At 36.2% G+C, this 72,089-nt stretch overlaps 4 protein-coding genes across 4 annotated transcripts; 2 read left to right on the forward strand and 2 right to left on the reverse strand.

The window, feature by feature from the left end:
- Positions 1 to 27,867: 27,867 nt before the first annotated feature.
- Positions 27,868 to 30,601, reverse strand: LOC105212318 (protein TAPT1 homolog). Its single transcript, XM_011184214.3, has 3 exons — positions 30,297 to 30,601; positions 29,616 to 30,214; positions 27,868 to 29,555 (listed from the first exon to the last, which is right to left on the reverse strand). The coding sequence occupies exons 1-3, from the start codon at positions 30,487 to 30,489 to the stop codon at positions 28,290 to 28,292; spliced, it is 2,058 nt and encodes a 685-aa protein (XP_011182516.2). The 5' UTR covers positions 30,490 to 30,601; the 3' UTR covers positions 27,868 to 28,289.
- Positions 30,602 to 31,099: 498 nt separating this feature from the next.
- LOC105212317 (peroxisomal N(1)-acetyl-spermine/spermidine oxidase) lies at positions 31,100 to 36,544 on the forward strand. Its single transcript, XM_011184213.3, has 5 exons — positions 31,100 to 31,541; positions 33,338 to 33,743; positions 33,804 to 34,623; positions 34,690 to 34,810; positions 34,935 to 36,544. Exons 1-5 carry the CDS (start codon positions 31,287 to 31,289, stop codon positions 35,115 to 35,117), a joined length of 1,785 nt encoding a protein of 594 aa, XP_011182515.2. The 5' UTR covers positions 31,100 to 31,286; the 3' UTR covers positions 35,118 to 36,544.
- A 5,631-nt stretch (positions 36,545 to 42,175) lies between these two features.
- Positions 42,176 to 49,974, forward strand: Tktl2_1 (transketolase-like protein 2). The gene is made up of 3 exons (XM_011184209.3): positions 42,176 to 42,436; positions 47,837 to 48,172; positions 48,238 to 49,974. Exons 1-3 carry the CDS (start codon positions 42,333 to 42,335, stop codon positions 49,682 to 49,684), a joined length of 1,887 nt encoding a protein of 628 aa, XP_011182511.1. The 5' UTR covers positions 42,176 to 42,332; the 3' UTR covers positions 49,685 to 49,974.
- A 1,142-nt stretch (positions 49,975 to 51,116) lies between these two features.
- LOC105212316 (importin-9) lies at positions 51,117 to 54,996 on the reverse strand. Its single transcript, XM_011184210.3, has 7 exons — positions 54,695 to 54,996; positions 54,009 to 54,629; positions 53,529 to 53,947; positions 53,083 to 53,468; positions 52,853 to 53,018; positions 52,002 to 52,787; positions 51,117 to 51,945 (listed from the first exon to the last, which is right to left on the reverse strand). The coding sequence occupies exons 1-7, from the start codon at positions 54,825 to 54,827 to the stop codon at positions 51,400 to 51,402; spliced, it is 3,057 nt and encodes a 1,018-aa protein (XP_011182512.1). The 5' UTR covers positions 54,828 to 54,996; the 3' UTR covers positions 51,117 to 51,399.
- Positions 54,997 to 72,089: the final 17,093 nt, after the last annotated feature.

Here is a 72,089-nt window from a genome sequence, read left to right on the forward strand (position 1 = left end):
AATGAGTTCGACCAAAGTAGCTAAACTGATCCCAGTAAGACGATATGTTTTACAGCAAAAAAAAAAAACATGAGACCTTTTTGTATTTGCTGGAAGTGTTAAATGAAGAGGGAATGAGTGAACTAGATCTGAGATACGACTCGACGTAGTCCTCAAAAAAAGATGGAACCTTTACCTCGAATAAATCATTGCGTGTTGAGGTGTTTTTAGTTTTTCCTTGTTCTCTGAGTGATTGACCGCACACACTCTAATGATTCTTAGCTGTATTTATTAGAACTCGAGGCATATTATGTATGTGATTGGCGTTGCAACCGTTTAGCCGGTTATAGCCGAATCGACGATAGTGCGCCACCTCTCTCTCTTTCCTTCGCAGTTCGGCGCCAGTTGGAGATCCCAAGTGTAACCAGGTCGCTCTCCACCTGGTCCCTCCAACGGAGTGGAGGCCTTCCCCTTCCTCGGCTTCCTCCGGCGGGTACTGCATCGAACACTTTCAGGGCTGGAGTGTTTTCGTCCATTCGGACAACATGACCTAGCCAGCGTAGCCGCTGTCTTTTTATTCGCTGAACTATGTCAATGTCGTCGTATAACTCGTACAGCTCATCGTTCCATCGTCTGCGGTATTCGCCGTTGCCAATGTTCTGAGGACCATAAATCTTGCGCAAAATTTTCCTCTCGAAAACTCCTAGTGTCGTCTCATCTGATGTTGACATCGTCCAAGCTTCTGTACCGTAGAGCAGGACGGGAATGATAAGCGACTTGTAGAGCTTGATTTTGGTTCGTCGAGAGAGGACTTTACTGTTCAATTGCCTACTCAGTCCAAAGTAGCACCTGTTGGCAAGAGTTATTCTGCGCTGGATTTCGAGGCTGACATTGTTCGTGTTGTTGATGCTGGTTCCCAGGTATACGAAATTATCTACGACCTCGAAGTTATGACTGTCAACAGTCGGACGCGAATGCGCCGACTGTTTGCTTGATGACAGGAGATATTTCGTCTTGTCCTCATTCACCTCCAGACCCATTCGCTTCGCCTCCTTATCCATGCGGGAAAGAGCAGAACAAACGGCACGGTTGTTGCTTCCGATGATATCAATATCATCGGCGTACGCCAGGAGCTGTACACTCTTGTAGAAGATTGTACCTTCTCGGTTTAACTCTGCAGCTCTTATAATTTTTTCCAGCATCAGGTTAAAGAAGTCGCACGATAGTGAGTCACCTTGTCTGAAACCTCGTTTGGTATCGAACGGCTCGGAGAGGTCCTTCCCAATCATGACGGAGCTTTTGGTGTTGCTCAACGTCAATTTACACAGCCGTATTAGTTTTGCGGGGATATCAAATTCGGACATCGCGGCGTAAAGGCAACTCCTTTTCGTGCTGTCGAAAGCAGCTTTAAAATCGACAAAAGGTGGTGTGTGTCGATCCTCTTTTCACGGGTCTTCTCCAAAATTTGGCGCATGGTGAATATCTGGTCAGTTGTCGATTTTCCAGGTCTAAAGCCACACTGATAAGGTCCAATCAGTTTGTTGACGGTGGGCTTTAGTCTTTCACACAGTACGCTCGATAGAACCTTGTATGCGATATTTAGGAGGCTGATCCCACGGTAATTGGCACAGATTGTGGGATCTCCCTTTTTATGGATTGGGCAGAGCACACTGAGATTCCAATCGTCAGGCATGCTTTCTTCCGACCATATTCTGCAAAGAAGCTGATGCATGCACCTTATCAGATCTTCGCCGCCATATTTGAATAGTTCTGCCGGTAATCTATCGGCCCCCGCTGCTTTGTTGTTCTTCAAGCGGGTAATTGCTATTCGAATTTCTTCATGGTCGGGTAATGGAACATCTGTTCCATCGTCATCGATTGGGGGATCGGGTTCGCCATCTCCTGGTGTTGTACTCTCACTGCCATTCAGCAGGCCGGAGAAGTGTTCCCTCCATAATCCCAGTATGCCCTGGACAACGGTTACCAGATTACCACCTTGGTCTCTACATGAGGATGCTCCGGTCTTGAAACCTTCGTTAAGTCGCTTCATTTTTTCATAAAATTTTCGAGCATTCCCTCTGTCTGCCAGCTTCTCAAGCTCTTCGTACTCACGCATTTCGGCCTCTTTCTTTTTTTGTCTGCAGATGCGTCTCGCTTCCCTCTTCAGCTCTCGGTATCTATCCCATCCCGCACGTGTTGTGGTCGTTTGCAACGTTGCGAGGTAGGCAGTCTGTTTTCTCTCCGCTGCGAGACGGCCAGCTTGTTTTTTGTCGTTGCCGAAAACCAATTGTTTCGGCTGCAGCGGTACGCAGTGAGTTTGAGATGCCGTTCCACAGTCCCCTTATACCGAGATGCTGATGAGTGCTCTCAGAGAGCAGGAGTGCAAGTCGAGTAGAGTATTTCATGGCTGTCTGTTGCGATTGCAGCTTTTCGACGTCGAACCTTCCTTGTGTTTGTTGACGGGCATTCTTTGCTGCACAGAGGCGGGTGCGTATCTTCGCTGCGACCAGATAATGGTCCGAGTCTATATTTGGTCCTCGGAGCGTACGCACGTCTAAAACACATGAGACATGTCTTCCGTCTATCACAACGTGATCGATTTGGTTCCGCGTGTTTCGATCAGGAGACAGCCAAGTAGCTTGATGTATTTTCTTATGCTGGAATCTGGTACTACAGACGACCATATTACGGGCCCCAGCGAAGTCGATCAGCCTCAGGCCGTTTGGCGATGTTTCGTCATGGAGGCTGAATTTTCCGACTGTTGTGCCAAAGACACCTTTTTTACCCATCGTGGCGGGGGCAGCGCTCATAGGTGCGTTCTAGGCGCTCATAGAAAGCATCTTTGGTCACATCGTCCTTCTCTTCCGTTGGGGCGTGGGCGCAAATCAGCGATATGTTGAAGAACCTCGCTTTGATGCGGATTGTGGCAAGACGTTCATCCACCGGGGTGAATGCCAGGACTCTGCGACGGAGTCTCTCTCCCACCACAAATCCAACACCAAATTTGCGCTCCTTTATATGGCCGCTGTAGTAGATGTCACAAGGACCCACCTTCTTCCGTCCTTGTCCCGTCCATCGCACTTCTTGGATGGCGGTGATGTCAGGTTTGAGTCGTATGAGGACATCAACCAGCTGGGCAGAGGCACCTTCCCAATTAAGGGTCCGGACATTCCAGGTGCATGCCGCATAAGCGGGCTTCGCCTTCTCACTTTAGCTCGCCTTCAAACGGATGTCTGTTGGCTACCCAGAGGATACTTGGTCTAAAACCGGAAGTCGTGAGCTGCTTGAACCATGTGGAGAAGAATCGTTTCTGGCCACTCCCAAGTGAATGACAATCAAAAACTTTCCTCACTTGCGTGAACTTCTACACATGATCCCATCGAGGCATATTATACTCGAAACTTATTTCCTCAAACAAAAATTTCAGATTCTAACTAAATTTTACATGGCCTCTGCATTAAGGTTCACTTATATAAGAGTAGCAAAAGCGTTTTGCTTCTCAGATGTGAGTTATATGTATGTATGGTATAGACAAATACTTGCTAAGCATGTTTTTGTAATCTTCGAAATACGAAATTAGAAAATTAGTTTCCTAACAAAATGTACAAATTACACGTTTCTGACATTTGTCAACCGTTTAATTTTTGGAGAAATTTAAACTTCTTACAGTTTGCCGCTTTTTATGGTCCATTATGTTGTAGGGACAGACGCGAGTCGATGAAAACGAGACGCAATTAACAACAATTAGAAAGCGGTATTTGTGGCAGAAATTAATTGTGTCGACGATAGTTACTCGGCTGGGGGTACATAGTGCTCCATATTAGGCACGACAAACACCACACTTACTTACATACAAACATCAGGCTCGAATGAACCAATAAAACAAATAAATAATGACTACACAAGCTATTGAGCCTCTGGTTTTCGATAAAATATTCTTTATTTTAAAAAAGCTAATTCGTTGCCGAACCTTATTAGCAGTTAATTTGTAGCTAAAAGATAACGCCAGCCATCGCGTCTTACATAAGTCAACCAGTCGTGAGGCGCGACACGAAGCGGCCGAGCCATATGTTACTTTCATTTGCACTTTTATTATTATTGTTTTATTCGATGTGTAACTAATTGAGCTGGTACTGTGGTCAATAAAGTAAATTGGCAATTCAATAATACTGGTTTTATGTAATATTATGACTTTTCCAAAATGCACGTTGGCAATTAAACGGGAGCGACAGATCGACATATGGCCAAGATATTGTCTATGGAATTTTAGAATTCCAGATGTTGTTACTTGTGTGGGTTTGTATAAGACGAGAGTGTAGAATACCAAACTGAGAGGGTTGAGTTCAAGTCAATAATGAGGCAAAATATAAAATTGTATGCGGAAGAAATCAGTTCTATTGGCTGCCATTCCTTGGCATGCAAACTGAAATCAACGAAAATTATTCTGCAAAAAAAACCTTGCCATAAAATCAATCTGTATTATTTTAACAAAACTTTGGGCCAGCACCATAAGCAGAGGCGCCACCAAAGAATGATTGTGAATGATCAACCAAGCAATTAGACGACTGGTCACCTTAGCGTCTGTGCATGAAGTTAACAAATTGATAAATGATTTGGTCGAAATTAGTGCAGACGCACAGACACGCATTACATCGAACGAAAATTAAAAAGGCTGTTGCATCGCTGGTTAGTTGTAACTGTCGCATACCGCGTTCGGACATTTACAAATGATTTTATGTAAATGCCTGCATTGGCTTGAGCAAGTGCGTGCGCATGCCCATCGGACTCATTTACAATGCTGTTTAGCGGGGCGGTGTGGTTGCAATGCCTTGGCGCACATAATAAACGTATATATGTTAGTTAATAAATGATGGCATTTAGAAACGTGAATCTGTGGTAAATAGTTTGCCATGTATTCAAGGCGCAACTGTTGACAATTTCGACCACCCCATAATGAAAATAAAATGCTCTTTCATATGTCTGCGAAAAGTTGAAAGACGAGAATTGAAACCATAAGGTTTGAAGTTAGACTTAGCCCTCAAACACCATAAATATAATTTTCACAACTGTTGCACTATACGTCTGTAAGATATAAGAATATCTTAAATTAACATTGTTGCTCTAAAAAGCATTGTCTCTCTAACAATAAGTCAGACCCTGCAGTAAAAAGGAATATTCTCGATTAATAAGTCCCTAAACGACATATCGACTGATCTTATGAAGAGAAATATTACACAATCTTACATAAAGTCATTAACGGAGAGCCTACCTTCATAATACAGCACAAAAATATGTATTGATCTTTGATTAAACAAACTATTATGGTTGTACAGATCTCGTGATCTCGAGTATTTATAGTTTAAACAAATTAGAAGCTGAAGTCCCGAACTAAAGAACTATGTACATTGATTTATGAATTTACATATATTTAACATAGTTTATGAGTTTGATTTATTAAAAAACTCTCTGAGTTGAAGGATCCAGGAAAGACCAACTATAATATTAGGGAATATTGAGATATGTGAGAAAAATTATGTTGTGACTTATGACCGATTAAACTTAAATATTATGTGTAGTATATGTTTTAGCCGCCCGTCCGTTGATAGAATCTAATAGGTTATGTTAGGTTATACTGGTAGGCCAATAAGCCACACATAGACCAGTTTTGGTCCTTTGCGTTACCAGATGGAGTGTCGCCACGTTGCCCACAAGGAGTAGTCATCCTTTAGGATACCTGTGCTTGACGCAAATTTGAAAAAGTTTCGTGGTTTCACTTTCGATACCTCTTCCAGATTTGCATATTCTGAGGCCCCCAAGTTGCCTTGACAATGCAGGGCAATTGCACAAGAGATGCTTCATTCCCACCAGACAGTGACCAGTGAGTACTCCCACCAAACTCCTACAGTCCCTTCTATCGAGTGACAGTAGAAGTTATGTGTACTTCTGGTTTACCGCTTTACACATGGTTTTGCGGTTTTACACCCCGGTATATTTGTCCAAGATTTTTCTTGTCCTTTATTTTGAAGGAATTGTGTTTATTCTTGATATATGGTCGAAAAGATTGATGCAGAGAGATATAATGCCAAGCTACCCAAGATTAAATGATTGAAGAGAGGTTTTAAGCCTTATCATGATTATCAATGCAAGTTACCTGAGTAAGAAAAAGAACTATGGGTTTACCAGAGTAGTTAACCGTCTAATGATCACTTATTAGGGCAGAAATCGTACTACTATTTCATGGAAGCATATATTTTTAATATTTCGCAGATGATTTCTATACTTATTTGTTTTTGTAAACTCAATAATTTGCATAACATACACTATATATATAAAATATGACGGATGTCTTTGCGGTAGCGCTAGTTGTGACAGCTATAGCGAATGGTAGGCGCAACGCCTGTGCCAATATACAACAAACACACATATACAATACAGCAACTTTAAACTATTTACACTTTATGCATATACAAAGCAAAAAAAACTATCAAAACGGCTGACGGACATATTAAAAGAGCTGCATGTTGCATGTTTTCTTAGGATCTTGACATTCTTATAGTCATGCTAGCCAAGTTTACTGCACTGGCCTTTGACTTGTCATTCATTACCAGCAAATGTGAGTGAGTCGTCGCAGCAACGGTGGCGGTGATGTTATCAACGCGTTTATTTGTTGTTGTGCTGCCACTTCACTTGCATTTAGCAACGCTTTTGTCAGCATTGCAAGCCTCTTTGTTGCGGTTCAGCATACGCTTCTATTAAACGCGCAACAGAATTGCCATCATCAGTAAAACATAACACATATTTTGGTTCCTCAGTTATTTTATTTCTAAGTCTGTACAAGCCCTTGGAAATTTACAACACAAGATCTCTAGGTAGAATAAATAGGAGTCCATGTCGAGCACTTGAAAAATTTTTACATCCGCAAGAAAAGATTCAACAAGAAACCTTGATTTTTTTTATGGCCAATTCACCTTACATCTGAGAAAGATTGTCTAACCTAAAATTGTTCATTCAAAGTAGGAACCTCGACCGCTTTTCGGTACGGTTATATTAGTGTAGCATAAGCGATCGGTATTTGTACTTCATGTATACTTTAGGGTCAGGTTTCTAAGAAAAAGACGCCTCACTAACGATAAAACTCGATTACTAAGTTATCAGGTTTTTCAGGAAGTCAACTGTAAAAACACAAAGATTTTGTGTACAACTTCTTTGATTATCAAAAAACACAGAAACTTGGCAACTCTAACCACAACATAATAACAGCAGAATGAAATCCCATTTCCACTCTCAATTGTGGCTACTGCAGTGATTACTTTTACGTTGTCCTCTTGGTTGCTGTTGTTGCATTTGTTGGTGTTGATGTTGCTGGTTGATATTGCTCCCGGAATTTCAATGCTTACCATTTTGCGGCGGCGCGCAACCACTTAACTCATCTTGTCTAGAGTGTAACAATGAATGCATTCAAGCACCGCAAGCACATTCGAATTGCGGCAGCAAGGCGGTCTGTGGTTTTGCTGCACAACTAAACAACCGACACACAGGGACGAAAAGCGGCACGTGCACAGTTCGTGGCAGTGAACAAGCTGGCAAAATGGTTGGTGCTGTTATAGCGTTTATTACTCGCATTTTGCGTAGCGTGCCTCCTGGAAGCAGACAGTGGCAACAACAGAACGGCCAAGTGTTGTTTTGAAAACCGTTCACCGGTAAGAGTTGTTTAACTGTTGCAACAATGTGAAAGCCAAACGAGCAAGCAAGCAAGCGAGGACAAACCATTTTTTTTGACACGTTCCAACTTTTATGAATCTCTGTAATATGCAAGTCATCAGAAAGTGGACTACAAGCATTTAATTTTTATATACAAATATATGTAGAGATATTAAGGCGATTTTTAACAAACCCAGTAGGCAATTTGGCAAGTTCTGAATGTGTATCACGTACAACAAACGGCTTAGAATCGTATCAGTACTTCATAGACGCACATTGAGAATGCGATACAACACTAACGTTAACGGACAACGTTGGTACTGTTAAGAAGTGAGAGCCTCGAGCTGCTCCATAAAACACGACCTTTAGTGCTAATGAACCATAGGCTACATAAAACACGACCTTTAGTGCTAATGAACCATAGGCTACTTCAACTATTGGAGATTTATGGGTCCAATTGAGTTAAAAGGTGAAAATATCTAAACTTTTTAGATTTGCCTTGGTCGGCTGACCGATAAGTAATAATATATAATTAATATTTAAAAATTTCATTAACAAAACTTGTTTTCTCTCAGGTAATAGCACTGTGAGTGCTTTGTTCTAACGCCAAAAAAAAACAAACAGAAAGTCTTTCGAGTTCGAATTAGAGAAGTGCAAGTTGCAGTGATCTCAAGTAATATGAAAAGATATTGCAAGGCAAACCAGAAAGTTTTTCCAAAACAAACAAAAGAACTGTTAAATAGAGCAGGACTCCGGCTCACTGCCACAACGAAACTTTGGAAGCATCATGTATCATCCAATTAGCATCACCAAATCGAGACCGCAAAAGAATTTCAAAGCCACATGAGATTTAGGATCCTAGAATTAAAAAGATATGAATTTTAGAAATACTGTCCAAACACGCGCTTTTTCAGGTTGCTGTAATAAACCCTATGCAGTACTCAAACCAAATTATGCAGCGAATTCTCCGTTCTGAATAAGTTATTTAACTTTAGGATGAAATTAGAATTCAATAAGAGTGGCCGAGGAATCTGTGTTCTTATCAGACAAAGTGGAAGTCGAGCAACCCAAAATTTAATCCCTTTATGCTAATACTTTTGAGTTAAGAAATCTAACGACACTCCAGAGATGTTAGACTAGTTATCCGAGAATAAGTTATTTCAACTATTTTTCTCGTGTTACAAATTATTAAGAAATCCCTAGCAAACCTTAATCCTTTTACAAATTCGTTGTGGCTTATTAACAACACTGAATCCTGGAACCGTCAGTTGTCGTCATTTTGTTGCTACTGTTGCCAAAGCCGTCAACAGTTCGGTGGCCAAATTCGCCAAGCTTGTCTTGTCATTCGTTTTGCTGACTGCCGTCATTCGATTAGTGAGCATGTGCGCGAGACAGTGAGACAGTCGGCACAATGGCTACTAATACAAGGTTCAATGTGTTCGCGCGAAATCACAAAAAAATATGTAACGATATTTTTCTTCATGAAAAACATATATACAGCTGAAGCTTCTGTGCAGACAAATGTGATTGAGTGCAGTAGAAAACTGTAATGACAAGAAAGAGGTACTTTAAGAGCAAACTTGTGAGCTCTATGAGAGTTTGGTGGATCAAATTGCAAATTATTTTCGCTATCCTTACAAACGCTTTGCTTTTCACAATTTGCCAAGTGGATCACTTTTTATAACGTTATTAGATTTGATTGGTATTGTGTAGAATCTGTGACTATTGTTAGTAGCACCAGAGTTTTGTTACTCGATCTCATTAGCCTGATTTTTGATAACACTATTCAATTGCTTGATGATTATTATTAATATCACAGAAATCTAATTAAAAGTATAGTCCAGCAACCTGTGAATCCTTGAAATCGTGATATCCTTGGTCGGATATATGTCCCGTTCCGGTTACCCAGATTGGTCGCCTTAATATTTAGTATGGGATGTGGATAATATAATTATTCCAGGAATGTGAAGGATGTCAAAGTTTGGTGGGCTTTTATATAACGGTGAATATGGTATAAGATGGAGTTGAACTTTACAAAATTCATGAAGTTATTGGAGTTGAAGCCTGAGATTCAACTATTATTTTCTTTATAAAATCAGCATAATAATTTAGAAGTCTAAACGCAAATATATTTATAGCTCTTAAAGGATAACTTCCCCCAGACATAAAATCTGCAAACAAATCCATAATAACACAATACACTTCGCCATATGTGTACGTATTTTTAAGTGCATAAGCTTCCGTTATACTCGTTTGTGGCTTTAAAAATAGATTTTCTACATATCAAATATCAATTTCACAGTAGTTGACCCTAATCAATTGCGATTGCTCGTTAAGAGCATAACTTCTATTCTCCCAAGTGTACAATGGATTACTTGGTACTTATCATATGCTTTCAAAGGCAAACCTGCATTGTGACGTCAACAGTTGAACATTGAAATCGGCCGCCAAGAGCAAAGGCAGCTGTAAGAGCAGGAAATACACAGGATAAAATTAAAAACAAGTACCATTAATGTTGAAAAAACGGGCGTAAAGTGAAGATAGCTTTATTCCACATCTAATACAAAGATTAATCTACACAGAACACAAAAGATTAATCTACACACATTCATACATATGTATGTGTATCTAAATTTATGAAGATGTACTCTCGCATATTTTTACACGGCTGCTATATTTAAAAGCTCGCTAACATTGTATGCATGACGTCAGTGTGCGATGGAGCGTCAGTCGGAAAACCCCGAAAGCAATTGAAAATACACAGTAGAAAATATACATACACACGTACGAACGTGAATGTGAGCGCTCATCTATCTTACAACACGACAAGCAACAGTTTTCACTTACACTTTTCATTCAAAAGCATGATGTACCTTAACCTCTAAATTCTCTTCCGCTTTTCATACTTCGGCATCAATGCATATACATTTGTATATAGAAGAATCTACACACATACATATAAGAACGGATATGTGCTATACTAACATTAGTCTTACTCTCTGACAGTCCCACTACGAAAATTTTCATAAACTTTCATAAAGCTCTTTGGCTTGAATGAAAGCTCAACTATTATGTAGCATGACAAATGTGGTTAAAATTAAATTCGAATTATAATATCTTATTCAGTAAAAAACTTTTCTGAAAGTGCTGTGTCAAAATTTATTGAAATGAAAGCTTGGCAAAACTTGACTAGCGGAATATGATTCTATCTACCACAAGCAACTGTTGTCGTGTGGCTACTATGCCACGAATGCTACCTAAAACCGTAAACAAATCCTGAAACCTGAAAGCTTAATCTGGGAAGCTTTTGTGATCACTTCTAATTCGTTGAAAAGCTCTGAAAGTTTTTGCGTTGAACCAGAGGCTTTGATGTGTCACATATTAAAATTTTGACTAAAATAAATAAATAAATGTTTCAAAGAAACTATGAAAGCTAACCAAGCTTTAAGTATGGCTTGTTGAGTACAAAGAACCAGAAATTGTAACTAACAACTTAACACTGATTTTTCCAACAAAACAATGGGTTTAAACAAATACAACCAAATATCTAAAACGGCATAACGTGCGCAAAAGAGCTTTCATATATATGTATGCCCATATACAAATACGTGCAGAGATAACTAGAGTCATTTGCAAGCGTAGCAGTATAACAATGACGATAAGCAACATCATGGTCAAGGCGCATGTGCCGGCTATAGGACAAATCGATAAATTATGGGGTAATGCAAAGTCAAGAGCAAGGCAAGGAAGCAATGCTCGTTGTCATATAACCGGGCGTACATACACATACACATATAAGTACTGTATATATAGACAAAGCCAAGTAAATGCATCTCGGTAAGTGAGAATTTGTATGTCAAAGTGTAAACAAATAATGCAAAAATAGAAATGAGGCCGTGTGTTAGGCGCTTATAGGGTGCTGCATCGTACCTTAGGCTGTAATGGCATACAAGCAACTCTGATTTATAGTTTAAAATAGTTTCGAAAGATGTAGGACTTTACTAAGAAGAAAGTTTATGTAACATTCTTTTATTTTTGAAATTTATGAATTAATAATTAATTTTAATTCTCAACAAAAGTTTGCTAACAACCACCCGTTTTTATTGTAGTTTCAGTTGAAAGCTTCCACAATATGAGCTTTTTCTAAGTAAAACATTTTTTTTTCGTAATAACAGCTAGTAAAATTAGCAAAGCTTGTGCATATATGTTAGTACATGAGTATACGTATGCGTTTATTTAATCACATATATATATATATTTTTAAATGCATAAGAGCCTTTCATATATACTAAGAAAATTTCTATTTCAATATAATATTAAATTTAAGTTATTTTTAAATGATAGAAAACTCATCTTTATGGGGAATTAATCTTTATAATATTAAAAAATCCTAATTATTAGAGAATCTTTACTAGTCTAAATATACTTTACATAAAATGATAAATGAGTAGAAAATTATTAATGATCGTTGATGGTCACTGGAAAATACAGTAACACGGAAAAAGAACTCAACAAACATATCTATTATGCTTTAATTGTAGCACAGTCACTGGAGAATATGTGAAGTATGCCTGGGATTTTAATTCATACCAGTGACTTGCGTGTATGGACTTAGAGGTCATTGGCATTTACTTTCAATTCTCTTATTAATAGGTGAGTAATAAGCGCGAGTCTCTGCTTTCGTGTTAATTGGTTTAAATAATTTTTTCATCATAAATTAATGTAAAGCAGTCACATTGAATATTTATAGAATTTATCAAAATCTATGTCACTCCGTGTCTATTTCGTGAGTCGTCTTTTCAAATCCTCCTACGAGCAGTCTAAAGTTTAATCTCTATAAAATCCATTCTTCCCTAAAATCCATAATTTGTTTCAATATTCTTCTATTTTTGCACAAATAAATACAAAAGTAGTTGTTTTATGCGGAAAATAGGAAGCTAGAGTGCTTAATGTAATACGTCAAAATATTGAAGAAGGAAACGCCATGGCGTATGAGCAACATTTTTCGTGTTTAAATCGTCCCCTCAATATAACAATAGCGTATGTGCTCAAACGCCATTATTATTTTATTGCATATTTAGAATCTCCATCATTGATTCTATGTCTGGTCAAAATTTCGTCAAATTCTACTTCCACAAAGTGGGTCAAAATGTCATTGGAAAAAATGGTGTATAATATCATTTTCATGTTTTTTGTTCATGTTTTCTGATTTGACAAAAACTGTAAACTCGATTTTCTCAAAACCCAAAAAAAAATTATACGCTATTGTTATATTGAGGGGACGAAATGTAAATTATTTGGTCCCCACTTACATTGAACCAGTTTGAAGTTTAAATGATAATAGTATGAATTTTATTACTTTGTAGTATTTTCGAATTTTGTTTCTATTATGACAGGGATGCATTTTGTTAAGGGGCTATACCAGTGTGACATTTTCAAAAAATCGTTTTTTTTTTATTTTTTACTACCGCTCGCAGGTATAAGCTGCTATAGTCGAAACTTTAAACACGTTTTTCTCGAAACGACATTTCTCAAAATTGCTGACATCATAACTCAACGATAAATTGACCGATTGACTTCAAATTTAAACTGAGTATTCTTAAATTTATTAACTATACAATGACATACGATATTTTTGAATTGTTGAAAATTGTTAATTTGGCTTAAAAAACGACCATAACCTAAATGACGAGATTTTTTTTCCAAAACTACGCCATTTTGCTAATTTTTGGTATTTTTCAATAATCTTAGGTCATTTCAGTTGGGGTACATTTTTTTAGCACCTCCCAAGACAGCCCATAACTCCGTTATTTTTCAATATTTTTATAATAAAAAATCCTAAAATATAGCTAAATATATACTTTATAATATTCAAAAAACTTCGAAACATTCAATCGGATACTCTCTTAAAAAAAATTCGAAATTCGCCTAATTTTTAATGGGTTACATTGGTATAGTCTCTTAAGTTGATGGAATTTGATATCGAAAAAGTAATATGTAAGCATAATATTACGTATAAAATGATATTAGTCTTGAATTTTAAGTATTCACCTACGTTGTTAATGTTGAATGGGCAACATGTGGCAATTTTTAATTTTCGTGGGCACTACAACTACAAGAATTTCTAATTTACGTTCAGAAACTTGCAAAAAATTTCAATATCGACAAATAAATGTTGGAAGAGTAATTTAACTGAATGTAAAGTCGAAATTCTGTAAAATTGTTAAATAATGCTAAACCGAAATAAATTTAGATTATAGATATATGTAAGTTTAGACAAAATGTCTTCAGTTGATAGGAACGCCATGGCGTATAAGTGTTACTTTAATAGAAACGCTTTTGAAATTACATAACAGCTTTCAAGTAAATAAGTTGCAAAGTGAAAAGTAAAATGTGAATGTGTACGTGGTCATCAGGAAGCAGCAATAAATTTCAAATTTGAAAACAAAAACATCGACAACAGTATTGTAGGCAGCGCGCACACACACACACACACAAATTTAATAAAGCGACGAGCCGACGCCCAGAAGTACAAGGCACAGACATACATATTGGGCAAATAGGAAACGAAACCAGAGCATCCTACATAATGGTATAAAATCGATTTTTGCGCATTCACAAATTTTACAAAATGAACACAGGCATAAAATGTGTTGTGTTGTTGTTGCAATGTAACAATCCGAACGAGATTGTGGCAATCGCAGCAACTGGGAGCTGTAAAAGCACAGCAAATAAAGTTTTCACTTTACACATGTAACCAAATACCGTTAATATATATGGTTGTGTGTATGTCAGTTTTTCGGAAATTCGCTGTGAAGCAGCCAAGTTCAGCAGACGGTAAGCATCATAGGCGGCACAGCTACGTTTGTACTGCGGCACTGTATATGCAAGCATGGATGGCCTTGAACGGCTGGGGAAAGGCACGCAAATACTAAAACACAGTTATGTGCGAATTTCATTGACGACCGTTAAGTAAACGAACCAAAGTCATTCATAAAATTCCAAGGAGGGGTGGCGCGACATGCGCAATACAACAATTTCGAAAATTCGAATATCGAAAATTCTGCAAAGCAAATTTCACGCATGCGCTTTGGTACAAACGCCACAACCCCACCATTACGGCCGTCACTCAAGGGCAGCGTAAAATGTTCATTCATAAAACCGAGTAGTACACTAAAGCGGAGGCGACGGCGTATGCGTAAAATGCTTCTGGGTAAAACCGCACGGCGGGCGTGCGACCGGTTGTTTTTACTGTGCTCGCTATTAGTTGAAATGAGTTGCGTTGTGCCTCCCTTTCACTCATAAGAATTGGCTTTGGCACCTTATGCTGGGGACAATGAAAGGTCTCGACACAGGGGTTATGTGCATATACTACTATGCACTCATACGCGCTTATACGAGTACATATGTAGTAGTAAGTGCTGTAGGTCTGTACGCTTGTGTGACTTCATTCATAACTTGGCCCGCAGCAAAAACATATATACATACTTACAGACATGTGTAGTTAAATACAAAAACAAGTGCACACGCATAGTTGGAAATTTTCCGTATAGTCCTTTTCTACTATAAACATGTACATATGTACTTAAGTATGTATTTACTCGTAAAAATGTATATAATACATGAGCTAGTCTGTCGCCTGACTGCGTGCTCAATTTGCATTACGTCAACAGGGAGGTAGCTAAATTAGCGTGAAATGTGCTACAACAAATGTTGCATAAACCACAAACATAACGAAGAGGCGTATTACAATAACAAACAAAATTTTAAATAACTAATTATGTAGCTCGCTATCGACTATAAAAATAAAACTTCCATTACAGCAGAATATTAAATTTGCTCATAAAGCTTATTAGATAGTTGGATTATAAAAATATTATAAAACAATTTTTTCTGATAATGACTGAGAAATAGCTAACGTTAAATATAAGCAATAATAGGTATTATGCGATGGTCTCACAATGGACCACAATGGACAATGATTGGGCATGCCAATTCGAATTAAATTTGTCACAAATCGTATATTACAGTTTGAAAGCCAATGGACTCGAAATCACACCACACCTTATATAACACAATGTTAATTTCGATCAGATTCCTTCATTTTATAATAGATAAATCAAATGTGAATGAACGTGAATGCAGTTTTCGAAATAGAAGTTATCATAAATAATGCTTTTAAGGCAACACTCATCTTCCAAAAAAATTCGAAATCAAACAATATCTTTTCAAGCTCTCTGATACCAAATTGGTTTTATACAGAAAATATCGGTTAATTTAAAAGATATCTTAATGGAATTTAGTACTTTAAATGTATAAAATCGGTTCAGTACTTCCCCCAGCTCCCATATACTTGTATGTCGGTCATAACATAAGATATCTTGATATATTAATGGGCAACACCAGTGTAACCCATGAAAAATTAGGCGATTTCGATAGATTTTTTCGAAGTTTATTACACATAATACACATAATAAGGTACATTTTCAACTATATTTCAATTTTTTTTTTCAAAAATATTTAAAAATAACTAAGGTTTTCGGAGGTGCCAAAAAGAAAATTTCCACAACTGCTGACATGATTCCGGCCGAAGGTTGAATTTACTATACAATGACCTACGATTTTTGAAAAATGTCAAAATTTAACAAAATGGCGTAGTTTTGAAAAAAATGTCGTTGTTTTAGATAAAAAAATGGTCGTTTTTTTAATGCCAAATTGACAATTTTCATCAAATCAAAAAGATCATAGGTCATTGTATAGTTATTATATTCAAGAATACTCAGTTTAAATTTCAGTTTTGAAAAATTGCGTTTCGAGAAAAACGTGTTTAAAATTTCGACTATATCAGCTTATGCCTGTGAGCGGTCGGTCTTTAGAACGCTGTCATTTAAAATCCATTCAAGATACGACCTTACCGTTTCCACGGGATATTTTTGAAAGTATAAACTATCGAATGAGCAAAAATAAAAAAAAAATCTATTTTTTTTAAATGTCACAATGGTATAGCCCCTTAAGAGACATTTTATGTGGGATATACTGTAAATTTGTGCCTATATCGAACCCGAAATTATTTTTTATTGATTTTCGTTATATTAGAAGACCTTGTTCAGAACATATCGAGCAATGTTTGAGTTATGTTAATAGAATGAATAAAATTATATGAAAATAATTCACGAGCATACTTCAATGATATCAGTCCTGGCCTTTAGGCCTTTTAGGACTATCTTTACCCACCAACTCTTCGTTGGACTTTATTCGGTGTATATTGGTTTTATCGGTCAGACCTTCACTGGCATATATACCATATTTACTAACTGAATTATAGTATGTCCATGGTCGGATTATAATTTAAGGCCCATAGACCCGTATGGCGTGCGAATGGTAAATAGTGTTGGTTCTTAGTTACATACACGGAATGAATAATAATAGTAGTAATCAAAAGCTTATGCTATACGTACAGACACATGTCTCTTTATGTACTATGTGCCGTGCTAGACTTTCACAATCTGTAGTAGTTCTCCCTATATATGTATATATCTAATTATATACATATATACGGGTGGAGTTAGTATATACTGCGCTTATTTGGCGCGTTTTTCACAAGGACGTTAGACTCGTCCACACAGTGGCGCATTGTTTCCAAACTTTACACACACTCAAGTCAAATGCGACATTAAGTGATTTAGTCACGCTTACCACAGCTTAACCGCAGCCGCTGCGTTGGGCTGTTGCTTTTAATCGATTTCATCAATGAAATTAACTTAGTCCCTCCCTGTTGACTTTTATTTATTCTGTTTACCCCAATTTCGCATTTGTTGCTTCGAAGTGTTTTATACCCGAACTCGAGTTTGTTGTACAGGTTACTTTGGCATTGTTGCATCAGGTGTTGTTTGTAACAGCCTAAGATATAAAGGAAATATTTTAAGTATTTAGTAATTTTGTTTTAAGAATGATCTTTATACATATCTTGATCGTTGAATGACATTTTCGACATAAGACTGAAAGCTTTTAAGTACTATATATATATATATAAATCCGTCCAGCAATCCCTCGTGTAAGTCGTGATATCTCTGTTAATTTTGATAAAATTTCATATACGAGCACAGGATTCCTTACTTGCCGTTATGTAATGTATATATTATAGTATATTCCAACAATAATCTGGAGGATGGGATCATGTGTAGAAGTTCACGCAAGTGAGGAAAGTTTTTGATTGTCATTCACTTGGGAGTGGCCAGAAACGATTCTTCTCCACATGGTTCAAGCAGCTCACGACTTCCGGTTTTAGACCAAGTATCCTCTGGGTAGCCAACAGACATCCGTTCGAAGGCGAGCTAAAGTGAGAAGGCGAAGCCCGCTTATGCGGTTGTGCGTAGGGCTTGGGACCCACCACATAAAAACGAAGTACCAATGAAAAATCTACGAAAGCCTCGGATGAGACACCTCCCTTTTGATGACGACCCCTGCAAACGTTTTAAGGATAATGATATAAGGGCATGCACCTGGAATGTCCGGACCTTTAATTGGGAAGGTGCCTCTGCCCAGCTGGTTATGTCCTCATACGACTCAAGGCTGACATCACCGCCATCCAAGAAGTGCGATGGACGGGACAAGGACGGAAGAAGGTGGGTCCTTGTGACATCTACTACAGCGGCCATATAAAGGAGCGCAAATTTGGTGTTGGATTTGTGGTGGGAGAGAGACTCCGTCGCAGAGTCCTGGCATTCACCCCGGTGGATGAACGTCTTGCCATAATCCGCATCAAAGCGAGGTTCTTCAACATATCGCTGATTTGCGCCCACGCCCCAACGGAAGAGAAGGACGATGTGACCAAAGATGCTTTCTATGAGCGCCTAGAACGCACCTATGAGCGCTGCCCCTGCCACGACGTAAAAGTCTTGTTTGGCGATTTTAACGCCAGGGTGGGTAAAGAAGGTGTCTTTGGCACAACAGTCGGAAAATTCAGCCTCCATGACGAAACATCGCCAAACGGCCTGAGGCTGATCGACTTCGCTGGGGCCCGAAATATGGTCGTCTGTAGTACCAGATTCCAGCATAAGAAAATACATCAAGCTACTTGGCTGTCTCCTGATCGAAACACGCGGAACCAAAAAGATCACGTTGTGATAGACGGAAGACATGTCTCCTGTGTTTTAGACGTGCGTACGCTCCGAGGACCAAATATAGACTCGGACCATTATCTGGTCGCAGCGAAGATACGCACCCGCCTCTGTGCAGCAAAGAATGCCCGTCAACAAACACAAGGAAGGTTCGACGTCGAAAAGCTGCAATCGCAACAGATAGCCACGAAATACTCTACTCGACTTGCACTCCTGCTCTCTGAGAGCACTCATCAGCATCTCGGTATAAGGGAACTGTGGAACGGCATCTCAAACTCATGCTGTCCTCTATTTCCTTCTTTACCATAGGAATATCAAGATCGTTATGGATATTTTCATTACGCATGTACCATGGTGAACCCGTTATTGTTCTAAGCATTTTAGATTGGAATCTCTGAATTATATCAATGTTGGTTGCACAGGTCGTACCCCACAGTTGAATACCATACATCCAAATCGGTTTTATGATTGCATTGTATAACAGGACTTTGTTGTCTAGGCTAAGTTTAGAATTTTTGTTTAGAAGCCAATTTAAATTTGCTGCTCTTAACTTCATGCAAGTTACTTTACTCGCTATATGTTTCCGCCACGTAAGCCTTCGATCCAGGTGAATCCCAAGATAGGTTACTTCATTCGCTTGGGGTACTAATACATTGTTTATTTTAACTGTCCGACATGTTTCTGGCCTTAGAGAAAATGTAACATGCTTGCATTTTTGCTCATTAATTTTTATACGCCAGTTGGCTAGCCATTCTTCGACACAAGTTAAGTGCTCCTCTAATACTCTTGATGCTCTAATGGGGCATTTGTTTCGGCTTACTATGGCTGTGTCATCCGCAAAAGTGGATGTCAATACGTTATTAGCTATTGGAATGCCTGCTGTATATATTATGTACAGAGTGGGGTTTAATACACTGCCCTGAGGTACACCGACCCTTATTGCTCGTTCTTCTGATATAAAATCTGCTACTTTAACCGTAAATTTCCTATTTCTTAAATATGACTCCAATGTTTTATGCAATTCGTAAGGTAAAACGTTTTTGATTTTCCATAAAAGGCCTTCATGCCAGACCTTATCGAACGCCTGAACTACATCGAGAAAAATAGCTGAACAGTACTCTCTGTGCTCGAATGCTTTCCTGATTTCGTTTGTAATTCTATTCACTTGCTCTACTGTGCCATGTTTAGCACGAAAACCGAATTGATGGGTTGGTATTATATTATTTTCGTGGAGGAAAGGAGACATTTTTGATAGTAAAACTTTTTCGAATATTTTGGATAGACATGGTAAGAGACTTATTGGTCTGTAGGAAGATGGTTGTGTTAAGTTTTTTCCAGGTTTATCTACCATGATGATCTGCGACTTTTTCCACGAAATTGGATAGTACCCGAAACCAAGAATTGCATTAAAGAGCAAAGAGAGCACTGATATAGCAATATTTGGCAACTCAATTAACATTTTTGGAGTAATATTATCGTGTCCTGAAGACTTTTTCGGATTTAGCTCTTTTAGGATCTTGATAATTTCATAAGTAGACGTCCTAATAGACACGCTTGACTCGTTTGCAATATTGGGCAAAGTTGGCAACTTAAAGTTGTTTTTTGGTCCATTGGGTTGAAATACCTTTTCTAGGTGATTTACAAAGCAATTTGCCTTTTCCTCATTACTGCGCGCCCAATTACCATTCGACTGTCTTATAGGCATCTTGGAATCTACTGGAGGCTTAAAATACTTTTGGGCTTTCCAAAGGCAGTTTTTCTTGCTAGAATTTGGACACAGGTGCTTGATATAATTTTCAGTATTGTATTCTTCATCGCGTTTAAGTGCTTTTTTTAACTTACGTGCAGCCGATTTCAGTTGACGCAGAGTTGAAGGGGGACGACTTAACTGCCATTCACGTCTCGCTTGCCTTTTCTCAATTACAAGCTTTTCTATTTCATTATTAGTCATGTTTCTAAAAACCTTAACTTTTCTTTTAGGTGTTGCCAAGACAGCTGCATTTGTTATTACATCATTGAATTCTCTTACGCTTTCATCAATATCTCTTCCTGTACTTATTTTTAAATCGATATTAATGTGGCTGCTGATATATTTTCTATATTTCAACCAGTTAGTTTTAAAAGATGTTAGAGATACTTTTGGCTCAACTATCATGGGCTGTTCGCATAACTTTATTAGTACAGGAGAATGATCTGAAGATAAGTCTGTACATGTATCTGCTGTTATTAGCGATCTATCTATATTTTTGACTACAGCAAAATCTATTAAGTCTGGTATTTTGTTTCTATCACTGGGCCAGTATGTCGGCTTACCAGGAGATATTATATCAAGGTTATTGTGCTTATTTATAATAGTGTAGTACAGCTGTCGTCCTTTCGGATTAATAAGACGTGAGCCCCAGTACATGTGTTTTACATTATAATCACCACCTGCTAGAAATCTTGGACCTAGCGTTCCAAAAAAATCTTTAAATTCGCAGTCTGTAATTTTAAAACGAGGTGGACAGTATATAGCCGTCAGATTGAGGTCAGAACCTCGATTTTTCAATGATATTGTTGTAGCTTGTAGCTGCGCTGTAGCATGTGGTTCTAAAGTATGGTGGTTTAGCCGATTTCTAACCAATACTGCTGTTCCACCGTGCGCCTTTCCATCTGGATGATTTGAAACATGAAGTCTATATCCCGCTATAAAGAAATTGTTTTTATTTGTTAAATGAGTTTCTGATATCAGCATAACATCTATGTTTTTTTCAGTCAGAAATCGGTTTGTGTTGGTTTACACCGTTGGCATTCCATATACAAATATTTAGTATACTCATTTTTTAGATAATAAGGTTTGTAACATTTGATTTTGAGATTTGATCAAATCTTGGATCATGTTTTGCATCGTAGACATGAATTGTGTCATACATTGAGTCAGATTTAGAATCATATTTTCAATACCTCCACTTGGTGGATTTTGCGGTTGTTGCATTTGCACAGCGTTGCCTTTTACCACATTTGCATAGCTTCCCTGGACAAGGATATCCTTAGAATTACCAGGTTTCGAACTCTGGTCTGTAATTACTACATTTTCGTTACGAGGGATATTCAACATTTGGTTACGACAAGCTTGAATTCCCAGTGACAATTTTGATTTCAAGTCTTTATATACAGGGCAGTCCCTGTAGTTAGCAGTATGATTTCCTCCACAGTTACTGCATTTTTTATTTGTATCCTCTTTTTTGAGAGTGCATTTTGATGTTGGGTGCAAATCACCACATACCACACAAACACTGCGTAGAGTGCAATATGATTTGGTATGCCCATACTCTTGGCAGTTAGTGCATTGTACCGGACCATTTCTTTTATGAGGTTCTTCAACGGTAATTCTACGATGGAGTAAATATTTTAAATTGTATATTGGGTGTGTTTCATTCTTTTTTATTGGATTAGAGTTTGGCAACAATTCAATTTTAAACATTGGTTGTGGTACTTTATTTCTATTGAAGATATTTACCACATTTTTAATTCCAAAGCCGCATTCTTCAAGGGCTTCTTTGATATCATTAGATTCTACCGAAGACTCAATGCCTTTTACAAGAGCTCTTCAGTTGATAAGAATAATAATTCTTGTTGTTATTTGACAAAAATTTCACTATATCCATAAAAATTTTTTCAGTGTAGGATTGTATTTTAGTTTCATCTATCTTGCCTTTTTTCAAAGGCACGATATGAAAATTGTTGGTACCTACAATTTCACTGAGTTTATCAACAAGTGCATTTGAGCTACGCTCACGTAAATATATTGGCGGCGGCTTGGCATTCGCGACTGTGGTGGCACCCTTCCCATCGTCGTCCAAACCATTGCTTAGTATGGCAAATCTGTTGCCATTTAAATTTCCAGGCTTATTTGTATTAAGCGTGGCGGGTTGAAACTTTTTGGCATTAACCGCTGTCTTGATTTCCTTTTTATGTTGACGTAGCGGTCAATGCCAGTCTGTACAGATTGTACTTTTCTCTTCGGTACATGCTCACCTTGCATTGTTTTTTCCATTGTTGTCCGCTCGTTTGCTGATACCTGCTTGGTTGATGTTGCCTGCTGATTTGTTGTTGCGCACTTGCTGTTTTTTTCAGTTTCTGCTGATCCCTTCTGCTGCTCGGCTGAGCGCTTCGATGACTCATCTTTCTCACCGTTTGATTGTTTATTTGAGAGAGCAGATTTTGCAGGCTCAACAAAGCTGAAGTAGGCGTTCAGAGAATGCCTACGACCTTGCTGTTGAGACTGCGCAGCGCTAGCGCTCATATGTTTGTTTTTTTTTTTTATTTGTTTGTTTTGTTCACTTTTATATGTTGTTTGTTATTTATTGTTATTTTAAACTAATTTGTTTTGTTTATGTTTTGTGTTTTGATTTAAAATTTCGAATACACAAGTTATTGGTTCTTTATTTTTTTTGTTTTGCTTTTATTATTAATTTATTATGAAAGTTTTCATGGAGCGCATTAAACACGTCCGTACTCTTTGAAAGCTTACACTCACTTCAGCTTGAGAAGCTGGCAGACAGAGGGAATGCTCGAAAATTTTATGAAAAAATGAAGCGACTTAACGAAGGTTTCAAGACCGGAGCATCCTCATGTAGAGACCAGGGTGGTAATCTGGTAACCGATGTCCAGAGCATACTGGGATTATGGAGGGAACACTTCTCCGACCTGCTGAATGGCAGTGAGAGTACAACACCAGGAGATGGCGAACCCGATCCCCCAATCGATGACGATGGAACAGATGTTCCATTACCCGACCATGAAGAAATTCGAATAGCAATTACCCGCTTGAAGAACAACAAAGCAGCGGGGGCCGATAAATTACCGGCAGAACTATTCAAATACGGCGGCGAAGAACTGATAAGGTGCATGCATCAGCTTCTTTGCAGAATATGGTCGGAAGAAAGCATGCCTGACGATTGGAATCTCAGTGTGCTCTGCCCACTCCATAAAAAGGGAGATCCCACAATCTGCGCCAATTACCGTGGGATCAACCTCCTAAATATCGCATACAAGGTTCTATCGAGCGTACTGTATGAAAGACTAAAGCCCACCGTCAACAAACTGATTGGACCTTATCAGTGTGGCTTTAGATCTGGAAAATCGACAACTGACCAGATATTCACCATGCGCCAAATCTTGGAGAAGACCCGTGAAAAGAGAATCGACACACACCACCTTTTTGTCGATTTTAAAGCTGCTTTCGAGAGCACGAAAAGGAGTTGCCTTTACGCCTCGATGTCTGAATTTGGTATCCCCGCAAAACTAATACGGCTGTGTAAATTGACGTTGAGCAACACCAAAAGCTCCGTCATGATTAGGAAGGACCTCTCCGAGCCGTTCGATACCAAACGAGGTTTTAGACAAGGTGACTCACTATCGTGCGACTTCTTTAACCTGATGCTGGAAAAAATTATAAGAGCTGCAGAGCTAAACCAAGAAGGTACAATCTTCTACAAGAGTGTACAGCTCCTGGCGTACGCCGATGATATTGATATCATCGGAAGCAACAACCGCGCCGTTTGTTCTGCTTTTTCCCGCATGGATAAGGAGGCGAAGCGAATGGGTCTGGAGGTGAATGAGGACAAGACGAAATATCGCCTGTCATCAAACAAACAGTCGGCGCATTCGCGTCTTGGCTCCCATGTCACTGTTGACAGTCATAACTTCGAGGTCGTAGATAATTTCGTATACCTGGGAACCAGCCGCAGCCAAGATGTGTTGATTTAAGAATATATGTATGTACATACGAGTCTATATACTAATTAAATTTTTAAAGCCATGTGGCAATCGGTAAATAGATGAAAAGAAAATGACTCGGTAGATAGAGATATTAGTAGTCATAAGGTGCCTACAAACCTCGTTATAGTCTTGTAGGGACTAAAACGGATATAGAAGGTTTTAAATTCATATGACTTAAAGCTGCTACGGCATTTAAAACGCAAACGCATAAAAATTACAATTACAAAAATTCAAAAATAAGATTTTTAGCTATTGCTAATTAATATATTTATTGATCGCAGCTTCCGATATTGTATGTCTATACATCTGAAGCTCTTACTCTGTGTCTTGTCGTGGAGTTCTTATTTCATTCCAAATGAACTGATTGTCAGACAATAAGATCTTTTGTCATACACCCGATGTGACCTCTAAGTTTTTCAGGAGATAGAAATAGGAAAATGTTTCAAATAAATTGTGGATCAGACTTACTACTTTAAGGTTAGCCTGTGTAATAGTTCTATGATGATAGCAGAGCATAATTTCGGTTGTTCCAGCTACATACATATTCAGTGGAGCTTCCATAGTTCGAACTTCTATAACTCGAACTTTTGAACTCGACTTTTGAGGCATGAGACGTCAAGACGTCAAGAGCATAACAATAGCAGACTACAACAAACAAAATTACAGAATAACTGTTTTAAGGCAGTAGTCTGCTTTAGAAGACGAAAAAAAGCGGTTTTTAGTATTTTTTTTTTTTGAAAGGGAAGGAAATGATTGCGGTAAACGGAATTTTAAGACGATAGTGTATATAGTACACGGCTTAAAAACAATATTTATTATTAATAAATATTGAAATTTTTTCAAAGTTGTAAGTATTTTTAAGGAGCACCTGGAGTCTGCACTTGTAAACCGGTGATGGAGGTCGTGCGATGCATCTGAAACAGTCGAACCAAATTTTTTTTTAATCTTTATAAGTTTATTTTCTTTATGAACTAAAAAAATACCGAAAAAGTTACAAAACTCCAAATTTTTTCGAAGTTTGAAAAAAAAAAAATCACTTTTTTAAGAAAAAAATTGACTTTAAGTTGCAAAACAAGTAGTTTAAATAATACTTTTGTCCAACTTTTTTAGTTCAAATAGAAGATAATTTAATACTGAAGCTAGATCACTTTGGTTTTTTTCGATCGGACATATGTATATTCTTTTTGCTATCGCCGGCACCGTTTTCTAACACTTGTGAAAATGAAAACTCGAGAAAACACTCTTTAAAGTGTGCCTGAGCATTCGCACCTGCTCGACGCTCGGCCACTAAAACTGCTCTAGCTTCAACAATATGTCGAATTGGCCTCTGGAATTTTAAAGACATATTCTTGGATAGTTTTGGAAGAGATTAAAAAAAAAAACAAAAAAATCGATTTTTTGAAGCCTGTAAAGCAGACTACTGTCTTAACCTATTAACGCCCAAGCCGAAACCGCGCATGTCAATTAATTTTAGTTGTTATTTATTATGTCATAAGTAGTAAAATATGAAGTTAAACAAGTAAGGAAGGGCTAAGTTCGGGTGTAACCGAACATTTTATACTCTCGCAATTTATTTATTTAACTTTATTTATATTAATAATACACAATTTGATCCACATATTCTTCATATATAATGCATAAAGTCCATAGTGGTTGTGAAGCGATTTAGCCTATTTTCACAATATATCATTGGGATGTAAGGAAACTATTATAAACCAAGTTTCATTGAAATCGGTCGAGTAGGTAATGAGATATGGTTTTTGACCCATAAGTGGGCGACGCCACGCCCATTTTTCACTTTGTAAAAAGATCTGAGTGTAGCTTCCATCTGCCATTTCCTATGTAAAATTTAGTGTTTCTGACGTTTTTGGTTATTGAGTTAACCCACTTTTAGTAATTTTCAACCTAACCTTTGTATGGGAGGGGGCGTGGTTATTATCCGATACTGTCATTTTTAGACTGTATAAGGAATTGGCTAAAAAAAACGACTGCAGAAAGTTTGGTTTATATAGCTCTATTGGTTTGCGAGATATATACAAAAAACCTATTTGGGGCGGAGCCACGCCCACTTCCCCAAAAAAAATACATCCAAATATGCCCCTTCATAGTGCGATGCTTCATACCAAATTTTATTTCCATAGCTTTATTTATGGCTTATTTATGGCACTTTATGTGTTTTAATTTTTACTCAAGTTACAGCTTGCACAGACGGACGGACGGACGGAGAGACAGACATTCGGATTTGAACTCCACTCTTCACCCTGATTGGTATATATAACCCTATATCTAACTCGTTTAGTTTTGGGTGTTACAAACAACCGTTATGTGAACAAAACTATAATACTCTCTTTAGCAACTATTGTTGCGAGAGTATAATAAACAAATTGCATGTACTTGTTGAGTTATAAAATGTAAATAAATAAAACTCTGCTTAAATCTATATTTCTATTCTATTTTATTTGAAAAATGATATGTTGTAATGAAAATTTTATAACTTAAAGTCTCTCTAACTCGAAGTTTTTTTGTGGATTATGGTGATTCGAGTTAGAGTATATGTACATTGATCGACGGTCATAGGAGTTAAGACTGGCGTTTCCGCTGGAAAGCTGTTGCGCCTTTCCTCTGTTCTTCCAGTTAACTTAAAGAGCAGACGTGATTACCATGTGAAATTGACATTACCAACCAATGCATTTATTAAAGTGAACGAAAGTCCGGTTGGTTGCTCATGAAAATAAAAACCGTTGTTTTTTCAATGGATTAAGAAAAAGCGCTTCATAGTTATTTCTAGAGTTAGTACTGCTGCAAAGGAACATCTGTTCCATACATAATGGTAAATATTTACTGATAACTGTTATACTCTTGTAATGCTCAACTGTGAACTTATAACATCAGCCTACACGAGCGTATTCAAAACATCATCCAAATGTGCATACGTATGTATATGTATGTGTGTATGTAATATTTATTTTTTTTAAGTGTATACCAGCGGCTTGTCGGAAACAAGGTGGAAAAACAGCAGGCACTCTTCCAAAAAAAATATGCACTTCCAAGTCTTCTGCATACATATATGTAAATGTATGAAAGTGCACATATGTTTGCGTTTTTACCCACGCTTATGCAGCAAAAACAAATGCATAAATTTTAAATCCGAGCGCCAATTCGCCTACCGTTATGATATTTTTGCGCTTCTATGCTAGTGTAGGAGCTTAATGGATGGTGGAGATTACCAGGAATAGCAATGAAACGTGCGCACGACTGCTATGTATGTATTAAAATGCCTTCATGTTATTGAAATCGAAAACCGTTATTTATGATATTAAATTTATTCAAACATTTTACTGGTCTAAAGACATGGCATATTTGAGTTCACAAATATTAAGACACAATATTTCAATAATTAAGCTAGCATTTCGTTAAACGTTTTGAATCAAGCGAGTATAGCAAATACATGCCTACAAAAAGAGTACAAACATACAATGTAACTTAAAATGTTACCAATTAAAAATTAATTAAGAAACAAAAACTTTTAAATTATTTAAGTGCTAAAGGTCTTTTTTTTTTTGCTTACCGTTATAAACGAATATACTGAATACATATAGCAACAACTAAAATAACTATTCCCTTAAATAGGCACAATAGAAAAGTAAAAACTTAAAACCAATATATAGGACATCACCAATAGAAAAACAATAGCTTAAGTCAATAAGCGGTAAATGCACACCAGCACTACGCCTGCGACTCGGTCTCGCTCACGCCCACAATGCTCTGCATACTTGGCTCGGACTCGGAACGTTTGTGTGTACGTTTTGGCACACGGCATGGGCGTTCCACTTGAGCGCTATCCTTTGTTGTTGTGCTACTGGTATTTAAAGAATTGTCAAGAAGTTCTTGTGGTAGCGATAATTCAGGTTCGCTGCGTGCCAGTTCCTCCTCGACAAAAGCATTAGCGTTGGCAATTGGCTCTAAGACTTTCTCATTAAGGCATACATCATCCAAGTCTACATCACTGTTGGAGAATAGCGCAGTAGCACCTAACTCAAGTGAGTTTTTCACATCCAACTCCACATCATTCGGATCGAGCGGCACGCTGGGCTTTGGTGCTGTTTTTACTACTTTAGGCGTTGAAGTTGAATTGTGTGATGTTGGCGCAAAAGCGCTTTGATCTACCGTTATAGAGCGCTGAAGTTGGTGTGTCGGTTGAATAGGTGATGTTGCAGTATCCGAACGCGAACGCGAGCTACCTGGCGTACTGGATAACGTAGAAAGGCCAGCCATTGTACCAACACTATTTACAATATTGCTAGCACTAGGAGCACCACCGCCGCTGCCACCAATTGGTGGTGCGTTTGTTACCGAGCTTGGCGTCGAATTGTTTTTTTCGTCTTGATGTTCTTTCATTAATTTACAGGCTTTACCCAAAGCACAGATGGTCAAACAAATGCGCAAACCCAATACAAATATGTAAGCCAAACCAAAAAGCACCCATGCGGCGACATTATTGAAAGAGACTGCTGAATAAATGGCTTTTATTAGCACAACGCCAAGAGGAAACGGTATAAAACCCATACGGCGTGCAACCAAATCTGAATGATCTGAAAACGCGTGCTTCTGGCGTGTCTGTGTCATGTCATAAGCTAAGCTGGTGGTATATTCACGATAAATGTACTCTGGTATCTCGTTGAAACGTGTAATGAATGCGTGTTTGATCCAATCAATTAGAACCTCAGTCACTAGCACAGCAATGCAGTCGGGCACCATTACACAGAACTGACTCAAACTCCAGTCGAATTCTTTCATTGTTTGTATCATTACAATGAATAGCAGCACCCCCAAATGGAAACGTTCACGTACATCACTACAGGTCAATTGGAAGAGGTTATTTTTGTCGAATTTCTTGAACACTGAACCTTTCAGTTCGACGAAATTATTGGAAATCATTATCGTAAGTAAACCTTTGTTGTTGGAATTTACGGCCACATTCAATGTGGTCGCCTGGAACATTAAAAAGCAAATTATTATGTCACGAATTTTAAAATATATTACAATACTCACCTGGAACATAATAAGGAAACTATGCAGCAAAACGTATATCAGCGCAAAGACAATGTGTGTCACCAGTCCAAAGTGTTCACGTTTCGAATTCTTGGGTTCAGTTGCTGTCCAAAAGAGCGCATCAATAGTGTCCTGCCCGAAAGCTGATAATAAACGATCACCAACCTCAATCATGTTATAAAAAATGTATAGCTTTATAATTGATTGAGATTTAATTATGTGATAAACACGATTTGTGTCTACGGAAAGCATCAAAAATGTACACGCAATCCATATGGTGCCTTTTAGCAAATCACAAATTTCTGCCGGTGTCAAAAGTCGTTGAGTGCGCCTTCGTAAGCCCAAGCAACTAGCAATAGGTCGTGAAAAAAGTGCCCATGTGGCCAAAACGAAACGTACAGGAAGGAAAGTGTGTATGTAAAGGAACGAATCTGCACATTGCATTATACCGTACACAATAAAACGTTCCAGATCGCGCGGTATGCGCATAAAAGAGTAAATTTTTTGTCTACGCGCTGTGTAACGCTCCTCATCATGTTCCAATATATAACCACGGGTCAACTCAACCTTGAAAAAGTCCATAAATGAGGGCGATGGTTCTGTGAACAATAAAATACATTTTACATTTAAGTTATAAAATACACCACTTGTTTGCACGGATCTACACCAACGCCCACTCACCTTTTTTTCGATGCTCTTTGTCCTCCCCATTTTGTTTTACGTTTGCTCCTTTGGCAGTACTACTTCCACCGCTATTTCGCTTGTGTTCATCATCGAAAATTTCATCAACACGACTATGAAAATTCAGTTCTCCACGAAAGCGGAGCTTCTTCGTAGGAGTAACTATACCTACTTCATCCTTTGTCCGAGACATATTTCGATGGCTTATCTTACACAGAAACGATATTCAAATTGCTTTTCTCAGCTGCAAAAGTTTGTTTTTGTAATGTTTTGTTTTGCTCCTAAATTGTCAATATAGCAAAATAAGTGAACACGAATAACCGACAGCAAAAGGAAACTGAAGAAACCGGTGTTGAAAGTGGATACAGAAATTAGAAATTTTGTTTCAATTTGCATGAAGAAATTACACAATTTATTGTTAATTCGTCCTAATCCTCACTTCGTAAACACATGTGAATTGGAGAAATTCCTCTACTTTAATTTTTGTTAACCAATTAAGACAGTTCAGAGAAAAGCAAAATGCTCCAAATGTATGCAGCAACAAAAAAAATTAATCGTCATATGCATTTTTTGCATTATATTTCATTAAATTTAAAATAAATAATCATAAAAATAATCGATTGGCTTATATTGTTATATTTTTTTATATTCAAATTGCGTATCCTATATATTTTTGTATAAAAGTGTATATTTTAGATAAACGATATCGAATCAGTTTAACAACAAGCAAAAATAGTTGGCAACTCTTGCATTTTTCTAATTAGCGCAAAACAGCTGATGAGTTGACGAGTAAAAAAACTACTATTTTGACGTTTAAATTGTCATATAATAGGCTTTCAAATCAGATCGATAAAATATTACTGAAAAGTGCGAGGAAAATCCCGGTTAGATGAAAATATTGACGAAAAATTAATAAGTTATCCTACGACATTACGCTAAATGTAAAGTGTGTGTTTAAATATTTGGCAACCAAAGTGTAATTCATACAAAATGGGCGAAACTGCTCCAATGCCTTCGCCAAAAACCCAAGAGGTAGCAAGTACTAGTGTTTCTACCAACAACGAAACGATTACGCAGCAACAGCAGCAGCCTTTGAAGATGAAGGTGCTGATTATTGGTGCAGGCATGGCAGGACTTTCTGCCGCAAATCATTTTCTACACAATGGATGCAATGACTTTCGTATACTTGAAGCACGTAGCCGGATCGGCGGTCGTATTATATCAATACCGCTGCGTTCACAAAGAGTAAGGCGTGTTTATAATATATTGAATTCCTTTAAGCGATTCATAATAAGTCAGAATATTTATGGAGTAAGGGAATTGGAAAATATTTAAGCAATTATGTAAGCAAGCAGGGGGCGTTTTTTACATTAATGTGCGTAATTCTTTCGCAATATCGTATTTACAACTTAGATATTTGCCAACTAGAAATTTGTTATATATGTATACATCCGAAAAGGCTAAAACGTTTGCCAAAATTAGCTTGCACTTCCGCATGTTGTGACCTATTCTCTTGGCTATTATTAGGCTATATCAAAACTGCTTCCTGGTAAAATCTAATTTCTAATAATTCTGCGTTTGCTTATATTCATTTTATTCACATTATTTGTTAAATGGTAGATATTTAAGCATATGATGATGAATATATATACAAATTTCAATGTGTATCCACTCGGCTGGTCATAAATCTACATTGCTATTATTTGAAAGGATGAAAACACATGCAATTATAGTAATGAATAGTAAGTAAATGAGTAATTAAAATATATTTAAAGTATTTTTGGAAAATAATTGTGTCATTCTGTTAGTATTAATTCATTCATGTTATAGTATTAATTCATTTTAATATGATTTATATAACCCAATTATATACAAAGTTATGAACTTTATATTTATTTATTATAGTAACCCACATTTTGCAAATATCCCTGATTAATATGATATTGGATTGTATACATTATGTGGGCAGCGGTGTTAGAATAGGTCTAATCTTAGTTTAGATATTATAAAGCGTTATGACTACTCAATATTGAAAGGCAATGAAGAATATGTGTAAACTTTATAGCAAATGTTGTTCAACTATCAACATTAAAAAACATTATCGGTTAAAACTTTATTAGATTATCAAGTGTAAGCTGAACAAGTGCAAGATCAATAAAATATGTTTGTACAAGAACACACGTACGATAATTGGTGTAAGTTTTAGACATGCACGTAGTCACAATCACCTTGAAACTACATTTCCGATAATAATAATTCGATTAATTATATTGCACATTTCATATGTACACACGTGTGGAAATGCAAAAGAAGCAAACGTAAATTAATAAACATGGTGGATTTATACGCATGTGAAGCTTTGCCGGTAAACGATAAAAACAATACGATGTTACGCCTCAATGGGTTTATTGCAAATTCGTTAAAAAGTGTATAAAACGGAAGTGAAGCAAACACACCTTGAAACATTGCATTATTTAAAAAAAATAAATACATATTTACGATCGCTTTGAAGCAAAATTTAGACTGATATATGTACGTACGTACAAAAATAATTAATTAAATTGACATGATATCATCCAGAAATAGTTTAAACTTATTTATTTGATTTAAATAGGTGCACATTCATACTATATATATGTATGTACATTTGTATAGATATGCATAAGAGCGCAGAATTGAAGGTTGGTTGGTACACCTACTGATCTAGGTTATAATTAGCTGTCACTTCAGCGTAACAATCAACTAGTTTTTGATATAGTATTCTCACATTACATATGTATATCGTTGCGCATAATAAAAGAAAAATAAAGTAGAACCTAATTATCACAGCAGCACCAATCCGAATAATGACAACCAACACGAAATTTTGTCAGGGAATGTTTATTATCTAAAATATCCACGGAATTCGTGTACGCTATATACATATGTAACTTAGTTTATGCACTATTTATTCCGGGTACTTTTATAAAAAAATGTCACGAACTATTTTAATTATGCATTTTCATTTGTTAATAAGTTTTAAAATTGTTATATTTATCCAGGTCGAACTTGGCGCCAATTGGATACACGGCGTTTTAGGCAATCCAATTTTCGAGATTGCCGTACAACACGGACTAGTCAGCGTAGTTAATATACCGAAACCGCACACGGTTATTGCCACAACAGAAGATGGCAATCAGGTTCCTTTTAATATACTGCAAGAGATTTACGAGGCCTACGTGTGCTTTTTGCGACGTTGTGATGAGTACTTTATGTGTCAATATAGCCCACCGCCGGACATTAATAGCGTGGGCGAGCATATTAATTATGAAATTGAAATTTACCTAAGCTCTATACAGGATCCGAAAGAGAAGCGCTTGAAACAATTGATCTTCAATTGCTTGCTAAAGCGCGAGACCTGTATTACTGGCTGCACCAATATGAACGAAGTGGATCTGCTGGAATTAGGTATGTGTTTCGTTGGTTTTAAATATGCATTTTTAATTTTATTTTCATTTTAACCAACAGGTAGTTACACAGAGTTGCAAGGCGGAAATATTGTGCCCCCACAAGGCTACAGTTCTATATTGCGACCGCTATCCGCATCTATACCGAAAGAGGCAATAATTACTAAATGTCCGGTGAAGAAAATTCATTGGAAACGGAAAAAGACGCTTACTGGTCTGGAGACAGTGGATGAGAATTCTGAAGATGATGATTCAGATGATACCGAAAAGACAGTCACTGAAGTGCCGACAGCAGCAGCACTAGCAGCGTCAGCGGTTAAGTCTAACGCAGCCGTAGTACGTGAAAAATCGACTGAGTCAGATGATAACTGTGATGCAAGTGGTAATTTGATTGACGCTGCTGTGAGAGTAGACTGTGAAGATGGGCGTACCTTCTATGCTGATCATGTGATATGTACCATACCGTTGGGTGTGCTTAAAGCTACACACAAAACGATCTTCACACCCGAATTGCCACATTACAAACAAGAGGCAATTGAGAATCTAATGTTTGGCACAGTGGATAAAATATATCTTGAATACGATCGGCCCTTCATGAGCACCTCCATTTCGGAAATAATGCTGTTATGGGATGATGACAAATACGACTTACATCTTTCCGACGAAGAACGCAATTCCAAGGAGTATTTAAGCAAGAATTGGTACAAAAAGATTTACTCATTCGCGAAGGTGTCTGAAACGTTGCTACTGGGTTGGGTTTCCGGACGAGAAGCTGACTACATGGAAACGTTGTCGCATGAGGAAGTCGCAGAAAAGTGCACAGAAATATTGCGTGCATTTCTAAAAGATCCGTATGTGCCGAAACCCAAGCTTTGTGTGTGGTATGTTTACATTAAAAATTCGCTATAAATATTATTCAATAACTAAATATTTTTTTTTTGCTTTAGCACAAGTTGGAAGTCGCAGCCTTACACGCGTGGCTCGTACACATCGATACCTATTGGTGCAACACAAGAGGATATTGAATTGTTAGCGCAGCCACTCTACGTCAATCCACAAGCGCAGAAGGTATGTGTTATTTGAAGGGATAGTACTTTACAACCCGCTGTTATTAGTAAAGATTTTCGAAAATTTAATTTTTTTCTTTTAAAATTACCACTCATTTATTATATAATTGCGTTTTTCCTTTCAGCCCGCAGTATTGTTCGCCGGCGAGCATACACACTCCAATTTTTATTCAACCGTACATGGTGCCTATTTGACCGGTCGCACAGCCGCTCAGTACATACTCTCTACAGATGAACCGGTCGAAGTCGTTATGGAAGCTGACTCCAGTGATTTAAGCTCTTGGATACAAGGCATTTCGCTGGAATAAAGTCTTACTTACACATACACACCCACACATACACCATAGTGGTTTGAAAAGCAAATGCAACGAAAGTGTAGTGAAGCGAGACAGTGTACTTCCATGCAGTTATTACACAACGTTTAAGTTTAGTGTATTTGTAAGCTTCTCTTGAACCTTTAAACATTTGTTAAAGAGCTGTTGTATGTATATAGTTAATTTAAGCAGTTTATATTTAAGATTATTGTGTTTTCTATTTAACAACAACCACTGATAATGCCTCAAAATGTTTTGATTAACTTTCGAAATTCATATTTTTTTTTTGTTTTTTAGTATAGTTAGCTTAGGTACTTTTATAAAGTGCGATATTCGTGATATGCATACAAGTTGAGAGTATGACAGTAAAAAAATAATTGCAATATTTTATAATATCTTAATTTTTTTATAACTTAAAAAGTCACAAGTTATTTATACATTTAAATCAGTGCTAGTTTTTTTGTAAATTGTTGCAAATTCTTTCAATTATTTGCACCTTCTATTCTTTTTGCTTATACTGCCAAAATTGTGTCTATACAAACTTTTATATTTTGTAGTTTCTACTTTATTATATTTTTAGTAAATTCGCTATAATTAAAATAATTTATTTATTTATTTTGCAAAATAAACTGTCCATTATAATTTACACGCTTTTATTTTTATTTTCTACATTTTAGCAAATTATTATTAGAATTTGTTAACACTTTTAATATATGGAATGTATGTAGTAGGTTAAAACTGATATTATATTAAGGTAATGAAATATGTACTTTAAAATTGATTGAATCCAATATTTGATAATTCAATACTCCTATTCAGTATATTTACTTGTATTTTCAAATAGTGTTTTAACATTAAAGACCGTAGTATTAAGTAAAAGTAGGTTAAAAGTGCAGAAGAAAGTGAAAGAATCTAAGCGAAAATTTCAATGTTGGTTCGTTATTTAAGTTATTCGATAATATTTATTTAAATACAAATACATACAGACATCACGCCTAATACATGTAAACACAGAAAATAATATACAAACATTACTCTTAATAACTGCACAAGAATGAATTGTAGAATATGGTCACTGCGTGTGTATACTTTTTGATAAAACTGTACCGGATAAAGTTATTTAAGTTTTAAGAGTTTGTATCTTGAATGTACCAAGTTATGGAAAATGTGAAACGAACATTTTGTTATATAATTTAAAAGCAAAGCTATTGGCCGAAACAAGAATCAAAGTGTGTGATGGAAAATACTTACACCTTACATATATGTACATACATATGTACGAATGTATGTATGTGATATTGTGCGCCTTGCACTGCGCTGACTATTTGTAATGCATTTTAAAACGTTTACTTTTGTTGAAAACACCAATGCATAAAATTACTAATAATTACTGCATGTTGATTTATTCTGTTTTATTATAATATAAAGAAAATGTGTAGCGAAATTTATATACATACATATTATATATTTCCATATTAAGCAAGATACGTGTATTACAAAAACACAAACGTTTCAACTTGCGCTGAAAATATTTATGTTTACTTGAGCCACAAATACATAATAAACGAATTAAAGTGTAATGAAATTGTTTTTGTTTTGTTTTTAAGTGAAATTTTCGAAAAAACAAGAAAAAACCTTAACTTCGGCTGTACCGAAGCTAATATACCCTTCACAGGTGCATTTCTTTTAGTAACTATGTGTTTAAGCACATCTAAAGACGTAAAAAAATGTAAGTAAAAATGAAGATATGTAGTAAAATGCGGAAGTTTTCCATACAAGCCCTTGATTCCGATCGTTAAGTATGTATGACAGCTATATGATATAGTGGTCCGATATCGGCAGTTCCGACAAATGAGCAGCTTCTTGAAGAGAAAATAACATCTGCAAATTTTCAATATCTTAAAAACTGAAGGACTAGTTCGTATATATACAGACAGACGGACGGACGGACAGACAGACGGACATGGCTAAATCGACTCAGTTCAAAATACTGATCATTTATATATATACCTTATAGGGCCTCCGACACTTCTTTCTGGGTGTTACAAACCTGTTTAGGATATAATAAGTTCTCAGCAGAATATTTAATCTGGCGCCATTAACGACAGACAACATAGCATGAAATCTCAACCAACTTGGTTCTAAAATATATGCAGTAAGTGTTGTTGTGAAAGCAAAATAGAAAAATATCACAGTTGTCAACCGGGTGTCGGTTTTGGCATAGGTCAATAACTGGTGACTCTTGACTCGCTTTAAATTAAGGAAATCGCTCGATAGGGGGTCGTCTTGCTTGAAACCGTTTGGTATCGAATGGCATGGGATAGGTCCGGATCCCGCGATATTTAGGGTAGAGCACACTCCGGTTCCAGTCGTTAGGCATGCGTTCTTCCTACCATAAGTGGCAAAGGAGTGGATGCATGAGCACTATCTGTTCCTCGCCGCCGTATCGAATACCTCGGTCGGTAGGCCGTCGTAGCCTGCGTCTATTCGAACTTCGTTATGGTCAGAAGGTGGTACGACAATGTTGTCGTCAACAATTGCGAATTCGGATTATATTTCCATGCTATCGACATCATTTCTATCAGAGATTGATCCCTCAATATCCTTAGAATTCTCAGGGCATCTGTCATCATATTGCATATATAGGTTCGAAGCCTCTAGTTAGATATTTTCCGATAAAAGTCTCGGGTCATGTTCCTATTCGTAAGGATCTAAAGCTCCTCACGCTCTGTATTTCTGTCTATCTCTTCTTCCTTTTGAAAATAAGTTTATCTTCCCTTCTATTCTCACGATATCGGTCCTTAACAGCTCGCGTCGCTGCAGTAGAAAAATATCCCTCACATAATTTTAAGGATTAAGTTGTTATACTATAATATGATAAATACATCCGCATTCATTTGTCTAATCATTTATCATGTTTATTCCAAGTATCAACATTCGTTGATCTCCTACAAAGCTTTCACTAAACCGATTTTATATATTTTTATATATATAAAAAAACGGTTTGGGATATCAATGAAATTCTTTATTACTGTGAAAATACATTCGATGCCATTATGTATGGAACTCGATTTCTTTTGCATAGCCACCACTGACACGCTTGCAGAAGTCCAGACGCTGAAAACAATTTTCGACGGTTTTCAAGCATAAATCGGCCGATTCTGCTGCAATTTCTCGTTTGATAAAACGCAATTTTTTTGGGATGCAATTGTGACTCATGGAATAGGTGTGGATTGCCAATAACGCATATTTTGCTTCGTCCATTCAGCCTGAGATGAGCCTCATCGTTACGTAGGGCGTAGCGCTCTTAAGTTGAGGCCTTTGACCCCGAATTTCGGTAGTAAATTTTAATAATTTCGACTCGTTGTTGGATCGTATATCTTTCCACGATGAAATGACAAACCTTACTGAAGAAAAATACGGCCTCGATTGCTGTACCTATCGGTCTACTTTTGTAGCTTCACTTTTGAAAAGCCCTTTCAAAAACCCCTTTATAATCATTTAAACAATCCAACTTATTAAAGATGCGTATTTAAAAATTATGTGAAATTCTTATTTAAAAACTTGTGTCCAAAAAAAAGCTTTTGCCGTGGACATTATATTTTGTTGTTTGTTGAACTTTTTCAAACATTCGTCTTAGCCGTAACCAGAAAAACAATTGCAATCTGGACAAATACTGTTTCCTTTATTTTTTTCTGTCCAACCTAAGTCTAGTATTATTTTTTGATAATACAACAACATTAAACTGTTCAGAAACTAACCAGATTTTACTAAGATAACTGAGTTTGTTAAAATGAATCTCTCGAGCAAAGCTTTGCGGGTTATATGTAACCGTTATCCGGTTAAGTTCTTATTTTTATCAAAAGCAATAAATCAATAGAGTTTGTATCTAGTTTTATCTCCGAGTAGCCATAAAACTGAATGTTGAATTAGATAAATCAGATAAAAATACTATAATAAATCTAATACAATATTGTGTGGCTTTTTTAATATACTGATCTGAGGAGGAACATAAATAGCAACAATAAAGAATATACATTTTACCATTAATTAATTTCTGCAGAACTAAAGAAAAGTGTATATGAGCTGGAAAGCTTGTTCGTCAGTTTTTTGTTTAAGCTTCAGTACCGACAACATTTAGAACGGAAATAAAAGCTTTAGCTAGAACTAACAAAGAGCTTATTTAATTAATATGCTTAAAAAAATTGTTGCAATAAATAAACGCTGTACCAAAATAGTTACTTTTTTAAAGTTGTGATCAAACTTATATTCATGCTATAATATATAAATACAGTGGAACTTCTCTAACTCGAAACGTGTCGGCTCTTGCCGTCTGTATCTCATCTCATCATTTGTTACACAATTTATGAAATCTATAAGTGTAATATCAAATTTTTTTTTTTGCCTCCATACGAATATAGGGACTTCTTTAAAATTATCCTTTGATAGTAAAATTTTAAATTCTGTATTATGCCCTGGTCGAAAAGTTCGATTTATGGAAGCAAATTTCTATGAAATTTGATTTCTAAACGCTATTGCTAATTCAAAATAGCGAGTTATGGAGATCTTCGATTTATAGAAGTTCGAGTTATGGAAGTTCCACTGTATTTCTGAAAAGCTTCCGAGAGCTTACGCTTTTCCCGCGATAATAATTTCTTACATTAAGTGTAACGGGCACTGCACCATTCAAGCATCTTTCTAAAATTGAAAATTTCCATCCTCAAGTTACTTTTAAAAGCTTTCGCCGCTAAAGTATGGCTTTCCCTGCAGGGTTGTAATCGGCTCACTTCTTATGACACCACTACACAAGCATACATTCACATTCACATCAATATGCTTATTCTTGAGCTGATAGCAGAGAACGTTAAATATAGAGAAGGTCCAATTGCGGACCAGCGTGTGAATTGTCAAAATCTAACAAAACACGATGAGCGTGTTTCACCTCAGCCAGCTCGGAAGGAGAAATTTTAACAGCGTCACGTTAACATTGCTGAGCATTAAATGAAAAATATGCTCAGAGATTTACATTTCTATTATATCGGGATGTTAGCCCGTTTGCTTATATATTGATACATTTATATGCAATCATATGTGCTAATATGATATTTATTTATGACTGCATGCAAAATTTATTCAATTCAAATAAATTATGCGATTTCAGAGGCATATTTGTCGGCATGTTTAAACGGACCTACATATGAATGTTATGTTTTAAAATAATATACCTACTTTCATAAAAAATGTTTTTATTTTTATATTAAATGCATTTCTTACAATACTAAAATTAACTACATATTTCATTATATGAGACTTGTATATACATACATGTGTATACCGAGATATATACAAAAGCGCTTACGTACATACATACATATGTAGATGCATATGTATGGACATCTTCCAAAATTCGTATTGTCTCGTTATCACTTATCAGTGAAGGTCATATGCACACATTGTTACATATGCATATATATAAATATGTTTGTATGTCATTGACGAACAAGTAATGCATACACAAACTTACATTCGCATATGCGTACACGTAAGTTTGTCACCATCACAAAAAATCAAAAGTATTTTCTACAAAAACAACAAGCGCCTCAAACGCATAAGCAGCATCACAAGTCAATATGGCAGCCAATCAACGAAGCCAAATTTTGTAGTACATACAACAAAACCATTTTCATTCATGAACGCAAGCGCACATTCACTTGGCAAAGTTGCTTCATTCATAAAAGCAACGCCATACACAACTCCCTGCGCATGCCATGTCTACAAACGGCTTTTCGCGACGATGACAAAAATCATAAATTGAAGATTTTTCTAATGTTCCCTCAAGAAGGAAAATTTACAACATCGCAAAAACCTAGGTACAAAAATGGCAACATAGCCCTTGAGTCGATTTTAAATATTTTTCAGGAAAAATTCTGATCAAAGTCTCGCAAAAAATTATGTAGATATGTTTGCATGCTCATACATATTCATACGTATTTACGACAAGTCGATTTTCTACCAACAAAGCAATGTTGCGTCGCTTTGGTGTCGCGCAGGCGGCCATCAATCTTTCGACACATCGAACTTTACAGAGGCGTTTCAAGTGATCCCTCCGTAATTATAACTGCGTTAAATATGTATTGTATAGTATTGACCTACCATTAGCAAATACAAATAATTAAATGTATTTAAATATTCTACCAATATATTATGCCATATTTCAATGTACTTTCTGTAAGAATCAAGACATAAAAATTTAAACGATAACATGAGTTGGGGACCTGGACCCTTCCCTTCGAACGTGCGACACTGCTTTGACTTGAGAACAAAAAATCACAATTTGCGGCCATTCGTTGTCTGTGGCAACGAAGATTTTACAACAAACCATGAGGCTCATATTTACGCACATATGCATGTAAACAAATTTACAAACATTATGCGTATGGTTCTTTCAATTTTGTTTACATGCACACATAATTACAAATTATGCGCCAACTTTTATTCTTTTGGTATATTATCGAAACTTTTAATAACCAAAGAAAATAAATATTCATATGTATGCAGTATATAATTATATTATATTTTAACATATGTATATAAAATAATTATTTCATTATATACTTCAAAGCATTTTCTGGAATAAATCATAAAGTTTTGCATATATACGTATGTATTTTGATATTAAATGTAAATGAAATTATATAGCGAGTCGTTTGCGCACTGTATATAAGCGAATCTGTAAGCGTACAGTTATTAACATTCAAATTAACACAATTTTTCTCATTTAACACTGAAACCGCTCAATTCTGCTATTTTCGAGTGCGCCGATGTTAAACCTGTGGTGAAACACGCCAATAATTTTCTGTGGTGAAACACGCTCATCTTGGCGAGTACCCCTGCGAAAAGAGGACCACTTTGACAATCGGCACACCATGAACCTTCTCTATATTATACGTTCTCTGCTGATAGTTTGAATAGGTAGAGAGTGTAGCGCTATCGCACAACTCCAAGCACTCAAACGAACGGGCAACCGGTTGCTTAGTGGGGTAAGCTACAGACCATCTAGTTTCAGTTTGCTTTTGTACGCCAGTCGATTTGGTACGTTTGAAACGGACGTGGTCGCGACGTTAATATAAATACTTACATATAATTGTAGCAACTCTCAAAGAGACTTCTTCACTTTTTATTTGAAAGCAAAAAACACTTAGCGCAAATATGTCATACCACAAGCCAGAAGCCAAAGCTATTCAGGAGCTTAAAGACATCGCTCAACGTTTGCGTATCCATTCAATTACGTCAACACAGGCATCTAAATCGGGGTATGTATTCATTTTGTACCAAAATTCTAAATCATATACGAATTAGTGGCGTGACTTGCAATGGAAGAATACTGAAAAGTAGCCGTATGTGGCGTACCTTGCACTGTTTCTCAAATACGTGTATAAATATATATTTGTGTGTATTTAGGAGCATAGTGAGTAAAGTTTTCAGTCAAGCATTTTAAGTTCCTGTGCAGCTGAGCGCTGCTTCATTGGAGCAAAGGTGACCGGCAAAATGAAATGTTGTTGCAGTGCAACCACGTGGTTCCGCCGCAAATGCATAGCGTAGACAACACTCCTTTTATCACATTCCTGATAACCTCTAACTTTAAACTTTCTTTAGCTGTTCTCAAATATTGTCGATTGAAACGAAAATACACTATTTGAGTTGACCTTTGTTGACATTCGCTGGAAACTGACGTCGCTTATCGTGTTAAGTAGCCACATAGCAATGCACATACTTACTTTTATACAAATACTTGCATATGTATGTATGTTGGTATGAATATAAATTTACCGATGAGGTGTTATGGTGGAGAGCAAGCAGAGAACGTTAAATATAGAGAAGGTCCAATTGCGGACCAGCGTGTGAATTGTCAAAATCTAACAAAACACGATGAGCGTGTTTCACCTCAGCCAGCTCGGAAGGAGAAATTTTAACAGCGTCACGTTAACATTGCTGAGCATTAAATGAAAAATATGCTCAGAGATTTACATTTCTATTATATCGGGATGTTAGCCCGTTTGCTTATATATTGATACATTTATATGCAATCATATGTGCTAATATGATATTTATTTATGACTGCATGCAAAATTTATTCAATTCAAATAAATTATGCGATTTCAGAGGCATATTTGTCGGCATGTTTAAACGGACCTACATATGAATGTTATGTTTTAAAATAATATACCTACTTTCATAAAAAATGTTTTTATTTTTATATTAAATGCATTTCTTACAATACTAAAATTAACTACATATTTCATTATATGAGACTTGTATATACATACATGTGTATACCGAGATATATACAAAAGCGCTTACGTACATACATACATATGTAGATGCATATGTATGGACATCTTCCAAAATTCGTATTGTCTCGTTATCACTTATCAGTGAAGGTCATATGCACACATTGTTACATATGCATATATATAAATATGTTTGTATGTCATTGACGAACAAGTAATGCATACACAAACTTACATTCGCATATGCGTACACGTAAGTTTGTCACCATCACAAAAAATCAAAAGTATTTTCTACAAAAACAACAAGCGCCTCAAACGCATAAGCAGCATCACAAGTCAATATGGCAGCCAATCAACGAAGCCAAATTTTGTAGTACATACAACAAAACCATTTTCATTCATGAACGCAAGCGCACATTCACTTGGCAAAGTTGCTTCATTCATAAAAGCAACGCCATACACAACTCCCTGCGCATGCCATGTCTACAAACGGCTTTTCGCGACGATGACAAAAATCATAAATTGAAGATTTTTCTAATGTTCCCTCAAGAAGGAAAATTTACAACATCGCAAAAACCTAGGTACAAAAATGGCAACATAGCCCTTGAGTCGATTTTAAATATTTTTCAGGAAAAATTCTGATCAAAGTCTCGCAAAAAATTATGTAGATATGTTTGCATGCTCATACATATTCATACGTATTTACGACAAGTCGATTTTCTACCAACAAAGCAATGTTGCGTCGCTTTGGTGTCGCGCAGGCGGCCATCAATCTTTCGACACATCGAACTTTACAGAGGCGTTTCAAGTGATCCCTCCGTAATTATAACTGCGTTAAATATGTATTGTATAGTATTGACCTACCATTAGCAAATACAAATAATTAAATGTATTTAAATATTCTACCAATATATTATGCCATATTTCAATGTACTTTCTGTAAGAATCAAGACATAAAAATTTAAACGATAACATGAGTTGGGGACCTGGACCCTTCCCTTCGAACGTGCGACACTGCTTTGACTTGAGAACAAAAAATCACAATTTGCGGCCATTCGTTGTCTGTGGCAACGAAGATTTTACAACAAACCATGAGGCTCATATTTACGCACATATGCATGTAAACAAATTTACAAACATTATGCGTATGGTTCTTTCAATTTTGTTTACATGCACACATAATTACAAATTATGCGCCAACTTTTATTCTTTTGGTATATTATCGAAACTTTTAATAACCAAAGAAAATAAATATTCATATGTATGCAGTATATAATTATATTATATTTTAACATATGTATATAAAATAATTATTTCATTATATACTTCAAAGCATTTTCTGGAATAAATCATAAAGTTTTGCATATATACGTATGTATTTTGATATTAAATGTAAATGAAATTATATAGCGAGTCGTTTGCGCACTGTATATAAGCGAATCTGTAAGCGTACAGTTATTAACATTCAAATTAACACAATTTTTCTCATTTAACACTGAAACCGCTCAATTCTGCTATTTTCGAGTGCGCCGATGTTAAACCTGTGGTGAAACACGCCAATAATTTTCTGTGGTGAAACACGCTCATCTTGGCGAGTACCCCTGCGAAAAGAGGACCACTTTGACAATCGGCACACCATGAACCTTCTCTATATTATACGTTCTCTGGAGCAAGGTTCTAATGGAGCTGCGCAAATATAATCGCATAGCACCTTAATGATATTAAATGGCTGAGAGCGCGCCTCTATCAACCCAGCAAAAACAGCTGTTGTTGTTATTTTATAACTGTAAAAATTAAATAGTAAGCTAACTTTACCTTAATGTTATTAAAGCAGGTTACAAAGTAAGGAATTTAAGGTTATTTTCTAATTGTGGATTAAAACTCTTTTAGAGTTATTATTTATTAAAGAGAAAAACTTTTTATTATATTTTATTTTATTTTATTTTATTTTATTTTTATTATTTTAAATAAGCTCTCTAAACTTTATCTAATAATATAGTAATAGTAGATATTTAGTAATTTTTCAACTAAATTTGGAACAACAATAAATTTCCTTCAGGGTATGTGCGAATATCCATATGTATTTGTAGATATATACATTTATAAATCGAGTGTGAATGAATGTTAAATAGTATCGTACTTCGATGTGAAACGACAAGTGAAGGGACTTTTGACCTTAAGAATGTGATTTCAAGTGCGTTTTTTAGTTTTCACTAATGAAAAATTTAATAAACAAAGTAGAAGTATAAGTTTTATTACATTTTTCAAAGCAATTCACTGCTATGTAGTTGTAAAACTGTATGTTAGTATGTACATATGTACATAAATCACAAAGCGATTGACTTTAATTTCGGAGAGTACCAATATCTATATATGCGTAGAGTGGTGCTCAGTGAAATGCCGGCATTCGCACTTTGATGCTTCGCAAAAAAATTGTTGTAAATAAAAGAGTATACATATATGTATGTAAGTATGTATATAATTAAATTGATGTACTTATTACAAATACATATATATATATATATATATATTTATGTATGTAAACTAACACTTGTGAGTATTTGCGATTTGCATTTAGTAATGGGTAACCTGATTCAATGTAAATATACATTTGCTATTTCTAAACGAAATAAAAAATAAATATTTTTAACTTTCTAAAGTTATAGGAGACCTTCTAACAAAATTTAGTTGTTTTAAATATCGTTATATATGTAAAATCGTTAATAATCGTTGCATTAGTATTCGTGTGCGCCAATTTTACAAAATCACCTATATCGACTTGTTATTTTCATTCTCTTAAGTTGTTAATGGAATTGTTCGCATTAAATTTTCCACCAATTAACTAAATAAATATGGCGTTCTCTTCATAGAAAATTATTTAAAATATTAAATTTTATCAATGAAAGTTAAAATTAAAAGAATTCACATAGAAAACGGCTTAAGTCAATTAAGTTGATTTATCAAAATGTGTTCCTATAAAACAATTAAGGTTTATTGTTCTTGTAAAACTATAATTAATGAAACGTATGTTAAAATTATTTTCTAAAAACCTTATACAGTTATAAACCTACATACATAAATATGAATGTATTAGTATTTTATTTTATTGGTCTAAAACTATCGCCGTTCAACGTCACCTTCAAATTTCACCACTTCTATTACGCATACACATACATACATACATACTTACACTTTTATATTATCAGCACTCATGCTGATGGTGATAATGATGAGATGAGATTATACATGCATACATACATACATACATACAAAATGCATTGCGTACACATAAAGGTATTAAAAAATGTGCTAGTAAGAGTGATCAACCCATAAAAAACCAACGAAAAATGTATCGACAAACGACATTTTAAAGTTTGACCTCAAATGTGAACACTCATATACACTTAAAACCACATGTTATCAGCACTTACGCGGTGATTGTCACAGCTTGATAGACTTGTACATATATTAGTCAGTTATCAATCGGATGATGCTTTTGGTAATTACGAAAAGGTTTCACTATATTTAGTGCCATACATTGTTAATCACTTAAATGCCATCAGTTGTTCATGCAAATGAATATGATGATGGAAATATTTCTTATACTCATTATCACGCTTAAAGCTAATGATTATGTTATCAAATTTGATTTTAAAATATTTAAAATATAATAATGACTATACATAAGTGAGCGGGAAGTACCGTTATATATGCCAATAACGGTTTTTTAGTATTTCTACGATTTCGAAACGTACTGTCGTTGTCTCGGTTACTTTCCACTATCTTTAACGTACATGCAATTTGAAAATGTTTCCCATGGCACAGAGATAAGAATTGCTAACCACAAATAAATGTTCTCTTGACTGACCTTGAACTTTTATATGGTTTTATCTGAACAGTTTTGAGCATTAAGTATATACAGTTATTCCATGAAACTCGAGTTCCAGGCATTTTTGGGTTCGATTTTTCAGCGGTGCGTCATTAAACTTCAGTTGAAACCAATACTGAAGCAATTTTGAAATCTTCGAATGGTTTTCTAAAATGTTAAAGCTCTATTTATACCCCAAAAGGCCCCAAAGGCTAGTACTAATGCGTTGAATTCTATACCGAAACACATTTGAAAACCAAAGATTTCTTTCTTCGGCGCCTTCCTTCTTTCTCTTAGCAGACAATGGCCAGACTCCTGATGTATATATTTCCTAATTTAAAAGTGTCTCATGAAATCCAATAACTCTTCGGAGGTCTCCTAAAACTTTAAATTATATATATAATATAATTTTTTCGAGAGATCTTTCACTGAAACTTCCATTATTATCGATTCTTTTACTTAATTTAGTAAACAGTTAGTAAATATAATATTTATATACATATAACATATTTGTTTAGATCTTTATATTTAATGTTTTATTCTTCTTTTTCCAGTCATCCAACATCATGCGCCTCCATTGCCGAAATTATGTCGGTGTTGTTCTTCAATACCTTGCGTTTGAATTTAAAATTCCCACGTGATCCCTCGAGTGATCGCTTCGTATTGTCGAAGGGACATTCGGCACCCATTCTATACGCCGCCTGGGCTGAGGCTGGACTCTTCCCCATTGAAGATTTGCAGAATTTGCGCAAGATAGATAGTGATCTTGAGGGACATCCAACACCACGTTTGAATTTCATCGATGTCGGTACTGGCTCGTTGGGTCAAGGTGTCGCTGTAGCTGCTGGTATGGCCTACGTAGGCAAGAACTACGACAAGGCTGACTACAGGTATGTCTGACAAAAAAAGTAAATTTGAATGTGTGACTCACGTGTGCCTCCTTTTTTTTATGCAGAACATACGTTGTGGTCGGTGATGGTGAATCTGCTGAAGGTTCAATTTGGGAATCATTGCACTTTGCTGGTCACTACAAATTGGATAACTTGTGTGTTATATTCGATGTGAACCGTTTGGGTCAATCTGAGCCAACCTCATTGCAACATCAAATGGAAGTTTATCGCAAGCGTTTGGATGCTTTCGGTTTCCACGCCTTGGTTGTCGATGGACATGATGTTGAAGAATTGTGCAAAGCTTTCCATGAAGCTTCCATTACCAAGAACAAGCCCACTGCCATTATCGCAAAAACGTACAAGGGTAAATTCTTCCCAAATATCGAGGATTTGGAGAACTGGCATGGTAAGCCATTGGGCGATAAAGCCAACGAAGTTATCAAACACTTGGAGGGCTTGATAGTTGGCGCTGCAGCTGGTCCAGCCAATCCACCCAAGAGTCCATCTAAATTGAAACAAGCACCTGCTGTAGATATATCCAATGTGAAATTGTCATCACCACCAAGCTACAAGTTGGGTGAGCAAGTTGCTACACGTCTTGCTTACGGTACTGCCTTGGCTAAGATTGCACAAAATAATGACCGTGTCATCGCTTTGGATGGTGATACCAAGAACTCCACCTTCTCCGACAAGCTGAAGAAGGTATTCCCCGAACGTTATATTGAGTGCTTCATCGCCGAACAGAATCTCGTGGGTGTCGCTATTGGTGCTGCCTGCCGTGATCGTACAATTGCTTTCGTTTCCACTTTCGCCACCTTCTTCACACGCGCCTTTGATCAAATTCGCATGGGTGCCATTTCTCAGACAAATGTCAACTTTGTTGGCTCTCACTGTGGTGTGAGTATCGGTGAGGATGGTCCCTCTCAAATGGGTCTGGAAGATATCGCTATGTTCCGTGCCATCCCCGGCAGTACCGTGTTCTATCCCTCCGACGCTGTGAGCTGTGAACGCGCCGTTGAATTGGCCGCCAATACAAAAGGTGTTTGCTTCATCCGTACATCCCGCCCCAACACCGCTGTCATTTATGGCAACGATGATGTGCTCACAATCGGCAAAGGTAAAGTAGTGAAGCAATCACCAAACGATCAAGTGCTGTTGATCGGCGCCGGTATCACCCTCTACGAATGCCTCAACGCTGCCGCTGAGCTCGAAAAGACTGGCGTACATGCACGTGTTATCGATCCATTCACCATTAAGCCTTTGGATGCTGAGCTTATCATTGAGAATGGACGCGCCGTCGGCGGTCGCGTTGTTGTCGTTGAGGATCACTACCAGCAAGGTGGTTTGGGTGAGGCCGTCTTGAGTGTGTTGGCTGAACAGCGTGACTTTGTGGTTAAGCACCTGTATGTACCGAATGTGCCACGTTCCGGTCCACCAAATGTGCTCATCGATATGTTCGGTATTTCTGCCCGTCACGTCGTTAACGCTGTTGCAGCTGTACTCAAGTTGTAAGCGACTCTTGGTGGAATTCTGCAAACTCACCAAAATCTAAAAACTATGAAAGTTTCTGAATGATTTATCTATATATAATATTATATTTCGTTTATTTTACTACCATTTGTAGTAAATGTTGTGAGAAAAGAAAATGCGAAAAATTTTGTGAATGAATTGATTTTTTTGTGACCTATGAATTTGTATTATGCTTAAGAATTATCTGCATATTTACGTAAAACTCTTTTTATCTATTCTTTTTGTAATGGTTTCAATAGATACTTAATAAAATGAGATACACTTAAAAGTGATCGAGGTTTTTTTAATTTGCAATACTTTCTTAGAACACCAACATATGCTCTTCAAGATTATTTAAGATATCTCAATATTTCTTCTCCTTTGCTGGCGTAGACACCGCTTAGACGATTATTGCCGTGTTAGCACCATCGCGCCATTTATTTTTTCTTTTCGCTGTTTGGCGTCAATTGGTGATACCAAGTGCAGCCACATCCTTCTCCACCTGGTCTTCCCAACGGAGTAGAGGTCTTCCTCTTTCTCTGCTTCCACCTGCCGCTAGGTCTAGGTCTAGGTCATGTTGTTCGAATGGACCATTAATTTTTCGCAAAACCTTTCTTTCAAAAATCCCTGGTGTCGTCTCATCGGATGTTGACATCGCCCACGCGATTATGCCCCATAAATCAGGACGGTAATGATAAGGGACTTGTAGAGTTTGGTCTATGTTCGTCGTGAGCGGACTTTCCTTTTCAATTGCCTACTCAGTCCATATTATCACCTGTTGGCATCCCACACCTGTTGATTCTACGTTCAGCGATTGACATAGTTATTGGTGGTAAGGCTGGTTCCAAGATAGACGAAATTGTCTACAATCTCAAATTGATTATCGTCAAAAGTGACGTGAGAGCCAAGACGCGAATGCGCTGACTGTTTGTTTGATGATAAGAAATATTTCGTCTTGCCCTGCGTCACTACCAGACTCATTCGCTTCCTTCCTTATCCAGTCTGGAAAAAGCAGAACTAACTAACTAACTAGGTGTTGCTTAATCTCAGTTTACTCAGCCGTATTAGTATTGCGGGGATACCAAATTCGTACAGACAACATTAAATTAAAACGTCTCGGCAATCCGATCGATATCGGCCTGATTTAATACGGCATTGCAAACAACCGTTATGTGAATAAAACTCTGGCAAATTTTTGCACACAGAGCTTATTACTTTTTATTGCATTTAAATGTGGGTGTTCTTTCTTCAGAATATTTTTGAGAGTTCCAGCGACTACTTACGCTTATTAGAAACCCGTAGGGTATATAATGGTTACCCGTAGGATATATAATGGGTACCCGTAGGATATATAATGGTTACCCTTATTGGATTCAAATCGATTTAAAGCATGTATATGACATTCTTAAAACAGCAAAAACAAAAACATAAAATCTCTTGTTAACTTTGCCTTTTATTTCCAGGCCAATGAAATAGTTAGGCGTCATCGCATACTGCGGTATAAAAAAAAAGAAAACAATTTAAATAATGTAAACATTTAACGTTGCAAGTATCTATATAAACAATTCATAGCAAAAATATTTCAACGCCCTCTAATACAAAGAGTATGAATTTTATCAAATTAATTTTCGTAGTTATCGCTTGTAAAAAAATTTGCAAAGAGTATGAGTTTTTCTTTTACTGCGTGATTAAGGAAAAATTAGATACACTGGAGGCTTTTATGCCACATCGACTTGGATAGACTTGAGCACTTGCTTCTCAGCTGCGTTTAAGTGGCTAACAAACATGCCGAAATGTTCATTACTGGAGAAGTGTTGTAGGAATTTCGTGAGGTTCTCCTCCATATTCGTTTGGAACAGTGGGTCCTTCATGAGTTCTTGTGTGAGTTGATCATCGTCGGTGTTCTCATCATCATCCTCATTGAAATACAAATCAGAGACAAAACGTGGTTTCGGTGGTGAGTTTCCAGAGGGTTTATCACCGGCTGCGCTACTAGAAGGATCATCATCATCGTCGGAGTCCTCTTCACATTCAGCGAGATTCGCTTCTTTTAAATGAGCCAGCTCATTTACAAGTAGTTTAAATATTTTGACCAAAGCAGGAATTGTAACCCATTGTTGGGCAGCTGCCGCTTGTGAACGTGTTTTCACGCGCGGACTGGTGGAATCAGTTATGACTTGCTCCTTAACAGTGATTGATGTAAGGCGCGTATCTTGGGTGGTTACGCCGTACTCAAAAAGCTTACAGAGCGCCATTGTAGTCACCTAATGAAGAAAAAAAAATTAAAAAGCCATTTCTTAATTAAAATGAACTTCTTTACCTTTCGCTCAAAAGTGCCAAAGAAGGAAGTTTGTTTTGCCAACCAATTACTGAATACGAATTGCATAGCTGGCTCGCCTGTGGGACCGGGTACAGTTGATAGGAAATTCAGTACTGCATCCATTTGTGTTAAGAAAAGGTGTGCAAATATTACCACCAAACTCATGATCACTTTAAGACATTCCGCAAGTTGCATTTTACTGATTACAGCCTTCAATAGGAGATCCACATTCTCACCAAGCATATTACCCATTTTGGTTATGATGGTTATAACCAAACGATCCACCTGACCGGCAGTCATTTCGTTATTCATTGGGTTTAGTAACATTGTGGTCAATTGCATAATGAAATTGAGACCTTCTCCATTTTTATAAGAGCATATCTGTTCGGGTGAAACAAATATAAAAGCTCTTAAGCATTCACCACCCGATACCATTACAGCATTATCATCGGAACTGAGTACACAGTGTACCATAGCGGGGAATGCGCTTTCCACCAGTGCTGCTGATAGCGGTGGTTTCGAATAACGCACAATTGTGGTCAATACATCCAGGGCAATGTCTTGCTTTGCGGTGTTCGCTTGTTCACCTTGCAATGAGAGTATGCTAACAATAGTAGGGATGAACTTTTCTTGCAACGGCTCCAAACAGAGAGGATTTTGCAAGAGCGCTTTAATGAGATCTTGTACAATCTCCAGTATGTAGGGATCTTCCGGATACTTTAGGAACACAGCAATTGTTAATGGTATCAGCTTAGATTGCGCCTGAGCAGCAAATGAGGGATCAAACTGAAATAGGAAATTTATACAAATTAGTGATCGTAGTTCATTATAATTCATAAACAAATTATTACTGTTATGATTGTAGTCAAGCACTCCAAAACAAGTGTGAGTACTGATGACTTACAACCGGGTATAATTTCTAGTATGCCATCGACGAAGCCTGGTAGTTTTGCTTGAATCAAAGCACGTTTATCGCCTTCCGATTTTTCATGCGCTTGCACAAAACCGTGTATAGCTCTAATAAATAATAATTTGATTACAAGTTTTCGGCATAAATTTAAAATAAGTAGTTTATATCTACCTCACTGCACTAATTTTCAAAACAATGGATTTTTCAGGAGACAAACTTTGCATTGTTGCCACTAAAATTTCTTCCAACATCTGCGGATTGTAAAGTTTTGACTTTGAATAAGTGCTCAATGTCCACAAAGCGCGTCCAACTAGATGCGCCGAATCTTGATAATTCAGTAAGTTCCGTACGAGTGTAAGATAGTTCAGTAAATCGAATTGATCTTCAGTCTCCAGTATAAGTTCACGATATGCGTGCACAGCAACCATACAAGCTTCCTGTATTTTCCACCAATTGGGATTTCGTGCACTTTTTTCAGCCTCCGCAACATTCATATGGCGACCGAGCGCTTCTTGCAATGATGGCAATACTTTAGCGCCGAGTTCATCACAGAGAGCCTTTATTTGAAAATTATTAACATAAATAAAAAAAGAGTGAATAAAAATTGTAAGTCTTACACTCAAAACGTCTTGGCCACACAAGCGAATTGTTAACTCAACACCACCTTCCTCCTCGTCATCGACAAATTTTTCAGGATCATCATTCCAATCTTCGATTTGTTCCTCAGGCACTTGTATGTAAACAATCACAATATAAATTAAGTCGGCCAGCACACTTTTGATAACGGAACGGAATTTTTGTGCACAAATAATACACTGTATAAATTCAAAGATTTGTATAATCATGGTTGAGAAGTTTGTGAGTTCATCATCTTCTACAGATTCGGTTACAGGGAATGGATTTGGTTCGATTTGGTTGACGGTTACTTTTACAAAAACATCTGCGATCTGTGTAAGTAGCTGCCAGATGATTGGTAGAATACGCTCCATGTAAGGTTGTATATATTTTGGCATCTCAGTTACCAGGAACGTTAGCACTAAAGAATATAAAATGTTTTAGAAATCTGAATTGCAACAAGAAAATTATAAAACACTAACATTTCACAATTTCCGTTCTAAGCATAAAGTTTGACGTTGCGCCGCAGTTCATTGCTAGGTAGTGCAGGAGTTTCTCCATAAAATTATTTAAAATGGAATTCATCATTGTTGCTTGTTCAGTTTTATCAGCAATATTTATGCTAATAGATAGGAAAAGTGACTTCAATATCTTTATAGCCGATGTACGTGTTTTAATGCTATAGTTTTGCTCAGATTCAAAGATACGATAAACTTCAGAGATGACAACCGGCCCCAATTCCTTTACTTGCTTGTCATCGTATGAAAAATCTTGTAAGATCTGCATAGCACCATGTATCGAATCCTCATTGCCACCCAAACACTTAATGATAATATCAAATAATTCCGTCCAAACGGTTGGCCAATCAGTCGTTGCAATTGTGGAAATTGTATGCGCCACGGAAGAACGTATCTTTGAGTTGGGATCGTACAATCCATTAGGTAAAATATTTCGTATGGTACGCTTTGCTTGATCTGTTGCAACATCATCACCATCACACCAATGATTCTCGACGTACCTGGTCAGCATAATACAAGCAATCTGTCGCAATGGCAAATCGAAAGATTGATTCATAATTAGCTCGGATAAGTAAACGCCATAACCTGAAATTTTAATTAATTTACACATTATTTTTGAAGCGCAATTGTAATGAATTATTTCCACGTACCTTCGGTGTATTCGAGGTGCTTTATTTTTTGTTCAGCTGACTGCAGTACGCTCGTATCAGAGCTAAGTAAGTTTTGTAACTCTTCAAAGAGCGCTTGTTTAACAGAATCTGCATTTTGAAATGCAAGCGACATTTTCAGTAACTATTTCTTTATTAAACTTCACAAACTATGAATATCAAAATGCACTGAGCACTACTGCAATTAATTGAAGAATAAATGAAGAACGGCGTGTTTTTGCATGCGGCGCGAAATCCCCGCCTTGCTTGCAGCTGCTTTTCAAATGTCAATTTTTTGCACACCCAATGTAGGCTCATTTGAAATTTTTGGCAATTGTGCAATTAATCAAGGCAACACTGCACTTTCGAATAGGGTGACTAAAATGAAATGTTTTGTAAATAATCGATAGTTTTGAAATATCGAAAATAATTTAGATTATTATATACTTGAAGAGATTTAATGAAGCTGTTAATTGACATTCAGTTAATAAAGTCATGGGACTATTTCTAGTATACCACAATGGATAATATTCATGGGGAAGCGTCGTCAAGTTCGTAGATTTCGGGAAGATGTTCTGTGTATTTTAGCTATCATGCATTGCAATAAATGCCACTGCTATGAAAATTTGTAGATGCTCTTTTAATGTTGGCGATCATTTGCCTGATCATTTTAGTATTTGGTTTAGACATATATAATTTTATTTGCATGAGTGTTACAGCACAGTATTCTGTTTAAAGTTTAATGTATAGAGATATTAAGGGGCCATCCATAAATTACGTCACACCTTGAAGGGGGGGAGGGTATCATCCAGAAGTGACATTGTGGGGTCAAAAGCTTTGAGACATCACATTTCAAAATTTAGTGCAATATCGTGTTCCGCTCTGCTGCGCTCCTGGGTGCTAGACGACTGGCTGCTCTGTTCCACGCCGATCACGCGCGGCTACTTCTGCCGGCGGTGGCGTGGTTTTACCGTTGCGTATGTATTGTAACGAAAATGGCACCAGAACAAACAAGAATTGACAATCGGAATCGATAACTTGCCAGATCTATCTAGACATCGATATTCGTAGTTGCCAGAATGTTCGAGTGGCGATAACATGCTAGCAATCGACTATATAAGGGCTGCCGGGCTGGCAGCAGGACACTGTTCTGATAAGAGAGTTGTCGAGTGAGGACAATTCTAAGGAGATAGTTGTCGAGCAAAGTGTAAAGAAGTTATAAGTTAGAGTTGTAAAGTAGAGTATTGAGTACTAAAGTGTTAAGTTATAAGGAATTAGAAATAAAGATTAGTGTATAGCCATTAAAATGTGACTTTTATTTGACAATCCAGTGATCGAACTCAGGGTAGATTTTTAGAGTAAACGACAGATTTTGGAAATCCGTTACAATTGGTGTCAGAAGTGGGATTGACAAATCAAATTCCATAGGAGGTAATGGCTAAATTCAATGATTTAAGGATACCACAACTCAAAAAGGAGTTGGAACAACGAGGTTTAGCAACGAATGGTTTGAAATCCGAATTGCAAGCCCGGTTAAGAGAGGCTATGGAAGAAGAAAACATCAACGTTGACGAATATGTTTTCGAATCGGTGTTGGAGGAATCAACAACGAAGATAGAAGAAAAGAAAGATACTTCATGTTCCTCGGGAACACTGGACATAAACATGTTTTTGTCTGCAATGTCGTCATAGTTCCATGCGCAGCTATTAAAGATGAAAGCTCAGCAGCAATCACAGTTTGAAGCGCAGGACGCGCGTTGGGCAAAGCGAATGGAAGAACAGGACACGCGTTGGTCAACGCGAATGAAAGAACGGGAGATACGCTTAACAACAAAGTTATCCCAAATAACAGAGCAAATATCAGCTAAATTTTCTTCACAGTTAAAAGAGCGGAAGTCGGAAGCGAATGGGATATCTTCACAGCTGGAAAAGCATGAAGAAATTTTATTAACACAGACCGAAGCGAATGATGCGTGTATGTCAAAGCCTTTGGAAGCGCATAGGCAAGTTTTGTCAACACAGTCGGAAGCGAATGGAGTGTCTTTACAGTTGGAAGAGCAGGAGGAGGAGTCAATGGATGTAACCACAAATAGAGTAGACATGTTAAAACAGCTGGAAGAGCATGGGGAGAATATGTCTACACCGTTAGAAGCGAATAAGGCATATATTTCAAGACCTTTAGAATAGCATGGAGAGATTTTGTTAACACAATTGGAAGTGAATGGGATATCCTCACAGTTGAAAGAGGACGAGTCGATGGAGGTGACCTTAAAAAGAGAAGAGGTGTCAAGACAGCTGGAAGTGCATGGAGAGGGTATACCATCGCAGGTTTCGGCACAGGTGTCGACGCAGTTGAAGGAAGAGGAGGTGCATAAATCGACGCAGGTGATTCCAGAGAAAACAGACGTGTCATGGACAAAAGATTGTGATATGAAGGAACAAGAATCTCAAGATGAAGCTCCAGTTGTGAAAAATCCAAAGAATGAAGAAATGTATGCAGAACCTCTATACTCAAAGGCACAGTGGAACAGTTTTAAGTTGGTGGCTGGTTGCTTATATCGAGTGTGGTAAGGCAAAGGAGGATACTACTCCCGATCTGTCGTGGTTGTTCGAAACGAAAGATCACCTAAAGTTTGCTACAAAGGTCCAAGTGAAGGGCACATAAGAATCACGGAAACCTTGGGAAGGTTGAGGAATCAGTTTTGTTGGGTTGGTTGTTGTCAATCAATGAGAGATTGCATTGCAAATGAAGTGTCAAGTTCCAAGAGACATGGTCAGATGAAGCAGTACAGTTCGGGAACGCCATTGGAGCAATTTGCCATGGTTGTAGCTGGTCCATTACCTACCAGCAGATCGAGAAACAGGAATGGTTTGATAGCTAGGATGAAGAAATACCCAATTCTAAGCCAAGGGATTGACGAGATGTTGGACGTGGACATCAAAAGTTGGGAGATGTGCCAGAAGCTATGTGTCCGGAACTTATGTGAAGCTGCATCACATCCACGATCCGATATCATGGTGAAAAGATTCATCCGAAATTTGGAAGAGCATTTTAGAAAGCTGGTGGACAGGTATCGTCACAGATACAGAGGATGTCCATATATCCATGTTCCTGGAATCAACGGCGTAGACCACTGCGAGGATAATTTTTGGTTACTGATTGATTTAAAGTTTAGGATTAATGCCAATGGAGAAAGAAACGCTAAGGAGGACAACAGTGTCCTAGAAGACGAGATGAAAGGAAGAAATGCTAAGGGTTTGGTTCTGGAAGTATGTCTAATCGGGACGATCAGACTTAAGTGGAGGGCAGTGTAACGAAAATGGCACCAGAACAAACAAGAATTGACAATCGAAATCGATAACTTGCCAGATCTATCTAGACATCGATATTCGTAGTTGCCAGAATGTTCGAGTGACGATAACGTGCTAGCAATCGACTATATAAGGGCTGCCGGGCTGGCAGCAAGACACAATTCTGATAAGAGAGTTGTCGAGTGAGGACAATTCTAAGGAGATAGTTGTCGAGCAAAGTGTAAAGAAGTTATAAGTTAGAGTTGTAAAGTAGAGTATTGAGTACTAAAGTGTTAAGTTATAAGGAATTAAAAATAAAGATTAGTGTATAGCCATTTAAGTGTGACTTTTATTTGACAATCCAGTGATCGAACTCAGGGTAGAGTTTTATAGTGAACGACGGTGTGAGTACAAAATGTGACAACTTGTGACAAGGAGGGGGAAAGTCCTTAAATTCGTGTGACGTAATTTATGGATGGCCCCTAAGGTGTGTGTTATAATTAAAAAAAAATGAAACGCGGTTGTAACATATAAATTTATTAATAAATTATCTTTAGAGAAAGCCAGGTTAATACAATGACGTTTATGCTATGACTATGCTGAGGAATGCAATAAATGTATGGTATATACAAATGTATAAAAAATAAAATTAAGAACCGCGAACAATATGTAGTTACTAATTTCACTCACATATAATTTTGTGTCACGCGTCATTTGATGTCAAAGTGATATGTAATTAATTCTTCTCCACAACTGATTAATTTAATTATAATACAGAAGTTTTCCGAAATAACGAACACATTAATTGTCAGGCCTGTTCGATATATCGAATTTTTCGTTAATTCGAGTACTTACTTAGAGGTATTTTTATCAATAACAAGTAAGGAAAGGCTAAGTTCGAGTGTAACTGAACATTTTATACTCTCGCAATTTATTGAAGAAATTTTATTAAGATAACGCACAAATTTACCCATAAATTCGGCATAAAGTTTAATACAATAACGAAAATCGTCATATATAGATATGAGGGCTGAGGTAATTCCTGAACCGATTTCATTCAATTTCACCAGCAAGGGAGACTATATCCAATACTATACGCTCACTTAATTTTGCTAAGATATATCACATATTAACCAATACATATATGCGTAATAAAGCCCAACGAATTTTTGAAAAACCTATAATTATGTATATGGGAGCTAGGAGATGTTGTGACCCGATTTTAATAATTTTTGGAACAGAGACACACTATTGGAAGAAAACAGTTTCCTCTGAATTACATTAAATTAGCTGAGAGATTTACCCATATTTTCGGTAAAAATTTACCCTTAGGCGCTGAGTTCAACATGTTCGATATCTGGGGCCTTAAAAAATTATAGTCCGTTTTCGACAATTTTTTCACAAGTGATGCCACTGATCATATACTGTATTTGTTTAAAGTTTTATTTCGCTATCATCATTGGTTCCTAATGTATATATTATAAAGTGAAGGTTTCAGATGGAATTCAAAATTGAGTTATAAAGAAAGTAGTCGTGGTTGTGATCCGATTTCATCCATTTTCCACACATGTCATTAGGGTGTCAATAAAATATTATATACCGAATTTCATTGAAATCTGTCGAGTAGTTCCTGAGATATGGTTTTTGACCTATAAGTGGGCGATGCCACGCCCATTTTCCAATTTGTAAAAAGATCTGAGTGCAGCTTCCTTCTGCTATCATTTCTGTGAAATTTTGTGTTTCTGACGTTTCTCGTTAGTGAGTTAACGTACTTTTAGTCATTTTTAACCTAACCTTTGTATGGGAGGTGGGCGTGGTTATTATCCGATTTCTTTCATTTTTGGACTGTATAAGGAAACGGCTAAAAGAAACGACTACAGAAAGTTTGGGTTATATAGCTTTATTGGTTTGCAAGATATATACAAAAAACATATTTGGGGGCGGGGTCACGCCCACTTTTCCAAAAAAATTACATTCAAATGTGCCCCTCCCTAATGCGATCCTATGTTCCAAATTTTATTTTCATAATTTTATTTATGGCTTAGTTACAGCTCTTTATGTGTTTTTGGTTATCGCCATTTTATGGGCGTGACAGTGGTCCGATTCCGCCCATCTTCGAACTTAACCTTCTTATGGTGCCAAGGAACACGTGTTCCAAGTTTCATTAAGATATCTCAATTTTTACTCAAGTTACAGCTTGCACGGACGGACAGACTGACAGACGGACGGACGGACAGACAGACATCCGGATTTGAACTTTACTCGTCACCCTGATCACTTTGGTATATATAACCCTATATCTAACTCGTTTAGTTTTAGGACTTACAAACAACCGTTATGTGGACAAAACTATAATACTCTCTTTAGCAACTTTTGTTGCGAGAGTATAAAAATGAGTTATATATCCGTAAATTGCAGTTTAATAAATTGTTTTATTAATTATTTGTTAAAAAATGAAAGATCCTAACAAAACAATTGAAATCCAATAAATTCTTCACTTATACTTCCATTTGGTACTGATCAATAATTTTAAGCTTTTTTATAAAATTCAACACTTTTATACTTTCGCAACAAAAGTTGCTAAGAGAGTATTATAGTTTTGTTCACATAACGGTTGTTTGTAAGTCGATCAGGGTGACGAGACGAGTCAAAATCCGAATGTCTGTCTGTCCGTCCGTCTGTCCGTGCAACGGATAACTTGAGTAAAAATTGAGATACCTTAACGAAACTTGGAACACGTATTCCTTGGCACCCTAAGGAGCTTGCTTTCGAAAATGGGCAAAATCGGCACCATTGGCACGCCCACAAAATGGCGAAAACCAAAAACCTATAAAGTGTCATAACTAAGCCATAAATAAAGTTAGGGAATTGGGCGTGGCCCGCCCCCAAATCGGTTATTTGTATGTATCTCGCAAACCAATAAAGCTATATAAACCAAACTTTCTGTCGTCGGTTCTCTTAAGTACCCCACCACACATCATGAAAATAGTTGAAATCGGATAATAACCACGCCCACCTCCCATACAAATTTTAGGTTGAAAATTACTTAAAGTGAGTTAACTCACTAACGAAAAACGTCAGAAACACTAAATTTCACAGGAATAATAGCAGAAGGAAGCTGCACTGAGATTTTTTTACAAAATGGGAAATGAGCTTGGCGTGCCCCACTTATGGGTCAAAAACCATATCTCAGGATCTACTCGACAGATTTCAATGTAATTCGGTATATAACATTTTCTTGACACCCTGATGACACGTGTGGAAAATGGACGAAATCGGTTTACAACCACGACAACTTCCCATATAACTCATTTTCGAATACCATCTTATTCCTTCACTTTATAATATATACATAAAGAACCAATGAAGATAGCGAAATAAAACTTTACCCAAATACTGTACGTATATGATCTGTGGCATCACTTGTGAAAAATTTTTCGAAATCGGACTATAACTTTTCAATCCCCGGATATCGAATATGGAGAACTCAGTGCCCCATGGTAACTTTTCACTGAAAATTTCGGTAAATCTCTAAGGTATCTTAATTTAATTCAGAGGAAATATTTTTCTTTTAATAGTGTGTCTCTGTACCGGAAAAGGTTAAAATCGGGTCATAACTACCCTTATATATGAGTATACCTAATTATAGGATTTTCAAAAATACGATGAGCTTAATAGCTTATAAATCGGTTAATATGTGAAATATATTTATGCCGAATATATGGGTCAAATTGTGTGTTTTCTTAATAAAAATATAGCAATAAATTACGAGAGTATAAAATGTTCGGTTGCACCCGAACTTAGCCTTTCCTTACTTGTTAATTCATATGTCTTATGATTATTATGATTATGGCAATAATGATTTAAATTTTTTCTATAAACAAATACCGCCTTTACTGTTATAAAAGTAAGAAAAGAAATACAGTCATATTTAATATAGAGGATTATTATATTTTTATTAGATTATACCAGTTTATGTGATTTATACCAGTTGGTTGTGCGATTCACTACTCTCTAAGCATTGACGAATTCGAGACATCTACCATAAAAGTAGTTGAAATCGGATAATAACCACTCCCACCTCCCATTATTATGTTGAAAATTACTAAACTCAGTAACGAAAAACGTCAGAAACACTAAATTTTAGACAAGATTATAGAAAAAAGCTGAACTCAGATTTTTTAAAAAGTGGAAAAGGGTCAAAAACCATAGCTCAGAAACTACTCGCCCGATTTTAATGAAATTCGGTATATATAATACAGTGGAACTTCCACAACTCGAACTTCTAAAAGTCGAAGATCTCCTTAACTCGAACTTTTGAATTGGCAATAGCGTTTAGAAATCAAATTTCATATAAATTTCCTTCCATAAATCGAACTTTTCGACCATGGTACTCGTATCTATTTAATATTAATAGTCATGGAGAATAGAATATTGACATTTTTTCTCCATGAAACAAACATTTAATTTTATTTTCGGAAATTAGTATTAAAATTATATAATAAATCATCACACAGATTAGGCAGAATTTGACCTACACATTATGCTTCAAGTGAAGCGCTAGAAAGATTTTAACGATGGATAAATAACGTTGATTGATTACATAATGTTTCATGTACATATGTCTAAATATTACGGTTCCGCTTCAACGAGAAGGAACATTGAGATCAGTAAAATAGTATAAGGGTGATTGATTATATAACCTTTTATTGGGAGAATTACAAAAAACAATGGAAAAACTAGAATTCGAAATATATTCTTTCATAAACAATGGACACTTTTTATTTAAAATTAGATTTTAACACTAGTTACGTAACAAAAATTGAAGATAACTGGACTTCATTTAACTAATTCAAATCATAAAACATAAGTCAAATTAATCTTCTTACAACTTCATATATTTACTTGATACTTTCTGTTTTGAATTCTTTTTTGAGACGAAACGGTTGTTTGTAAGTCGATCAGGGTGACGAGACGAGTCAAAATCCGAATGTCTGTCTGTCCGTCCGTCTGTCCGTGCAACGGATAACTTGAGTAAAAATTGAGATACCTTAACGAAACTTGGAACACGTATTCCTTGGCACCCTAAGGAGCTTGCTTTCGAAAATGGGCAAAATCGGCACCATTGGCACGCCCACAAAATGGCGAAAACCAAAAACCTATAAAGTGTCATAACTAAGCCATAAATAAAGTTAGGGAATTGGGCGTGGCCCGCCCCCAAATCGGTTATTTGTATGTATCTCGCAAACCAATAAAGCTATATAAACCAAACTTTCTGTCGTCGGTTCTCTTAAGTACCCCACCACACATCATGAAAATAGTTGAAATCGGATAATAACCACGCCCACCTCCCATACAAATTTTAGGTTGAAAATTACTTAAAGTGAGTTAACTCACTAACGAAAAACGTCAGAAACACTAAATTTCACAGGAATAATAGCAGAAGGAAGCTGCACTGAGATTTTTTTACAAAATGGGAAATGAGCTTGGCGTGCCCCACTTATGGGTCAAAAACCATATCTCAGGATCTACTCGACAGATTTCAATGTAATTCGGTATATAACATTTTCTTGACACCCTGATGACACGTGTGGAAAATGGACGAAATCGGTTTACAACCACGACAACTTCCCATATAACTCATTTTCGAATACCATCTTATTCCTTCACTTTATAATATATACATAAAGAACCAATGAAGATAGCGAAATAAAACTTTACCCAAATACTGTACGTATATGATCTGTGGCATCACTTGTGAAAAATTTTTCGAAATCGGACTATAACTTTTCAATCCCCGGATATCGAATATGGAGAACTCAGTGCCCCATGGTAACTTTTCACTGAAAATTTCGGTAAATCTCTAAGGTATCTTAATTTAATTCAGAGGAAATATTTTTCTTTTAATAGTGTGTCTCTGTACCGGAAAAGGTTAAAATCGGGTCATAACTACCCTTATATATGAGTATACCTAATTATAGGATTTTCAAAAATACGATGAGCTTAATAGCTTATAAATCGGTTAATATGTGAAATATATTTATGCCGAATATATGGGTCAAATTGTGTGTTTTCTTAATAAAAATATAGCAATAAATTACGAGAGTATAAAATGTTCGGTTGCACCCGAACTTAGCCTTTCCTTACTTGTTAATTCATATGTCTTATGATTATTATGATTATGGCAATAATGATTTAAATTTTTTCTATAAACAAATACCGCCTTTACTGTTATAAAAGTAAGAAAAGAAATACAGTCATATTTAATATAGAGGATTATTATATTTTTATTAGATTATACCAGTTTATGTGATTTATACCAGTTGGTTGTGCGATTCACTACTCTCTAAGCATTGACGAATTCGAGACATCTACCATAAAAGTAGTTGAAATCGGATAATAACCACTCCCACCTCCCATTATTATGTTGAAAATTACTAAACTCAGTAACGAAAAACGTCAGAAACACTAAATTTTAGACAAGATTATAGAAAAAAGCTGAACTCAGATTTTTTAAAAAGTGGAAAAGGGTCAAAAACCATAGCTCAGAAACTACTCGCCCGATTTTAATGAAATTCGGTATATATAATACAGTGGAACTTCCACAACTCGAACTTCTAAAAGTCGAAGATCTCCTTAACTCGAACTTTTGAATTGGCAATAGCGTTTAGAAATCAAATTTCATATAAATTTCCTTCCATAAATCGAACTTTTCGACCATGGTACTCGTATCTATTTAATATTAATAGTCATGGAGAATAGAATATTGACATTTTTTCTCCATGAAACAAACATTTAATTTTATTTTCGGAAATTAGTATTAAAATTATATAATAAATCATCACACAGATTAGGCAGAATTTGACCTACACATTATGCTTCAAGTGAAGCGCTAGAAAGATTTTAACGATGGATAAATAACGTTGATTGATTACATAATGTTTCATGTACATATGTCTAAATATTACGGTTCCGCTTCAACGAGAAGGAACATTGAGATCAGTAAAATAGTATAAGGGTGATTGATTATATAACCTTTTATTGGGAGAATTACAAAAAACAATGGAAAAACTAGAATTCGAAATATATTCTTTCATAAACAATGGACACTTTTTATTTAAAATTAGATTTTAACACTAGTTACGTAACAAAAATTGAAGATAACTGGACTTCATTTAACTAATTCAAATCATAAAACATAAGTCAAATTAATCTTCTTACAACTTCATATATTTACTTGATACTTTCTGTTTTGAATTCTTTTTTGAGACGAAATCTCGGTCTTCAATACAGAAACCAAACTGCAATCTTTGCAACTGCGCCTTTTTGACAATCGACTGTTTTGGTTTCTCTTCAATCGCACAATACCCAGATTCAATAAAAAACGCGAATAAATTATCGTCTCGATATATATAACCGTATATGTATTTAAACGAAATGGTTATGATGGCTTTTATATTAAAAATATATTAGAATCGAACAATTTATTTGAATTTCTGTAATATAAAATTCGAATGTCAATAAAAACAAGTAAGGAAGGGCTAAGTTCGGGTGTAACCGAACATTTTATACTCTCGCAATTTATTTATATAACTTTATTTATATTATAATACATAATTTGACCCATATATTCGTCATATATATTGTATAAAGTCCATTGAAAGTTGGAAACCATAATATTAGGTTAGAAGCACCGAGGTCCTTATGTTCGATTAATGGGGCCTTGAAAACCTATGGTCCGATTTCGGCGATTTTTAGAATGGGGCTGCCACACTATAAAGGTAGTATTTGTGCAAAGTTCTGCATCGATATCTTCACTAGTGCTTACTGTATATATTGTAAAGTTAACGATTCAGATCGTCTTCAAAGTTCTGGTATATAGGAAGTAGGCGTGGTTGTGAAGCGATTTGGCCTATTTTCACAACATATCATTTAGATGTAAGGAAACTATTACAAACCAAGTTTCATTGAAATCGGTCGAGTAGTTCCTGAGATATGGTTTTTGACCCATAAGTGGGCGATGCCACGCCCATTTTCCATTTTGTAAAAAAATCTGAGTGCAGCTTCCATGTGCCATTTCTTAATTTAAATTTAATGTTTCTGGAGTTTTTCGTTACTGAGTTAACTCACTTTTAGTAATTTTCAACCTAACCTTTGTATGGGAGGTGGGCGTGGTTATTATCCGATTTGAACTAATTTCATGGTGTGTGGTGGGGTACGTAAGAGAACTGACTGCAGAAAGTTTGGTTTATATAGCTTTATTTGTTTGCAAGATATATACAAATAACCGATTTTGGGGCGGAGCCACGCCCACTTTCCCAAAAACATTACATCCAAATATGCCCCTTCCTAGTGCGATCCTTTGCTCCAAATTTTAATTTTATAACTTTATTTATGGCTTAGTTATGACACTTTTTGTGTTTTCGGTTTTCGCCAATTTGTGGGCGTGGCAGTGGTCCGATTTTGCCCACCGAAAGCGACCCTCTCACGGACCCAAGGAACGTGTGTTCCAAGTTTCATCAAGATATCTCAATTTTTACTCAAGTTATCCGTTGCACGGACGGACAGACATTCGGATTTTGACTCGTCACGTCACCCTGATCATTTTGATATATATAACCCTATATCTAACTCGTTTAGTTTTATGACTTACAAACAACCGTTATGTGAACAAAACTATAATACTCTCTTAGCAACTTTTGTTGCGAGAGTATAAAAAGAAAACAAGAAAGTTGCTGAGGTTATGGCGGTAAGCACAAACAAATGTATATGTATGTATGAATGTACATGTATTTGCCATCCCATAATGCATTCATTGAGGATTTGCTTTCGTTGGCTGTAGTAGCTGTTGGCGACATGCAACAACAAAAAAGGAAGGAAAAAATAGTAAAAACAAAAACAGCGAACGAGTCGCATCAACAAAATGAATACTGACTTTTATAGTGTTTTATGCATTATTTTGCTGCGGCTGCTGACATTTTGGCATATTCGTATTCATTTGATGATTTCCCTATGCTTGCTGCATTTTCCAACTTTTTGTTAATTTTGACTTTATTCTTTATTCCTCTTTTCATCGTTATTTCCACTTTTTCGCAAATTTGTCATGCATATTTACCACTTGACCAACTAAAAGCTGTTTTGAAACGATGATTGCTGACAAGTGCTGTATAACCAATTCTATTTTTTTGTTTTGATTGAGTAGCTATGTATTTGAAATAGTAATAATCAACATAGTTGTTCATTTATTGCTAAAATGTTAAGTTCTAATAGAGGTACTTGTCATTACCTCTGCAACGCTTCATACATTTTTGACTTGCAATGTTGATGGTACTAGCGTTCGCTATCAATTTGAAGCTTTAAGAATTTTTTCGAAAGCTCTTTGAGCGTTGTTTTTATACACTGTTACCATTATATGTTATTTCATGGAAAAATTTCAAATATTTATAAAAAAAATAATAGTTGAAGTTTTTAAGCCACTTTTCGCTTGTAAATACTTCACTGTGCCATTTGTTGCCTTCGATACGCGGTTGTTGACTTTGCGAATGTCAAACAGCTTGAACTCTGCCTTAGTAAGCAGTTTTGGTCACCCAAGTATTATAACAAAAAAAAAACAAGCAAAAAAGAACAATAACAAAATGTAATAAAACAAAAACAACGCTAGAAGCTCAGCTGGACATACTTTATTTGCCTTTTATCTTTCGTTCCCTTGTCGATTTTCATCAGAAATAACTTGTTGTTGTTGTAAGAACTATTAGCGTTTTTTGCACTTATTTTGGGTTATTGTGAAAATTTTATGTGGAATTTTATGCTGCGGATCATTGTTGTCAATAGTCCTCACGGAGTTCCTATGGGCGCATATATCAAATTGAAGAGTGCTATGCGTTGCACTTACTGCAGCTTTTTCACAAACATACAGGTATGTATAGCTGCGTAGTCAGCAATGGCCGTGTTGTTTCAAATGAAAAACGATAGCCGATTAAAACAAACTTTAGTTACTCTCTTGTTGTTACTCCTATGTAAATATGTATATAGTATGTATATTGTTTGAAGCTCTACTTGTATGTATAGCTGCGTAGTCAGCAATGGCCGTGTTGTTTCAAATGAAAAACGATAGCCGATTAAAACAAACTTTAGTTACTCTCTTGTTGTTACTCCTATGTAAATATGTATATAGTATGTATATTGTTTGAAGCTCTACTTCTTTTAAATTGTTTTTTTTTTGTATTTTCAATTGCATCGTTATGCTTCCTTAGTTCTTAGTCTAACAAACTACCAAATTAATTTCGAATTTTGAACATCTATTATATCTTCACTGAACCATACATTTGGTGCAGCTTAACTTTTCGCACAGCCAAATTAAGGTAATATATTAAGATTATAATTGAGAAACCAGTTTTAGCCTTTCGTACAGCGGCTACTCGATTAACGATCAGCTGTTATACATTGTTGATAGAAGTTTGTAAGTTTTACCAGCTGATTGCTATTTTATCAATAACCACAACCAAATTTTCAGCGTGGTCAACTACCCGCAGAGTTGTATTCTACTTTCAATTTGATAAAAAATTAATGTCGTAAAATAAGATTTTGCATTTTAATGGTAAATCGATCTAAATCAGCGCTTTAATCGATCAAATGCCGGTTAATTAATCAATCAACTCTTGTACGAAATAGCAATAAGGGAGTTGAACTCGATTGTATCCTTTAATTTGGTTTAAAAATGTTTTAGCTTTGAGTAGTTTTTCAGAACTATTATTATTTCACGAAAATGTGTGAAATTATGGTTCCACATATTTTTTGAGTGCAAGTCGTGAGATTCAATATTAACGAATTCAAAAGTGTTATTTATAGTATAATATTTTTATACTCTCGCAACAAGAGCTGCTAATAATTATAGTTTTGTTCACATAACGGTTATTTGTAACTCATGAAACTAAACGAGTTAGATATAGGGTTATATATATCAAAATGATCAGGGTGACGAGGCGAGTCAAAATCCGAATGTCTGTCTCTCAGTCCGTGCAACGAATAACTTGAGTAAAAATTGAGATATCTTCATGAAACTTGGAACATATGTTCTTTGGGACCGTGACAGGGTTACTTTCGAAAATGGGCAAAATCGGACCACTGCCACGCCCACAAAATGGCGAAAACCGAAAACACATAAAGTGTCATAACTAAGCCATAAATAAAGTTATAAACGTAAAATTTGGAACAAACATATTTGGATGTAATTTTTTTTGGGAAGTGGGCTTGGCCCCGCCCCCAAATAGGTTTTTTGTACATATCTCGCAAACCAATAGAGCTATATAAACCAAACTTTCTGCAGTCGTTTTCGGATAATAACCACGCCCTCCTCCCAAACAAAGGTTAGGTTGAAAATTACTAAAAGTGGGTTATCTCACTAACGAAACACGTCAGAAACACTAAATTTGACAGAAGAAATTGCAGAAGGACGCTGCACTCAGATTTTTTTACAAAATGGAAAATGGGCGTGGCATCGCCCACTTATGGGTCAAAAACCTTATCTCAGGAACTACTCGACCGATTCGAATGAAATTCGGTATATAATATTTTTTTGACACCCTGATGACACGTGTGGAAAATGGATGAAATCGGTTCACAACCACGACAACTTCCCATGTAACTCAATTTTGAAATCCGTCTTATTCCTTCACTTTATAATATATACATAAGGAACAATAAAGAGAGCGAAATAAAACTTTACACAAATACTGTATATGATCTGTGGCATCACTTGTGAAAAAATTGTCGAAATCGGACTATAACTTCAGAGCCCCGAATATCGAATATGAAGAATTCAGTGCCCCATTGTAATTTTTCACCGAAAATTTCGGTAAATCTCTCAGGTATCTTAATTTAATTTAGAGGAAATATTTTTCTTCTAATAGTGTACTTCCCCTAGCTCTCATATACCTAATTATAGGATTTTCAAATTGGGTCAAATTGTGTGTTATCTTAATAAAAATATATCAATAAATTGCGAGAATATAAAATGTTCGGTTGCACCCGAACTTAGCCTTTCCTTACTTGTTTTTTATTATTTTTAAGGCAATTTTAGTCTGTGCAAAAACAGAGTGCACATATTCTCCACACTTTTCATATTTATGTAATAATTTGATTTTTTACGCTGTTCATTTGAAATTGTTTGTGTAATATTAGTAATTTCCAAATTTTGAGCGAAGTGTAGCACTTTATCGACATTGAAGTGCATGCAGCGGAAAATATTCACTTTAAAAATGAAAAAATTTATTTCAATTGAAATTTTAACGGTTGAATGAAATGAAAAAAATTTGACTGTTTGTGTTTTTTATAGTAGAGTTAATTTGATTAATTCGCTTTTTCGTGTACAAAATGTATTAAAACTTTTTAAAATATTTTTGAAACTGTTGAACGGAATGAATGTCTGTTTATTGAACTTTTATTAATTAAAGTAGTTACTATCAAATGAAAAGTCAAGAAACTCATGATCTAGGCAGGGGAAATTTATAAATTTCTCATAAAAAGAACAGATTCCTTGCTTTGTCCATATGCAGTGATGTAATTTTGGATTTTTATCTTAAAAAACTCTCCAATGAGTTCTTTAAACATCTAGTTATACTTACCGTTCTACTCGATACTCAAGCCATGTCTTTAATTGCATTATGGTAGTCTGTGTTTTAATAAACAAATTGTTACTCATACGCTATGGCTCACCGATTGCTAGCGCTGCTGTTCATCACTCGTATGCCGCGCGTCAATGGGATCAAAAAATGGCTTTGATGATAATCAATTAAAGTCGAATACCGTTATAAAACGCTGTCACTCGGCATTTTGTCAATATTATGCACCACACAAACCACAACTATGAATGCCAGCAACTGTAATAAATCGAAATATTTTCGGTTTAAATGGTCATAAAGCCCTACGGTGACCGTGTGGCATATAGAAAGTGCAGCAATTTACAATTATTTACGCGTTGCAGCAAGTCACGTGCCACAGGCATTTCATATATACATAAATGTAGGTGTGTGAATTTTTCATATTATTCGCCTGTATACCTGTAGGAAATGGGAAAACTTAAATTGTTTTAATAGCTTCATAGTTGGTAAAGTTAGGCTAAATGAGAGCGCAAGAAATCCAGAGAGTGATAGTGAATTAGTTGAGAAATTCTTTCTTTCAGCAGATCTATTTTTGAAGTGAAAACTCTGCTGAACATTTGTTTGTATTTTTCCTGCAGGGCCTTTACGTCCGCTCAACCGTTCATATTGTATTACACATACGTTAACAGTTTACACAATTGTTACCGAGCATTTTGTTGCATAATTTCACAGATTTATGCAAGTGAGAGTATAAACATATGTATGGCGATCTGCATATGTATTGCAATACATTTTGTTTATTTATTGAATTTTATTTGTATTCATATTATTTTTCATTCGCACGCGTACACATGCAAGTGGCGAAAACAAAAATCGTTTTTAAAATGATTTATACAATATAAATTACGCTTATTATGATTTTGCCTACGAATCTGGAATATTTACCGACTTTTGAACCTTTAATTACTTGTAATGAATGTAAATGCTTGCATTCGGCGCAGCATATGAATTAAATATATGCAAATGTGTATGTATGTGTATGGCATGGATCTGTCTGCCATTATAATAATGTTTTACCATCAAAAATTTAATTTCATTTCATAATTTTTTTAATTTTGTCATTTACATGTAAATAATAATTTATACACAGCAGCAATATTGAATTAATCGCAGGAAATAACAGAACATAAGAATATGCGTTTCAAAGGATTTTGTTGAAATTTAGAGTGAAAGTTAAAGATTATCCATGATGTGGAAGCGTGTCATATTCTTCAATGAATTTTCAATAAAATTTCGCTAAATAGACAGTTCTTAACCAGAAAAATATCCGCCGTTCACTTAACTAATCGAAACTGCACAGCTATGAAGAGAAGTTCTGTCCAGTGGAGAGCAAAGTCTTCTTCTTTTTAATTGGCGTAGACACCGCTTACGCGGTTATAGCCGAGTCCACAACAGCGCGCCACGTATCTCTCCTTTTGGCAGTTTGGCGCCAATTGGTTATACCAAGC

Source organism: Zeugodacus cucurbitae, chromosome 2 (genome assembly GCF_028554725.1).
Source record: "Zeugodacus cucurbitae isolate PBARC_wt_2022May chromosome 2, idZeuCucr1.2, whole genome shotgun sequence".
Lineage (NCBI taxonomy): Eukaryota > Metazoa > Arthropoda > Insecta > Diptera > Tephritidae > Zeugodacus > Zeugodacus cucurbitae.

Excerpts from the sequence above, each read along its gene's own strand:
- LOC105212318 (XM_011184214.3), bottom strand. The coding sequence starts at position 30,489 with ATGTCTCGGACAAAGGATGAAGTAGGTATAGTTACTCCTACGAAGAAG. Across the intron at positions 30,215-30,296 it reads CAAAGAGCATCGAAAAAAAG|AACCATCGCCCTCATTTATG; the intron begins GTGAGTGGGCGT and ends TATTGTTCACAG. Across the intron at positions 29,556-29,615 it reads GTTTCCTTATTATGTTCCAG|GCGACCACATTGAATGTGGC; the intron begins GTGAGTATTGTA and ends TTAATGTTCCAG.
- LOC105212317 (XM_011184213.3), top strand. The coding sequence starts at position 31,287 with ATGGGCGAAACTGCTCCAATGCCTTCGCCAAAAACCCAAGAGGTAGCA. Across the intron at positions 33,744-33,803 it reads AGTGGATCTGCTGGAATTAG|GTAGTTACACAGAGTTGCAA; the intron begins GTATGTGTTTCG and ends TTTAACCAACAG. Across the intron at positions 34,624-34,689 it reads AAACCCAAGCTTTGTGTGTG|CACAAGTTGGAAGTCGCAGC; the intron begins GTATGTTTACAT and ends TTTTTGCTTTAG.
- Tktl2_1 (XM_011184209.3), top strand. The coding sequence starts at position 42,333 with ATGTCATACCACAAGCCAGAAGCCAAAGCTATTCAGGAGCTTAAAGAC. Across the intron at positions 42,437-47,836 it reads ACACAGGCATCTAAATCGGG|TCATCCAACATCATGCGCCT; the intron begins GTATGTATTCAT and ends TTCTTTTTCCAG. Across the intron at positions 48,173-48,237 it reads TACGACAAGGCTGACTACAG|AACATACGTTGTGGTCGGTG; the intron begins GTATGTCTGACA and ends TTTTTTATGCAG.
- LOC105212316 (XM_011184210.3), bottom strand. The coding sequence starts at position 54,827 with ATGTCGCTTGCATTTCAAAATGCAGATTCTGTTAAACAAGCGCTCTTT. Across the intron at positions 53,948-54,008 it reads TAGAACGGAAATTGTGAAAT|TGCTAACGTTCCTGGTAACT; the intron begins GTTAGTGTTTTA and ends TATATTCTTTAG. Across the intron at positions 53,019-53,082 it reads TTGAAAATTAGTGCAGTGAG|AGCTATACACGGTTTTGTGC; the intron begins GTAGATATAAAC and ends ATTATTTATTAG.